Source organism: Gossypium arboreum, chromosome 3 (assembly GCF_025698485.1).
Source record: "Gossypium arboreum isolate Shixiya-1 chromosome 3, ASM2569848v2, whole genome shotgun sequence".
Taxonomy (NCBI): domain Eukaryota; kingdom Viridiplantae; phylum Streptophyta; class Magnoliopsida; order Malvales; family Malvaceae; genus Gossypium; species Gossypium arboreum.
In genome coordinates, this window is record NC_069072.1 from 15,091,977 (window position 1) to 15,164,065 (window position 72,089).

Here is a 72,089-nt window from a genome sequence, read left to right on the forward strand (position 1 = left end):
AAAAAGCTAAAGAATTTTTGAAGTTCCTAAAGCACAGTGAGTATAGTATTGTGAAACAACTACACAAGCAACCGGCTCGCATATCGGTATTGGCTTTGCTTTTAAACTCGGAGGTACAATGTAACGCGCTGGTAAAAGTGTTGAACGAAACCTATGTCGCTGATGACATTTCGGTAAACAAGTTAGATCGTCTTGTCAACAACATAAGTGCCGACAATTACAACATAAGTGCTGACAATTTCATCTCTTTTAATGATGATGAAATACCACCAAGAGGTAGGGGATCCACCAAGGCTCTGGTCATTACTACTCGCTGCAAGGGGTATACGTTACCAGGGGTATTAATTGACAACAGGTTGGCACTAAATGTCTTGCCCTTGTCCACATTGAACAAATTACCTATAGAAAGCTCTCATATGAAGATATTCCAACACATAGTGAGAGTATTTGACGGTACTAAAAGGAAGGTAATGGGAAGGATTGAGGTACCTTTGTTGCTTGGTCCAAACACATGCGAGATAGACTTCCTAATGATGGACATTAAGCCCTCTTATAATTGCCTATTGGGGAGGCCTTGGATTCATTCAGTGGGGGCAGTGCCATCGTCACTGCATTAAAAGCTAAAGTTGGTGATGGAGGGCCGGCTGATAACAATAAACGCGGAGGAGGATATTATTGCCTCCGTTGCCAATGATACGCCATACATAGAGAATGATAGTGAAACAACAGAATGTTCCTTTCGGTCGTTGGAATTTGTGAACGTAACCTTCATCAGTGAGAGAAGTAAGGTCCCAATGCCCAAAATATCTGAAGCGACGAGGATGAGCTTGCAACTGACAGTTGGAAAAGGGGCATTGCCTAGAAGGGGACTCGGGAAATTCCTCCATTGACGAGTCGAAGTGCCAATCTTAGCTGACAAATGGGATCACTTTAGCTTAGGGTATAGGCCAGACACAAATCAAATGAAAAAAGAGTTGGAAAGGAAGCAAGAGAGACGAAGAGAAAGATTAAATAGGGCATAGGTCAGATGAGAGCTGATGACCTTCACTCATATATCCAGAACGTTCGTGTCAAGAAGAGTTATTCATCCTGAACGGAAGTTGACAAGTAACTAATCCAATGAAGATTTGTTAGGAAACCTGACCATCGATGTCAATTTAACACCCCTATAACCTGTATCCGTCACCGGAGTGGGTTATGAAGAGTTACCAATCCAAAACATTACATTTGTACATTCACATTTACATAAGTTCATTGGCAATTATATGCATAGTTAAACAAAATCAAAGATCAAAATTCAGACTTATACCGACATTCAAAAGTTACCATATTCACATAGCTTATATACAACAACATCTCAAAATATCATTCACTTAAGTCTATTCTATACATGCCATACGAATTCCAAAACATAATAGTGCCAAAACGATAGATAGTGTGACGAGTTGCTGACGATCCCCGAGTAAGTGGCTAGAGTCAATGATCTAAAAACAGAGAAACATAACAAATGGAGTAAGCTTCCATAAGCTTAGTAAGTTTTAAGCAATGCAAACAATTAAATTCAATTATAAATCGATCAATCAAATTCTCAAGTGACATTTCTTAGGCATATTGCCATTTGGCCGAATATATATATAAACATTTAACATATATTTAGCATATTAACTTCACTTGAATCTGAATTCATATAACATAAGTAAATTAAATATTTTCACATAACTTCACATTTTGGCCGAATGTATCATGATCATAGATATAGTCATAACACTTATTCACATATGCATCACATTATACACTTATGATTCAATTCAAATCAAACTCATATATAAGTACATGATACGTACCTGGCCAACTTAATATATTGAATGTATTCAATTGTCATTCTAACACGAAGTATCATAGTCTTAGACTTTTATCAAATCACCGGCATTAAGCCTGCTAGGTGTTAAACCCGAATTCATCACCTGCACGAAGCCTGTTAGACTTTAAGTCTGAACTCATTCACCGGTATTTCGCCTGCTAGGCTCGAAACCCAATATCATCTTGCCGGCATTATAGCCTGCTAGGCCCGAAGCCCGATATCATCTCACCGGTATTATAGCCTCCTAGGCTCGAAGCCCGATATCATCTCACCGGCATTATAGCCTGCTAGGCTCAAAGCCCGAATGTCACATTACAAAAAAAATCAATTCACATGTTCTTTCATACTTTCACAACTTATGCTTCAACTTCAATTATGGCCGAAACACATATACATTTGTACAAAGGCTTTCATCATTCGAATAAAGTACACGTTTGATATAAGGTATTATACTCGAATTCCATACCTTAATTACATTCGGCAATCACACATCATTAATAATAATATCACATCCAAACATGGTTACCCTTAGGTTCTAATAATCACAAATGGTGAAACCTCTTTCATCACCCATGCAACATGGTACATTGATCATAAATCTCATTTAACATGTTATAATTCCATATCCAATTCAACTTAGCTATACTAGCTATCTTTGGTTTATAGTAATAATTCATTCTCACTCGGCATATTAGCTAAATAAAAACAACATCCTTTTAGCTATTTTCATTTAATCAATAAGTAAATGAAATCAAATTAAACACTTAAGAACTTACCTTAAATGTCGTCAGACAACTACGAATCGACTATTCCATTTGTTTCGCTTTTCCCTTTTCGGAGTTAAGTTCCTTTTGCTCTTGAGCTAGGTAAAATAAATCGGTTTGTTTAATTACTTAACTAATTTATTTAGATTCAAACATTAACAATTTTTCTTAATAAGAAACATATGAAAATTCATTAACAACCATTCATTCACATCTTTATTCTTGATTACAATCGGCCATTATAACATATACAAATGCATATTAACCACTTTGACCGATTGTCTATTAACCACTAATTCATATACATAAATTTTACAACTCAACTCATCCTTCTCCACATTATTTACCTTAATTCACATTCGAAAATCATAGAACACATACTAACGATTTAACGTTACAATTCAAATTTTCACACACTAATAAACACATTCGGCAAAACTTCATTTCAATTCACTTTAAAACACCAACAACTAAATTATTTCTTGGCACCTTTATCACATTTTCACAATCGGTATAACTATGTTACCAATATAATACATCAAAATTTACTTATCCAAGACTACATTCAGCATATATATATATTCACATAAACACAATAGCCGATTGTTATTTATCATCTAATTCGACTTTCAATAACCCCAAATTATAAACAATATTCAATTCCCTAATTAAGATATCAATTGAAAACTTCATAAACAAAGATTAACAAGCTTAGGGCTCATCTAATAACCATTTATAATTTAAAACTTTAAACGTTTGAAATCTAACATTTTACCCACATGGCCGAATACATGCTTTGCCCCAACTAAGGAAATTTATACACTCACAACCCATCAATTCATTTTCCACTTAATTACATCAATTCAAAGCTCAATTTAATAAGAACATGCTTAATTTAAATAAAAACAAATTTCCTTTCCCAAAAGCATATATATATACGGCAACATCAACTTCATACCTCTCAACAATGAATTCAACTTAATCATTCATTAACATTACACTCATTCGGCTATCATATAAGCAAAATTAACATCTAAACAACACCTTCCAAAAGCTATCAAATTATCACAATTTAACGAATTGCTGAATGCACATATGTTCAATAATTCATGAATTTAAACCATGGGTTAACTATACAATGCACTTATCAATTTAATTTCATAAACAATTACAAAAAATTACATTAACATACCTTTGATTTATGAAATAACCATGGCCGAATGCCTTGGCTTCTTCTTCTATTTTTCTTTCACTAGTTACGGCAATGGGGAAAAGAAAGATGAACATACATTGTTTTTATCACTCTTTTCTTATTTTAATTATTTTTTATTTCATAATATAAAGCCATTAACTATTATAATGCTAAAATAAAATGCATATATTATCTATCAACCATCATTATGGCCGGCCACTATATTAAAAGTGGTCCATTTGACATGCAAGTCCCCCATGTCAATAATTCATGCATTATTTGGCCACTTTAAAAATCACCTATCACATTTTCAAGTCTTATCACATGAGTCCTTTATTATAAATTAACACCTAATTGATAAATTCAAGGCACGAAATATTCACACATACAAATTCCACATACAATTAGCACCGAATATAACATCTAATTATTTTCGTGACTCGATTTTGTGGTTCTGAAACCACTTTCCGATTAGGGTCAAATTAGGGTTGTCACAATCATATCTGAAGAGAAAGTGATGAAGGGAGATTTAGCAAGCATTCGCCCTTATGAGCCTAGAAGTGTTCTGAACAACTGGACTGTGGAAGAAATTCCTGTAGTTTTTAGAGTTGATACAGAGTAATGTTCAAAACACACTTGCTGTTTTAAAACCTAGAAACAATAAGAATCTTTTGTGAAATAGGCTTATGTTCTAAACGTCTTTATTTCAATAAAAATACATTTTTACAGCTCATTTTGAGCAAATATTTCTTTTATCCTGAAGAAATATTCTTTTATTCTTGCATTTCATTTCATAATCATGCCGTACAAATGAGCTATTCTTAGATCCATTTGTTTTTTTATATTTTTGATATTCTTTTGTGCCTACAATAGGTCTCCAGATATTAATGACATGAGTGACACTGTTATGGACTCAGAATTCCCTTTTGAGCGAGACAGGTGTCGGGAGGGATCTCAGGATTTTGAAAATGATGGAGACTGTAACTTATCTCCAGATTTATTAAGGATGGTAGAACAGGAAGAGAAACAGATCCTACCTCACAAAGAGATAATAAGGAATGTGACCTTGGAAGAAGGGAAAGAGGTGCACATTGGAACTTGCATAACCGAGGAAACAATATGAGGCCTTATTGAATTATTGCAAGAGTTCAAAGACGTCTTCGTGTGGTCGTATCAGGATATGCCTGGGTTGAGCGCCGATATTGTGGTACACCAAGTCCCCATAAAAGAAGAGTGTAAGCCAGTCCAACAGAAGCTTCGAAGGATGAGACCCGATGTTACAGTAAAAATAAGAGAGTAGGTCAAGAAGCAATTCGATGTTAGGTTCTTACAAGTGGTTAATTACTCAGAATAGGTAGCCAACATTGTCCCCGTCCCTAAGAAAGATGGAAAAGTGCGGATGTGTGTAGATTACAAAGACTTAAATAGGGTCAGCCCAAAGGACAACTTCCCACTGCCTCACATCGACACTTTGGTGGATAACACGGCAGGTTACTCACTGTTCTCTTTCATAGATGGTTTCTCTGGATACAATAAGATAAAGATGCATCCTGAAGAAATGAAAAAGGCCACATTCATAACCGTGTGGGGAACATTTTGCTATAAGGTGATGCCATTTGGGTTAAAAAATGCGGGAGCAACGTATCAAAAAGCCATGGTAACCTTGTTTCACTACATGATGCACAAAGAAATTGAGGTTTACGTCGACGATATGATCGCAAAATCTAGAACAGAAAAGAAGCATGTACAGGTTTTGAGGAAATTGTTCTTGAAGCTGTGAAAGTTTCAGTTAAAGCTCAATCCAACAAAATGTACTTTCGGAGCTAGGTTAGAAAAATTGTTGGGTTTTATAGTCAGTGAAAAGGGAATCGAGGTTGACCCCGACAAAGTCAAGGCTATACAAAAATTACCTCCGCCGCGTACTCAGAAGGAAGTTCGAGGTTTCCTGGGAAGATTAAATTACATCGCCCGGTTTATTTCACAATTAACTGAGAAATGTGACCCCATATTTCGTCTTCTCAAGAAATACAACCCAGGTGTGTGGGATGATGAGTGTCAGAAAACCTTTTACAAGGTTAAACAATATTTGTCCAATCCCCCAGTGCAAACGCCACCTAATCCTAGTGGGCCATTGATACTGTATTTGACAGTATTTGACAATTCAATGGGATGTGTGCTTGGCCAACATGATGAGACAGGAAAGAAAGAAAAGGTGATATATTACCTCAGTAAGAAATTCACTAAGTGTGAAATGAGATACTCACCAAACAAGTTAGTGGATGGTGTGATGATGCTCCAATTGATCTCCAACCTTCACGAGCTTCCAAGCACTATAAAACAGAGAGAATAAAACCTAGTAAGCATTTTATGCTTAGTAAGTTCGTATAACAAGAATTAAACTTACCAATCTCATTTATTAAATTTAATCATACAATAACATGTTTTCCATTAACTTGGCAAATTACCTAATCACATGCACTAAATCTAACAAGTTAGTTACATAAGTCTCATGTATATCAAATAAGTATAGATGAGCTCATCATGAAACACTTCATCAAATAATTCAAAAACATTCAAGGCATATTTCTATTTATCTTATCATTTTTATCATGTCAAGAGTTTTATCCTTTGAATTATTGAAATATCGATGAATACTTAATTAGTACACTCAAGGTATACATATCTATAAATTATTGATTCTTATTCAGAGAGTATACTCTCGAGCCACATGTTAGGATGCTCAAACGAGCCATGTAATCATGCATCAGGACACATATCCGAGCTAATCAATAAATCATAAGGGTTTTAATCAGGGAACTCATAGAGCTTTTTAGGTATCTCCAAAGAGATAATATCATGGAGCACCAAATAAGGTAACAGGGAGTTCAAGCAAGCTTAACAGGACGCTCATATAGAGCTGCTTTTGTGTCTGCATTAAATGGGGGATCACAACTGATCGAAACATGTATCAGGACGCTCACAAAGAGCTGCGGTAGTGCGCAACACATGCTAAATCACTACCGATCAGACTGCTCGTAGGAACTATATAACAAGATTCTTGAGAGGCTATATCGGGATTACTCGTTCAAGCTAAATCCCTTCTGAAACATATGCAAAATCATATTCATATACGGGAAATCACATGTATCCATTGATTTACATTATCCAATCGGAATTTAACATTTTAATGACATTTTCTATCATGTGATCATTCATATATTTATAACATTCATATAACCATAAAACATTTACTTTATTCAAATTAAATATAACATTCAATTGAAACATATTAATATATATAAATAAGTTAGAGAACTTACCTCGATAATAATTCGTACTAGAAAATCTACTAATCTGAAACTTTCTCTTTTCCTCGATCTAGCTTTGAATTTGTGGTATCTGGATCTATATAAATGAATTTAATCATCAATTTCTCAAATTTCATATTCTATTGAACTTAATTTACATCCTAGACAAAAATACCATTTTGCCCCTAAACTTTTCATAAATTCCAATTTCGTCCCTAGGCTCGGAATATGAAATTCATGCAATTTACTCCTTATTCCAAGCCTAACTGAAATTTCAATATAAAATTTATAGCACATGTATTCTATAAAATTTAGAATTTTTCTTTAATTTTTTTAAAACTTTACAATTTAGTCCCTAAATAATGTTTTCATCAAAATTCACTTTGTAAAAGTTGTTTATCTATCAACAAACTTTCATATTCTTCCATAAATTTCAAATTTTCAGCATATTCATCCATGGCATAACTTCTATACTTTGATAAATTTTCAAATTAATTCCCCAAATAGATAGATTAGACTATCCCGATCTCAAAAATATAAAAAATACTAAAAACGGGGCTTGAATACTTACCCAATTATGCCAAGAAAGTTTGTTTTCTCTTTCTTAAGGTTTCCATGGAATATTTGAGAAAGAAGATGATATAAAATTATTTTATTTCTTATTAATTATTTATCATCCATTAATTTTTCTCTTTCCAATTTCCTTTTTTTATTCTTCTATGGATGAATCATCAAAAATATCTACTTACTTTTCTTTAATGGTCTAATTACCATATAAGGATCTCAAGTTTTGAATTCCATAACTATTTGATCCTTCTATCTGCTAGAATCCAACTTTTGCATTTTATGCAATTTGGTCCTATCCGTAATTAAGCACAAAATCGATAAAATTTTCTTATCAGAATTTTCTTATGACATTTCTATCAAAATACTAACCATGAAAAAATATAAAATATAAAAATATTTTTTTTCGGCTCAAATTTGTGGTCCTAAAATCACTGTTCCGATTTCGCTGAAAATGGGTTATTATAAGAGTGTTGAGTATGAGTCTCCACCCATTGGGTTATTTGAGGCACTATAACGGAGCATGTGCTTTGGCCTGCTCAACTCGGTGGATTGTATTTGATATTTGTGGGAGTTTGGAGATCTGTTTATTTGATGTATGATCACCCGGTTAAGCCGTGAGAAATGTATGCCAATATATTTATGTGTGATTATTGTTATATCATTCGATGTTAATAAGCCATGAATAACTAATTCTTGATATTGATAAAGTATATGAAAATTAAATTGACATGTTTCTTTATTATGGTTAATAATTAGTGATTGATTGGATGTGATTTAAGCATGATTTGAATGTTGATTTACTAGTTGTTTTTAGTAACATTCACTGAGCTTTTTAAAGCTCACACCCTCACAATTCGTGCAGATAATTGTTGGGCTTGAGGAGCTGAGCAAGAGAGTACCAAGAAATTTAGGCTTGGTAGAGACTTTATTACACATTTTAGAGATTGTAATCGGGCATTGTGGAACTCCCGGGAAATAGTTTAATTTTGGTTGTAATTGGACTTTGGACATTGGACATTTTATTTTGGATGATTTTATAATAATTTTGAGGTATGTTTGAGTTTAATTATTGAATGACTTACGGTGTATTGTTGCTTGATTACATGATGATTGATAACACGATGTATGAGGCATGAAATTTATACTAACGATTGTTTAAATGAAGCTTCCATAAAGTGTGTTACTAGCGACTAAGGTATGCCACTTGTTTGATTTATTTGGCGTTTTTTATGCATGAAATTGATTGCCTAATTCTATACAATTGAGGCTTAATTGATGTCAATAAATTCAATTGAAGGTGTATGTATATGTATTAATTAATAGTAGTTAAATCAGGTTTAATTAACCATTAAAATATGCAAAATCGAGTTTTAAAATGAATTTTTTGCAAAAACAGGTGTAGTGGTTTTCACACGAGCCTGTGAGGAGTTGCACATAGGTGTGTGTGTAAGTGACACACGCGTGTGACGACTGGAGTTATCACACACGGGTGGTGCGATCAGCCTAAAAGGTTTTCACAACACAAACACGTTCATTTAATGACACACGGTCTGGGGGACACGGCCGTGTGGGTTTTGGGATTTGAATTTTGTCTTTTTAAATTGGTATTATAATTTGTTTATGTTCAAATTTAGTCCTAAAAATTGATTAGTCTAATTAAAGCCTTAGATAAGGAAACTTAGTAAAATTTTAGAATTAGTTTCTTAATGAGTAAAATTCAATAGGAACGCAGTTAATTTTTAATTTGGAATAGGTCCTGATAGTTTATATTTGTTACAATTTAGTCCTTAATAATAAAACTTGAATAAAACTTGAATTAGACATAGTAAATGAACTCAAATTAAGCTGAAATTTTTAGGCTTACATAATTTGACTAAAAGAAGGTCAGTAAAAACTTAAATCTAAAATTGGGTTTGTAATGGCCTAAATTCAAAATTATCGGACCAGTGGTTTCGTAACTACAAATCCGATTTAAAGAGAAATTTATTTCAATATTTTTGCATGAAAATTGATATGATACCGAGAAGATTAGCATGGCCCCTGTGCAAGGATGACACGCACAAATCGAGAAATGGTCCAAATTTTTAGTTGTAATGGCCTAAATTCAAAATTATCGGAACAGTGGTTTCGTAACCACAAATCCGATTTAAAGAGAAATTTATTTCAATATTTTTGCATGAAAATTGATATGATAGGAAAATCGTATGAAAATATTGATAGAAAAATTTTACCGATTTAGTGATTAGATAGAAAGAGAAATTATTGAAGAAATTGGGTAAAAACAAGGTATCGAGACCTCTATCTCATAAAACCGAGTCAAAAATAATTTTATAAATATTTATGAAATCTTATTAATGTGGTATTAAAATTTTGTTAGGAAATTTTAATGTTTGGGTAGTCAATTAAATGAAAAGGACTAAATTGTAATAGGTGTAAAAGTTGCTAGAATTATTAAATAGCTTAAAAGTATAATGAGAAAGGATTTAAAAGGCAATTAGACCCAAAATTTATTTGGGCTAGATGGCAAGGGTATGACATCAGCAGAAAAATTGATAAATTAAGGGTAAAATTGGAATATTGCAAAATTAACTAAATAGGAAATATCTAGATTTCTCTTCATTTCTCTTCAATTCCACCAGATAAAAATGCCATAGGAGGGTTCTCTAAGCTGGTATTTCATAATTTTTGCACCAAGTGAGTTAATCCTTGCCTTTTTCTTGTAATTTTTGTGTTTCTAAGACTTTTACAACTAGGTCCTACTATTAAATTATAAATGTAATACCCCTACCCGTATTCATTGCCGGAATAGGGTACGAGGCATTATCGGAGTTTACGAATTAATTTTTTTATATTCAATATAGCCCCTTTATAAATATCTAACCTTCCCTGCAATATTAAATCGAGACCAATCCGCATCAACCAAATCAATTCAACATATTTTCAAGATAAATTCATGCATATTTATAAGATAATGTCATCACATATTTAAAACCAGGTTTGTTAACCATACTAATGGCTAACTTTACATTCATTTCACGTTAACATTTACTTTGTTAGCTTATACATGCCATTAATTTCTAAAATAAAGTTTCTTTATATACCGAAATCCTGAGGTTGACAGTGTGATGTGTCTCCGACCAAATCCGACCTCCGAGCTCTTAACACTACAAAACAGGGAAAAAGGAAATGGGGTAAGCACTTCGTGCTTAGTAAGCTCATGTAACAAGAATTATGCTTACCTAATATTTTCAATACAATACAATAAACATCCATATATCCATTCAATGCATTATTACCCTAATATGCACAAACTCAACATTCAAGTTAGTACAATAATTTCCATGTACCAATAATATATACCATGATTGATGAGCTCATCAATATCATAATTTCCATTTCCTTGTTATTTTTTTATACTTATCCCGTTGAATTTATCGGAATTTCGATGGATTTTCAGAGGTACACTTTTAGTGTACAATTCCGGGTCCGTCAATTCATATTCATGTGCGCACATTTCCATTTCAGAGAGCACACTCCCGCGAACCTCAACCTTGCAGCGGGAAGTCTAGTCCAGGCTAAATCCCCTGCAACGACAATTACTCTAATGAGCTTGGATCTGAATTACCAGTCCAGGCTAAATTCAGACCCTAATTCGGATTACCTGTCCGGGCTAGATCCTTTTTACCGTCAATTCCTTTTCAGAGATCCATCGAAATTTTCCTTTCATTCAACTGGGATTTCTTCCCATTTTTATCAAATATATCAATGTTTTATCAATTTTCATACAATGAACATTCAAATCATATTCATATAAAAAACGTGCATTTCAAGCATTTAAGAATATAATTCAAGTTACATGAACTTACCTTGATACTTGTTTGTAAACAATAAAAATCTACTAATCCCGAACTTTTTCCTTTCCTTAATCTAGCTTCGTATTTGAATCTTCCGGATCTAAATAAATAAATTTAATTATCAATTTAATACATTTCATGTTCATATGCAACATTCTCTATAATTCAACTATTATTTATAGTTCATTCAAAGTTGTCTATTTGAGTCATAGTCACTAAATTATTTATAACTTGATCTAGGAACTCAAAATTAAGATCCGTTAATTTTTCCTGAAACTAGACTCATATATATTTTTACCATAAAATTTTAAGAATTTTTGGTTTAGCAAATAAGTACAGTTTATTCTTTAAAGTCACCCCTGTTCTGCTGTCGACAGTTCTGACCCTTCTTCACTAAATATTATTTATCTCTTCATAGAAAATTCAAATAATGTTTTCGTTTCTTTCTCTTAAAAATAGACTCATTAAGGATTCTAGAAATATAAATTTAAGCCCAAAATTGTTTTTCTTCAATTTTTTATGATTTTTCAAAGTAAGAACAGGGGAACTCGAATTCATTCTGACCTTGTCTCACAAAATTCATTATATCTCAAAATTTACAAATCCATTACTTACACTATTTCTTCTATGAGAAACTAGACTCAATAGCTTTAATGCCATATTTTTTTTCATCTTCTAATTCGATTTCTACAATTTATGGTGATTTTTCAAATTTAGTCTACTGCTGCTGTCCAAACTGTTTTTGTGCAAGCTGTTTATTACCATTTTTCCCCTAAGCTTTTAATAAATGATAATTTCGTCCCTACTCAATTAGCCTCTCAATTGAGCTGATTTTTATCAATTAACATTTTATTATATCACCTTAAACTAGTTCACAACCTTTAGGAATCAGAATTTCAGCAATAGACTTTAATTCCAAGCATTTTCACAATTAGGTCCTAAAAATCAATTTCTATTGAAATTACCTAATAAAATCATCTCATAAACAAATTAAAGCTTTAATTTCATTCTATTTCATCATAAACTTACAGCACTAAACCATGGTGACTTTCAATTTCATCCATGAAATCAAAAACTAATGAATTTAATAGTAGGACCTAGTTGTAAAAGTCTTAGAAACACAAAAATTACAAGAAAAAGGCAAGGATTAACTCACTTGGTGCAAAAATTATGAAATACCAGCTTAGAGAACCCTCCTATGGCGTTTTTAGCTGCTGGAATTGAAGATAAATGAAGAGAAATCTAGATATTTCCTATTTAGTCCTAGTTTTATTTAGTTAATTTTGCAATATTCTAATTTTACCCTTAATTTATCAATTTTTCTGCTGATTTCATACCCTTGCGGTCCAGCCCAAATAAATTTTGGGTCTAATTTCCTTTTAAATCCTTTCTCATTAGACTTTTAAGCTATTTAATCATTCTAGCAACTTTTACACCTATTACAATTTAGTCCTTTTGATTTAATTGACTACCTAAACATTAAAATTTCCTAACGAAATTTTAATACTACATTAATAACATTTCATAAATATTTATAAAACTATTTTTGACTCGGTTTTATGAGATAGAGGTTTCGATACCTTGTTTTTACCCAATTTCTTCAATAATTTCTTTTTCTATCTAATCACTAAATCGGTAAAATTTTTCTATCAATATTTTCATACGATTTTCCTATCATATCAATTTTCATGCAAAAATATTGAAATAAATTTCTCTTTAAATCGGATTTGTGGTTACGAAACCACTGTTCCGATAATTTTGAATTTAGGCCATTACAGGGTTAGTTTTACCATGGGTAATAAAATGATAAAGATGCCCTTAGGTGTTATAAATAATTTGCTTCTGCATTACCTAGGAAAAGTTTAAAATTGGATTATAGTTTGCTTCTGCATTAATAAATAACTAATAATTAGATAAGATTGAGATGTTATAAGGGCGGGGTGTGTCTTGGGTGTTTGTTAGCCGGAGAGTCACTTAGGTGGCTAATGTAATGCTTTGAATTCGAGTCGGTCTGTCTCGATCGGGTTTAGGGGTGTCACTCTGACCATAATTTGCAAAAAGACTTCAAACAAGCTCTCAATCCGAAGCAAGAATTTTACTTGTGTGTCTTATTTTGAGTTATATGCGAGAACAAGAGATTCAACGATGTAGATTAGTGAATGAGAAGAAATGGAGCAACATTATCGATGAAATATCAATAATGGATTGAAAGTTAACCCCAACTTTTAATGACTTGTTGGAAATTGTAGATTAAACATTCATGATTATTCATGAGCACTTATTAAAAAGTGATGATTTAGTCAAAAGATGATTCCATGAGACATTTTTTCTAAGAAGTATGTCCAATGGAAATCAAACGTAAAGGATTGTGACTCTTTAAATTAGTGTCTATTGAGTGAATATAAATAGAGGGTCTATGGTGCTGACAAATCAAAATTACAATCAATCCTATTTTTTAGAAATTAAAGTAAGATTTAAGGAATTACTCGATTTTTCTAATAAAAGGTAATTCAAAAGCTTCGTTCTATTCTTGGAGGACCTTTGTCTTAACCCTTTAGCAACTTTGTGTGGGGACAAATAGTTCTCATTGGAAAGTGTCAGCCGTGTCTCAAAGTTTACTGTTTATTAATATCGTCTCCGGATCTATCTTTTCCATTCTATATATCCAATAATCAAAGAGAACTAATTTGAAGATGGCAACAGAGGCTACCATCGCATTCAAAGTGATGAACCAAGAGTTTGGGAAACTTAATCGATTTGATGGTTCAAACTTCAATCGTTGGAAGGACAAGATGTTGTTCCTTCTTACTATCTTAAATGTGGCGTACATTCTGGATCCAAACCTACAACTCGTGGAGGATCCTGCCCTTAATGCAAACCCTGATGAAATTATGAAAGTGGCTGAACTCAAGAAGAAGCGTGAAGAAGACAATTTCACATGTTGAGGACTTATTCTCAACACCTTGTCTGATCGATTGTATGATTACTACATGTCAATGCAACCCCCGGTGAAAATATGGAAAGCTCTTGAAGAGAAATACAACACTAAGTGATAAGGTACTGATAAATTTTTAATGATGAAATATTTCAAATTCAAAATGCTCGATATTATATTACAAGTCTTTGTCAGTAGGCTTCGTGACTTGAAAGTTGTTATTTCAAAATTATTACAAGTTGGGGCTATCATCTCGAAGTTGCCCTCGTCTTGGAACAATTATTTAAAGAAACTTTTGCATATGGAAAAGGACTTCACTGTGAGAAAATAGTTAGGCATTTGTGTATTGAAGAGGAAACTCAGACATGTAATGCGGTGTATCTTCCCCAAAGTTCTAAAGTGAACCATGTGAGTGAGTCCAAGAACTCTCAAAATGGTAAGCGAAAGGCCACATGTGAGACCAAGGACGTACAAGACAAAAAAAAAAAAAATCTTGCAATTGTTATTCTTGCAATAAGAAATGACACTATATTAAGAATTGCAGACTTATCAAAAAAAAAAAAAGCAAGATGCCACAACTTCCAAATCAAATATGGTAGAGGACATGGACTTAGTGACCATGGTTATGGAAGAGATCTCTTGCTAAATATAAAGTTGTGGCCACAATGTAGGTTCCCCATTTTTGTATATTGTGATAGCGAATCTACCATGTCTCGAGCATACAATAAGGTGTACAATGGAAAGTATAGACATATAAGTTTGAGACATGAGTATGTAAGACAATTGATTAGGGACGGTGTGATAACTATTACCTATGTTAAGTCAGTAGACAATTTAGCGAATCCATTGACAAAATGTTTGTCAAGAGATTTGGTTGAGAGTACCACCACTAAGATGGGATTAAAACCATTCTAATCACATTATTGATAACAGAAACCCTACCTTGTTCTAGCCTAAAGTTAGTTTCGAGGTTCAAAAGGTAATAAAAAATTATCGAATGACAATATGCACTAAAGATTAGGATTTAGTGTTTATATTTTAGGAGGATGAGTTTTGCTCTTAATTGATAGACATTAATTGTCATGAAACCCACCTATATGGACATGAAGTGGTGTCGTTTCAACAAGATTTTCTTTATGGTTTTCTCTCGTACATGTTCATGTAACGAGATAAGGACATTATCATAGCGATGCTAAAGCAAATTAATCTCTTACTCTAATACTTTATGGTTATGTGTGAAATTTTTTTGATATTGACTTTAAGAGTGATGGTTCAAGTGACTAGCCACCATTTATTTTGTTGATACTTTAAAGAGTTTGCATTAAATGAAGGTTTAATCTATAGACAACCTTTTTTTTTATGCATAATCGTTGTGTAATTATTTTTTGGAATTAGCAATCTAGTGGGGGATTGTTGGAAATTGTAGATTGCAAATTCATGATTATTCATGAGCATTTATTAGAAAGTGATGATTATTCAAAAGATACATTTGATTCCATGAGACATGTTTTTCTAGGAAGTATGTCCAATGGAAATCAAACATAAAGGATTGTGACACTTTAAAATAGTGCCTATTGAGTGTACATAAATAGAGGACATATGGTGCTCACAAATCAAAATTACAATCAATCCTATTTTTCAAAAATTAAAGTAAGAGTTAGGAAATTCTTTGATTTTGCTAATAAAATGAAATTCAAAAGTTTCGTTGTATCCAAAGAGGATCTTTGTCTTAACCCTTTAGCAACTTTGTATGGAACAAATAATTCTCTTTGGAAAGCGTCACCTGCGCCTCGTAATCTATTGTTTATTTCAATATCGTCTCTGAATCTGTCTTCTCCATTCTATATATCCAACATGACTTACATGTTATTTTGCATGACTCTGTCACGGTTAAAGCAACACAAGAAAATAGACCAACTATAAAAGAGGCAAAAGAATGGGCTAGCAAAAATGTAGGCATGGATATCTCTTTTTGCTAACCCTAATCACTCTTACTTTCTATCTTTGTTTTTGCCTCTCTTCGTTATTGTTCTATGTAAAAAAACACACACACACACACACTAAATTTAGTATTAGTTAAATAACATTTATTCAATTGAAAATTGATTTAAAATTTTAATAAATTCTTAATTAATATAATAAATATTTGTGCTTTTAATTTATCACATAATATCATCCTTCTTAAAAAAACTATAATTCATTTGAATTATTTACATTTTAGGTAAATTTTTCTTTCATATAACATAATCTAATTTATTATTAATTTGTTAATGTAACTCTATTTACATGAGTTGAAGATGAATCATTAAAGGCCGAGTCTTAAAAATGATATGTTGACTTTGATTATTATTGTTTATTTTAAAATCAAATCAAATAATAAAAATATTTAAATTTAAATATATAAATAGGATAAATCAATTAAATTCAAGTTTATATATATTTGAAACGGATGGTAACTCGACTAATAAACAAGTCTATGTCGAAAACTGTATAATTTAGATTCTTTTAATATAAAAAATAGTAAAAATATTGAAAAGTAAAAGAATTTGTATCATTCCCATATTTGTAAATGAGTATTTGTGAGACTGAAATCAAATTACTGCAATTCTTAAACATATTATTATTACATTTGCATAATGCATCTGATCAAACATCCGATCCTCTTTTAAAACTAGGATTAATATAGGACAGGTATGGCTAAAATGAACCTTTATTTTATTTGAAATTTTCTTTTGTTTATGTCTTTATTATTCTTTTCCTTAATCACGAAGAGAAAATTTAAAAAAAATGGAAAAAGGTGATTGGAGGGAGCAGCAAGAAATAGTTGTATTGAAGCTCTATAACTTTTGAATAACAATTTATAACTTCAACCTATTTTGAATTATTAATTCATAATAATAATAATTTATTGAAAAAGAGAATCAATATAAAAGAAAAGACTTGCTCTCTTAACTAAGTCTCAGAGGAAACCTCAAAGAAACATCCACTTCATTTATGACGCGATGTCGGTTGCGTCATTCTTCCACCTAGGAACATTCTGGAAAAAACATTCCAAAATTTCCAGAATCCTTCAAACTAATTATTATTATTTTTTATTATGCTATAAATTACCTACAGAGGCTGAAGTGATTCACTTGGCATCCAAAAACCAGAAAAAAAAAAATAAAATCGTAGTTTCAACAATGGCAGAAGCAGCAAACAACGTTGTCGAGACGATCAACGGTGATTGTCACGATTTTAAGTCTCTTCTCTCTTCTTCGGACAGGGATTTCCTCGTACGCAACAACGGTGATCAGGTAATTGGCTCCCTTACCGATATATATCTTTCTGCTCTTTTAAAAATTGTTCTTATCGGCAATGGAGCAGATTTCAGCCACCAGCCTTATCTTCACTGAGCAGGAGTGGAGCAGGCTAAACACCAGATCTTATCTTCACTGACAAGAGTGGAGCAGATCGAATTTTGATGAACTTTATCTCCACGTACCGGCGATGGAGCAGATTCCAATCATCAGCCTTATCTTCACTGAGCAGGAGTGGAGCAGGCTAAATACTAGATCTTATCTTCACTGAGCAGGAGTGAAGCAGATCGAATTTTGATGAATCTTATCTTCGCTGAGCAGGAGTGGAGCAGATTCGAATTTTGGTCTCCCTATAACGGCAATGGAGCAGATTCAGATCATCAGCCTTATCTTCACTGAGCAGAAGTGAAGCAGGCTAAATATATCAGATCTTATTTCCACTGAACAAAAGTGGAGCAGGTCAGATACAACGGATCTTACCTTCGCCAAGCAAGAGCGGAGCAGATCAAATTTCGGCAAATCTCATTTATATGAAACAGCAAAGGAGCATTTTTGAAGCAATGAAGTGCGGTGGGCTGTGGCAAAGAACACAAGGCTCACCAACCCAAGCAAATTTGGTCCTCCTAAAATCTTTGCTCTATTCTCGTTACCGACAATGAGCAAAGAGGGCATTATAGGACCAAATTTAAAACAAACCCAAAGCCCAACAGATTACCCAAAACCTAACCCACATCTCTCAGCACAATATACAAAACAAAACACAAGCCCACATAATGCCTAGCCCAAATACCAATAAAACAAAAAAGGAAATGAGAAACCCAAAGATCGGGAAGCCAGCCATATGAAGCTGAATCCGGGCTCCGCACGTCGCGCAACTCCGAGTCGTGCGCCACACCACCTCCCCGCGATCTCCGCTTGGCACCAGCAAGCACGCAACAAGTAGTTAGAAATTAGGCTATATAAACTCGTTTAAACAGTGTATTTTTTTACGTTTTTTTGGTATTTAAAAAAGAGAATATACGAACAAATACCACAAGACACAGAGGAAAATCGCAGAGAAATTGATTGTTAGGTGATTTTCTTTCAGATCTCACACCTTTTAGGTTTCGATTTGTTTTTCTTTCTCAAACATAGTACTAGAAAGGGGAAAAATGAATACACTTACCGCGTGTTTTAAAACGGGGTCGAAACCCCTATTGCGCGATGTCGGCCACTAGATCTGGTGGTGGTCCGGCGATGATGGGCGCGTTCACTGGTCCTAGCAGAGGGAAGAAGGGTGAAAGCCCCTTTGTTTTTTTCAGTTTCGGCAAATGGGCTGGTAAATGGGGTGTTTTAATTTTGCTTTAGAAAATGGCAAACAACCCTTTGGTTTTTCTGGTTTTAATTGCAAAGGGAATAACGCCACTTTACTTTTTTGGTTTTATTGTGCTTTTGATCCTTCTATGATTTCTATCTTTTCAATGTTTTATATTTCTTTTTTCAAACTTGTCCCAAATTTCTGTTTTGGCCCTATTTTAGTCATTTCTTAGCCATTTGGCTTACTTTATTATTAAATTAGTTATTTTATTGACATTGTTAATTATCATGTTGTTAAATTAATCAACTTTGTACAATTTTTATCACATTAAGTTTTTATTTACTACTATGACTTTATTATTTTATCACTTTTTTAATATTGTTACGTTTTACTATACTATTAATATATTATTATAACTTATTTAATAGATATTCTCAGCATTCTTTTATCCAATATTTTATTTCTTTAAAACCTATTACTAAGCTTACTAATGTATATATATATTTTTACTTTTCGTGTTTTTATATAATTAAGGTTATATCTACTATTATTATTACTATTTACCTATTTCATTTTATGTTTTCTTTATTAGTTTCATTTATTTTTTCCTTTTATTATTCTATCATCTATTAGTCTTTCTTTTAAAACTCGTTTTAAACAAGTCATTTGCATTATTAGTTTGATTTTTATATTGTTAATTTGTTTTATCCTCCATATGTATATATATTATTGTTTTCACCTTATTATTTTTTTTATAGATCCTTTCTTTATCTATCTATATATATATATATATATATTTTATTATTGACTCCATATTATTCTACTTGTATATTGTGTATTATTATTTGTTTATTTTTTTAAATTATTTTTCTTAATTGTACGTATACACTATTATTATTATTATTATTTTTAAAGATCCGTTTTAAAATTTATACTTTGTTTATTTCAACTATTTTCTTGTTATTAATATGTATATTATTAGGAATCATTTTTCCTATTATCTTCCGTTTTATATATTTATATAATTGTTTTATTTCTTTTGTTTATACCGTTATTAACATGTTACCATTACCATTTTTTTATTTGTCATTAAACCTTTTTGCTACTATGTTTTATTGTTAGTATGCATCGTTTAGGTTATTATGGTAATGTTATTTGCATGTGACATACCATTATCTTCGTTTTTTAATTCAAAGGCAATGTTCAGTATTTAAAGAATTCGAAGGATCGTGCCCTAACGTACTGGGTTTCGCTTTCTTTGTTTGTTTTGAATATCAGAATATCCTTTTACCGTTCACTCTAAAAAATTTTAAACAAGGCAATGTTCGGTATTTAAAGAATTCAAAGGATCGTGCCCTAACGTACTGGGTTTCGCTTTCTTTGTTTATTTTGAATATTCGAATATCCTCTTAAAGCTAAAACGAACGTTTTAAAGGTAAAATCACATTTGAGGGTCAAAAATGTTGTTTCCTAACGTACTGGATGTAACGTTTTACCTCAAGGTGAGATGGTCTTTAACACACATTTGACTTACCTAAATGTTTTAAAAGCCAATAAAAGGAGGATCGTATTTTGAACTCTGTCCAAATCTTTAATTTTCGACATTTAGGACTTAATTAATCGATTAAGTACCAATTTTGGGCGTGTCGAGGGTGCTAATCCTTCCTCGTACGTAACCGACTTCCGAACCGGTTTTCTATTTTCGCAGACCAAAATCGTCGTTTTGGAAAATTTATTTATTTATTAAAAAAGACCGTGTTTTAAGGTGATCCAATCACACCTTATTAAAAAACGATTGGTGGCGACTCCCAACTTTTCGTTTTCAAAAGTCGATTTCCCGTTTTAAAAAAAATGGTTTCGACAGCATGGCGACTCCACTGGGGAGTTTACTAGTCGAGCTGTAAATTGATTGTTTTCTATCTTATTGTCAAAAATTGGAAATTTGGTTTTTAAATCTACGATCCTCTCATTGTATTTTCTGTGTTTTTGTCAGTTTTTATCATGTGGGTTTTACTTTATTTGTCGAGTCTTTTGATATATTCTTGCATCATTTTGTATGACCGTTGTGGTCGCGCCTTTTAAGTGGGAGTGAGAAACTATGCTTTCGTGAGGTTTTCACCTCCGCATGGGCTAGGGGATCGCTTCCGGAATACATCCGTATTTATGTCTTCGTGAGGTTTTCACCTCCGCACGGGCATAAAGAAATGTATTCCCCTGAACCGAACTTGATCTATATGAACCTATAATGGGCGAGGGTCGAGGAATCTGCTGGTTCAGGTACCTTTACACTAGAACTAAATCACATATAGTGAGCTGTAGGAACCCGCCTTAGGTAGAATTACACCTAGCCCTAGTGGTTTTCCGAATAGGCTTTGGCTAATTTATTGATTGCTTTGATTTATATTCTTATGCATGATTCTGACTTGTGCTTTTACTTTTTTCTTTAATAGTGTTTGCATATCATTTTCATCATAAAAGGAGGTGTCGATATACGGTTCGGTTACTAATAGAAAGTTTTGCCATGAAGAACGAATTCCTTGATAAAGTGAAAGACAACGCGTTTGTCCAAAGATGGTCGAAGAATGCACAGTTAGAGAAAGGTGACAGTTTGACAAAGGAGTGCACGTTAGAGTTATGGGACTTTACTCGCATTAGTGTGGTTCAGAACGATCTTCAGGAGTTGAAAGAATTATGGAGTCACTGGGATGATGAGATGAAGCAGCTACTCTACTGTAATTATGGTGATATTCCTTATCTCCTCGATGTTAAGGTAGATAGGTATTTGTTCCGCGCCATGGCTCAATTTTGGAATTCCGCCTACAGTTGTTTTACTTTCGGAAGAGTGGATCTAGCACCTACTATCGAGGAATATACAGCCTTGCTTCGTTGTCTGAGGTTTCAAGTTGATAAGATTTATTCTAGAGCTGTCAATACCCCAACCTTTGTAAAGAGGTTGATGAACATCACTGGGATGAGTGAACAGTGGGTTGAGGCTCGGGTCCAGCAGAAAGGCAGTGAAAAGTGCATCCCGTGGGAAAATTTGAGAGATCTGATCCAAACTCACCCTGACATGAAGAAAGGAGTTGATGTCTTCGCCCTGAGCATTTATGGTTTGGTTATTTTCCCTAAAGCGTTAAGGCATGTAGATGAAGAAGCCGCCGATCTATTTGACCGATTAGGTAAAGGTGTTACTCCAGTTCCTGCAATCTTGGCGGAGACTTTCAGATCTTTAAGTATATGTCAGAGGTCAGGGGAAGGCAGATTTATTGGGTGTGCACAACTCTTGTTAGTATAGTTTCATAGCCACTTTTGGAGGGTAGAAAAGGCCTCTTACCGACCTTTTTTCGGAGATTACTCACCTTTGAAAGAGATAGTGACCATATCGAGAAAAGATGACATAACAGAGGAAAAATGGATGGCGATACTTCAAAATCTCCAAGAGGAGGATATCGAATGGAAGGCCCCTTGGATGGTTTCTGATGAGATTCTCTACCGATGTGGGAGTTATGATTGGGTCCCTTTGTTAGGGATTTGGGGAGCCGTTGGATACGCCCCTCTACTGGCAATATAGATCAAGACAATTTATACCGATAACGCAGGGGCTAGCTCAGAGTGGGTTCTTATATGGGGAGAAAGACTCCAAGAAAAAGAGCCGTGAGATTCATAATGCCTGGACCCAAACTTGCCGGATAAAGGGAGTTGCTGTGAATCCAATGGTAACTCTTGAATATAACGAATGGAGGAGTAGAAGGGTTAACGATAATATCCCGAGGCCAAATTTAGAAGCTCGACCGATAGAGGAATATCTGCGAGTGGTCCCCTCCGAATTAGAAATCATAAAGCAAGACTTCGAAAAGAAAATCTCGGAGTTAGAAAGGAAAATAGAGCAGTTGGAGGAGGAAAAAGTGTACTTAAAGTTGGATGCTGATGTTCAAAAATCCGAGGCTGAGAATTTGAGAAAAAGAAAGAGAGAAGTTGAGGAGGACCTAGACAGTCTAAAGACTGATTACAAGCAGCTGCATAAGTCAATGAGAAATGCTGGTTTGGGTAAAACTTCTGAACAGTGGAGGCAAGAAATCCAAGAGGAAAAGGCTAGGGCCGATTAGTGGGAAAGAAAGTTCCACGATGCTCAGGCTCGAGAAGTCACTTGTAAAAAGAGTTTGGACGATAGCCAGAATGAAAAACAGATGTTAAGAGCTCAGGTGGAGGAGTTAGAAACGGTACTACAGCAATATCGGTGTCGTAACTCAGTAATTGAATTAAGAGCTAGTCTAAGTAAGATCGAGAATTTGAAGGGGAAAGTAGAAGAACTTGAAGCTACACTTCAGAATTGTGAGAATCAAATTGAATTATTGGAAGCAAATAATGAGCAACTAGGGGAGCAACTTCACCGATCTCAGGATCGGTCCAGATAGGGATTACTTAATGGGTGAAGCTATAGCTCGATATCGAGAGGTGGTGATCATTTACAGACTTTGGCGGTCCAAGCAGATGTGCTAGGAGTTAAATATGAGTTAGAATCGGATCGAGGCGAGAGTTAGCCTGCCTTCTTAGGAAAGTAAAAGCTTTGGGTGTTAGGGCAAGACCGTATATTTAATTCATTTTATGTAAAAGATTTGTTTTTCAGCGAAGTTTTCTAAATGAAATTGAATTCGAATCGACGTCTCCTTTTTGCATTCATGCCATGCATTTGCATTACATTGCATCGCATAACATCATGTAAACAAAAGAACCTTATTAATTAGTGGCCATTTATCTAGTTACCCTGGAACACCGGTACTACACACGAAGGAAGACAAAGGATATGGATCAGAGGTTTGAGCAAATGAAAAAGGAAATGCAAGAGCAACTGCAGGCTCAGATGCAAGAGCAGCTGGCTAAGATCTAGCAGGAAATGAGAGACCAAATGCTGGAGTCCCAGAGAAACATGCTAGAATCACAAAATAGCATGATAAGCAAGCTGACACAGTTGTTTAAAGAAGGGTCTGACAAAGGAAAAGGCCCTATGGTTGACACGAGAAATGACAATGAGGATTCCGCTTGTCCTACAAGTTTTGCGCCAACAAACATGCAAATACAACCACCAAGGGTGTCTGTTAATGTCCAACCTCTTTATCAAACTGGTACCTCGGCACCAGTAAACTTCCCAGCGGGATCGAGCACCAACCCTAAGGATAATCTAGCAAACCCCCAGGTTCCTGACTTCGACGACGCAGCAGAGTTGGAAAAAGAAAAAACAGAACTGCCCAAACAAATGGAGGACCAATATAAATGGTTGGTGGAGAAGTTCAAGGCGTTGGGAAGTGTTGATGATTACTGCGAAATAGATGCCAGAGAGCTGAGTCTAGTCCCAGATTTGGTATTACCTCCCAATTTCAAAATGCCAGAATTTGAAAGATACAACGGAACTAGTTGCCCTGAGGCTCACATCACGATGTTTTGTCGGAGAATGACGAGTCATGTCAATAATGATCAGTTGTTGATTCACTGTTTTCAGGACAGTTTGGCTGGGGCTGCGGCCAAATGGTACAATCAGTTGAGTCGTACCCAAGTTAAGTCATAGAAGGACCTAGCTCAGCCTTCATGAAGCGAGACTGACCATATAATGAGATATAGCACCGGACCGGATCACACCTCGAATATGGAGAAGAAGCCAAAGCTTCCGGCGAAGATGCTCGAGAGATGGAGAGAGGTCGCTACACAGGTCTAACCACTATTGCTAGAAAAAGAAACAACCATGCTCTTCATCAATACATTGAAGGCGCCTTTCATTACTCATATGTTAGGTAACGCAACTAAGAGCTTTGCGGACATAGTAATGTCTGGCGAAATGATAGAAAATGCCATAAGATCAGGTAAGATAGAAGTCGGGGAAAACACGAGAAGGTCAGCCCCGAAGAAAAGAAAGAATGAAGTAGGTAATGTGAGCTCAGGCTACGCAAAACTGGCCACTGTTAGTCAGTCAAGGGCGATAGTCACAGGCCAGCAGGCCTCACCAAGGCGAGAGCCTAACATGAGACAGAATACAGAGAAGTTTCAATTTACTCCCATACCAGTGACATATAGGGAGTTGTACAAAAATCTGTTTGATGCACATGTAGTGGCTCCTTTCCACTTAGAGTCGTTGCAGCCCCCATACCCTAAGTGGTACGATACGAATGCTCAGTGCGAATACCACGCAGGGATTACGGAGCACTCGATAGAAAACTGTACCTCATTCAAAAGGTGCGTGGAAAGGCTTATCAAAGCAGGTGTTCTAAAATTTGATGATACACCTGGTACAGGAAATCCGTTACCCAGTCATACTGATAAAGGGGTAAACGCGATAGTTGAGAATGTGGGGAGGAAAGTCAAGCTGAATATCGCAGAGGTGAGAACCCCATTGAAGCTAGTTTGGAATGAGATGCAGAAGAGAGGTTTAGTCCCGCAAGGGTTGGGAGATAAAATCCAAGATACACGGAACTACTGTGAGTTCCATCATGAGAAAGATCACGAGATCCAGAATTGTATTGAGTTCAGAGCCCTAATACAGGGTTTAATGGATAATAAGGAATTAGAGTTCTTTGAGTCTGTTGAAGAGGAGGATGTATGCTCTCTAGGAGGAGAGTCGAGTGAAGAAGGTGGCAGAGCTAGTCGTCCAGTGATAATTATTTCGAAGCCCAGAGTTAGTGAAGTAGAAGCAAGAGTTACACCAAGAGTTATAATTCAGAAGCCAACAGCTTCCCCTTATAAAGATAGCCATAGGGTGCCTTGGAATTATAACTGTAGTATAACAGTTTCAGAGAAGGAGGGTTCGATTAACACGTCAAACATGGAAGTCGAACCAGCAAAAGGGAAACTCGTCATGTTTAAGAAAGAAGCGGAGGATCGAATCACGAGTTAATGAGCCAGTAATGGAAACTGAAGCCAATGAGTTTTTGAAGTTCCTAAGACACAGCGAGTATAGTGTCGTAGAACAACTACACCAACGACCGGATCGTATATCGGTATTGGCTCTGCTGTTAAATTCGGAGGTCCACCGTAAAGCACTGATGAAAGTGTTGAACGAGACCTATGTTGTGGATGACATTTCGGTTAACAAATTAGACCTTCTCGTCGGCAACATAAGCGCTGACAATTTCATCTCCTTCAGCAATGATGAGATACCACCAGGGGGTAGGGGGTCTACTAAGGCTCTACATGTCACTACACGTTGCAAGGGGTATACGCTACCCGGAGTATTAGTTGATAATGGATCCGCATTGAACGTGTTACCGTGGGCTACATTAAACCGTTTACCTATAGACAGTTCCCATATGAAGACGTGTCAGAACATAGTAAGAGCATTTGATGGCACAGAAAAGAAAGTAATGGGAAGGATAGAAGTACCTCTTCAGATTGGCCCAAACACGTACGAGGTAGATTTCCTCGTGATGGATATTAAGCCTTCCTATAACTGTCTATTAGGAAGACCTTGGATTCATTCAATTTGGCAAGCCATCCTCGCCGCACCGAAGCTAAAGATGGTTCTTGAGGGTCGGCTAATAACAATAAATGCGAAGGAGGACATTATTGCGTCAGTTACCAGTGATGCACCCTACATAGAGAATGACAACGAAGTAGTTGAATGTTCATTTCGATCATTAGAGTTTGTAAACGCGATGTTTATAGCTGAAGGAAACAGGATTCTGATACCTAGGATATCAGGAGCTACAAAAATGAGCCTGCAGTTGACAGTTGGGAAAGGGGCGTTACCTGGCAGAGGACTCAGGAAGCACCTCCGTGGACAAGTTAGAGTACCAGTCTTGGTTGGCAGGTGGGATCGCTTCGGTTTGGGATTCAGGCCAGATGCAAGCCAAGTGAAGAAAGAGTTCGAAAGGAAACAGGAACAGCGGAGAGCGAGATTAAGTGGGACAGAAGTTAGGTGGGAACCGATGAGCTTCCCCCATATTTCCCAAACATTTGTATCTGGAGGGTTTATTCATTCTGCACAGGAGAGGATAAAAGAAGGAATGGTCGGAGATGTGATGGGAATTTGGAGCGTCAACGCCACATTTGAAGAGGAAGCAATAGAAAGGAATTTATCAGGCATTTGTCCGTATGAGCCTGGGAGTGTTTTGAATAATTGGACTGTAGAAGAAATTCCTGTAATCTTTAGAGATAACACAGAGTAATATTCAAAACCCACTTGTTGTCTTCTAGCCTAGGGACAATAAGAATCTTTTGTGAAATAGGCTCATTATTTTCAATAAAAATGCATTTTCATATATCGGTTCGAGCAATTATTCTTTCTTCTTTTTCATGTCATACACAATCACACCATACAAAGGAATTATTCATTTCATTTTCTTTTGGTATTCTCTTATATTCATAATAGGCCCCCGGATGTTAACGTCATGAGTAATGCTGATAGGAGCCCGGAATCTCCTTTTGAGCAAGATATGCGCTTTGAGGGATTTCAAGATTTTGAAGAGGACGAAGATCGTAGTTTATCTCCCGATTTGTTAAGGATGGTGGAGCGAGAAGATGAACAGATCCTGCCACACAAAGAAACTACTGAGATTGTGGCCCTGGAAGAGGGGAAGGAAGTTAAAATTGGCGCTTGTGTTAACGAGAAAACAAGACAGAACCTCATTGAGCTGTTGCAAGAATTCAAGGACGTCTTTGCATGGTCATACCAGGATATGCCTGGTTTAAGTACCGATATCGCAGTGCACCATGTCCCTACAAAGAAGGAGTACAAGCAAGTTCAGCAGAAACTCCGAAGGATGAGACCCGATGTAGCAATGAAAATAAAGGAAGAAGTCAAGAAACAGTTTAATGCCGGATTCCTACAGGTGGTCAATTATTCAGAATAGGTGGCCAACGTCGTCCCTGTCCCTAAGAAAGATGGAAAAGTACGGATGTGTATAGATTATAGAGATTTAAACAAGGCCAGCCCAAAGGATAACTTTCCATTGCCTCACATAGACACTCTAGTAGATAATACGGCAGGCTATTCATTATTCTCCTTCATGGATGGGTTCTCAGGGTACAATCAGATCAAGATGCATCCTGAGGACGTAGAAAAAACCACATTCATAACTTTATCGGGAACATTTTGCTACAAGGTGATGCCCTTCGGGCTGAAAAATGCAGGAGCCACATACCAAAGAGCCATGGTAGCCTTATTCCATGACATGATGCACAAGGAAATTGAGGTCTACGTTAACGACATGATTGCAAAATCCCGAACGGAAGAGGAGCATGTACGAATGTTGAGGAAATTGTTCCTGAGGTTGAGAAAATTCCAATTAAATCTTAATCCGTCAAAATGCACCTTCAGAGCTAGGTCTGGAAAGTTACTCGGCTTCGTAGTCAGTGAGAAGGGAATAGAAGTCGACCCTGATAAAGTCAAGGCTATACAAGAGCTGCCTCCACCACAAACTCAAAAAGAAGTCTGAGGTTTTCTAGGGAGACTAAACTATATCGCACGGTTTATTTTGCAACTAACAGAGAAGTGTGACCCCATATTCCGTCTTCTTAAAAAGCACAATCCTGGGGTATGGGATGATGAATGCCAAAAAACCTTTGAAAAGGTTAAACAATATTTGTCTAATCCCCCAGTGCTAACATCACCAAGCCCTGGTAGACCGTAGATACTATACTTAACAGTATTTGATAATTCGGTGGGGTGTGTGCTCGGTCAACACGATGAGACTGGGAGAAAAGAAAGAGCGATATATTACCTCAGTAAAAAATTTACTGAGTGTGAAATGAGGTATCCGCCAATTGAGAAGCTATGTTGTGCTTTGGTTTGGACAACACGAAGGTTGAGGCAATACATGTTGTACCATACAACTTGGCTAATCTCAAAGCTAGACCCTCTCAAATACATGATGGAGTCAACCGCTTTAAATGGAAGGATGGCCAGGTGGCAGATTCTGCTCTCCGAATTTGACATAGTCTATGTAAACCAAAAAGCTGTGAAGGGGAGTGCAATAGCAGACTTCCTAGCCAGTAGAGCTTTGGAGGATTATGAGCCTTTGAATTTCAATTTCCCCAATGAAGATCTAATGTATGTAGCAATCGCTGAGGGGGACATGCCTGAAAATCATTCCTGGAAATTAAATTTTGACGGAGCATCAAATGCCATTGGAAATGGAGTTGGGGCAGTACTAATATCCCCAAATGGAGGTCATTATCCGTTCACTTGCAAGCTGAATTTTGACTGCACAAATAACATGGCAGAATACGAGGCATGTATCATGGGAATTCGGGCAGCTATAGACCGTGAAATCAAAGTATTAGAAGTGTACGGAGACTGTGCATTGGTAATTTATCAGCTTAAAGGCGAGTGGGAAACGAGAGATCCCAAATTGATCAGTTACCGAAAGTTAATCCTGGAGTTAATTGAAAAGTTTGATGATATTACCTTTTATTACCTCCCGCGAGACGAGAATCAGATGGCTGACGCCTTGGCTACACTAGCTTCCATGGTCAAAGTAAATGAACAGGAGGATATGAAGCCAATTCAGATGAGTATTTGTGAGGCCCCAGCTCACTGCTGTAATGTTGATGAAGAGGAAGAGAGAGATGATCATCCTTGGTATCATGATATCTTACAATATGTAAAGAGCTGTGCGTATCCAGATAAAGCAACCGAAAATGATAAAAGGATATTGAGGAGGTTAGCAAGTGACTATGTCCTAGACGGTGAGGTCCTATATAAGAAGAGAAAGGATCAGGTGTTGTTAAGATGTGTTGACGCTGTTGAGGCAAAGAAAATTCTAGAGGAAGTCCATGATGGTGTTTGTGGGACACATGCCAATGGTTTCACAATGGCTCGACAAATCATGAGATTCGGATATTACTGGTCTACAATGGAAGGAGATTGTATCAATTACGCTAAGAAATGCCATAAGTGTCAAATTTATGGAGACAAGATCCATGTGCCTCCTTCACCCCTCCATGTTATGACTTCCCCATGGCCATTCTCAATGTGGGGCATGGACGTCATTGGGCCAATTTCGCCAAAGGCTTTCAACGGACATCGATTTATTTTTGTGGTCATTGATTACTTTACCAAATGGGTAGAGGCCGCTTCGTACGCCAATATCACAAAGTCAGCGGTCAGCAAGTTCTTGAAGAAGGAGATCATATGTCGTTATGGTATGCCAGAAAGAATCGTATCCGACAACGCGTTGAATCTGAACAACAGCGCAATAGCAGAAGTCTGTAGTTGGTTCAACATTAAACATCACAACTCATCACCATACCGCCCAAAAATGAATGGGGCGGTTGAGGCAGCTAATAAGAATATCAAGAAGATTGTGGGGAAGATGGCGGAGACTTACAAAGATTGGCATGAAAAGCTCTCATTTGCCCTTTATGCTTATCGGACATCTGTCAGAACTTCTACCGGGGCAACACCTTTCTCATTGGTTTATGGGATAGAGGCAGTCTTACCTATTGAGGTCGAAATCCCTTCTCTCCGAGTTTTATCAGAGTTAAAGTTAGACAAATCAGAATGGATCTAATCTCATTACGATCAACTAAACTTGATTGAAGAGAAGAGGCTAAAGGCTATTCGTCATGGCCAAATGTACCAAAGGAGAATGATGCGAGCCTACAACAAAAAAGTTCGCCCTAGGGTGTTCCATGAGGGAGACTTAGTGTTAAAAAGGATTTTCCCTATGCAAAAAGATTTCAGGGGGAAATGGATGCCAAATTGGAAAGGACCCTATGTGGTAAAAAAAGCTTTCTCTAGAGGGGCATTGATACTAGCAGAGATGGATGGCAAGAGCTTGCCTAACCCGATAAATTCGGATTCTGTCAAAAGATATTTTGCTTGAAGCACTCGAGGTGAAAACCCGTAAAGGGCGCCAAAAAAAAAAAAAAGGAGAGGCCAAGGTGAAAACCCGTAAAAGGGCGCCTTGAGACCAAAGGGGTTTTAAGTTGAAAACCCGCAAAGGGCAATTCAAATTTCGATCCAAATTGGGGCAAGCGGTAGTCTCACTACACTTGAATCGACAAAGAGGGGATAAGCTACATCTTGGGGCATCAACAAAATGCTATAGATCCTCTGAGCGCATGCCAAGTTTAAAAAGGTCCTCGAGGAGTTCGTACAGAGAAGCTCAAACTGCGAAATCTGGGGGACCTATTCTGTTCCTTTTCATCTGTTTTTGTATCTCAAACAATGATTGCTTTCTTTGTTGATACATCTTTCGCAAATTTTGACTCGAATAAATTTCAGTTCTACCTATTATTATAATCTTTTTCGAGTATTTTTATTGAAATAATAATTAATAAACTAATAATACTCTCAAAAGAAGGTTTTGCATATTATTCTGAAAGGTTTCTAAACAATACGAGAACCTGAAACAGGACAATTATTTAGAACTCACCAAGCTTAAAAGGGTTAGAAATGTGTGGGAAATAAGGGATTAACTGCATCTTCAAGTCCTCTTCTACCGAGTTGAACAATAAGGCATATGACAGGGATGTTACCTTAGTAAACAACGAGCGATGACAACCCAAAAATTAAAAATGGATCATTCTCATGACATTTTGCATTTTGTGCATTTAACATCCATAATACATGTAGTTAGGAACATTTGGTTTACATTAATCGTGGCATAAGCATGTCACTTTGCTACAGATGGGTTCCCCAGTGGACAATGTAGCAGGATTACAGATATCATCAGCCTTATCTTTACTGAGCAGGAGTGGAGCAGGCTAAACACCAGATCTTATCTTCACTGACAGGAGTGGAGCAGATCGAATTTTGATGAATCTTATCTCCACGTACCGGCGATGGAGCAGATTCCAATCATCAGCCTTATCTTCACTGAGCAGGAGTGGAACAAGCTATAGACTAGATCTTACCTTCACTGACAGGAGTGAAGCAGATCAAATTTTGACAAGACTTATCTCCATGTATCGGCAATGGAGCAGATTTCAGCCACCAGCCTTATCTTCACTGAGCAGGAGTGGAGCAGGGTAAACACCAGATCTTATCTTCACTGACAAGAGTGGAGCAGATCGAATTTTGATGAACTTTATCTCCACGTACCGGCGATGGAGCAGATTCCAATTATCAGCCTTATCTTCACTGAGCAGGAGTGGAGCAGGCTAAATACTAGATCTTATCTTCACCGAAAGGAGGAAGCGGATCGAATTTTGATGAATCTTATCTTCACGAAAGGGAGCGGAGCGATTCAATTTTGGTCTCCTTATATCGACAATGGAGCGATTCAGATCATCGACCTTATCTTCACCGAAAGCGTATGAAGCGGCTAAATATATCGATCTTATTTCCATCGAACAAAAGTGGAGCAGTCGACATCTGACGGATCTTACCTTCGCCAAGCAAGAGTGGAGCAGATCAAATTTCGCAAATCTCATTTATATGAAACAAAGAAAGGAGCATTTTTGAAGCAATGAAGTGCGGTGGGTGTGGCAAAGAATACAAGGCTCACCAACCCAAGCAAATTTGGTCCTCTAAAATCTTTGCTCTATTCTCGTTACGACAATGAGCAAGAGGGCAAATGTAGGACCAAATTTAAAACAAACCCAAAGCCCAACAGATTACCCAAAACCTAACCCACATCTCTCATTAATATACAAAACAAAACACAAGCCCACATAATACCTAGCCCAAATACCAATAAAACAAAAAGGAAATGAGAAACCCAAGATCGGGGAAGCCGGTAGCAAGAAGCTGAATCCGGCTCAGACGTCACAAGAACTCCAAGTCGTGCGCCACACCACCTCCCATGATCTCCGCTTGGCACCAAGAAGCACGCAACAAGTAGTTAGAAATTAGGCTATATAAACTCGTTTAAACGATTGTATTTTTTACGTTTTTGGGATTTAAAAAGAGAATATACTGAACAAATACCACAAGACACAGAGGAAAATCGCAGAGAAATTGATTGTTAGGTGATTTTCTTTCAGATCTCACACCTTTTAAGTTTCGATTTGTTTTTCTTTCTCAAACATAGTACTAGAAAGGGGAAAAATGAATACACTTACCGCGTGTTTTAAAGCGGGTCGAAACCCATATTATGCGATGTCGGCCACTAGATCCGGTGGTGGTCCGCGATGATGATGGCGTTCACTGGTCCTAGCAGAGGAAGAAGGGTGAAAGCCCCTTTGTTTTTTTCAGTTTCGGCAAATGGGCTGGTAAATGGGGTGTTTTAATTTTGCTTTAGAAAATGGCAAACAACCCTTTGGTTTTTCTGGTTTTAATTGCAAAGGGAATAACGCCACTTTACTTTTTTGGTTTTATTGTGCTTTTGATCCTTCTATGATTTCTATCTTTTCAATGTTTTATATTTCTTTTTTCAAACTTGTCCCAAATTTCTGTTTTGGCCCGATTTTAGTCATTTCTTAGCCATTTGGCTTACTTTATTATTAAATTAGTTATTTTATTGACATTGTTAATTATCATGTTGTTAAATTAATCAACTTTGTACAATTTTTATCACATTAAGTTTTTATTTACTACTATGACTTTATTATTTTATCACTTTTTTTAATATTGTTACGTTTTACTATACTATTAATATATTATTATAACTTATTTAATAGATATTCTCAGCATTCTTTTATCCAATATTTTTATTTCTTTAAAACCTATTACTAAGCTTACTAATGTATATATATATTTTTACTTTTCGTGTTTTTATATAATTACGGTTATATCTACTATTATTATTACTATTTACCTATTTCATTTTATGTTTTCTTTATTAGTTTCATTTATTTTTTCCTTTTATTATTCTATCATCTATTAGTCTTTCTTTTAAAACTCGTTTTAAACAAGTCATTTTGCATTATTAGTTTGATTTTTATATTGTTAATTTGTTTTATCCTCCATATGTATATATATTATTGTTTTCACCTTATTATTATTTTTTATAGATCCTTTCTTTATCTATCTATATATATATATTTTATTATTGACTCCATATTATTCTACTTGTATATTGTGTATTATTATTTGTTTATTTTTTAAATTATTTTTCTTAATTGTACGTATACACTATTATTATTATTATTTTTTTAAAGATCCCGTTTTAAAATTTATACTTTGTTTATTTCAACTATTTTCTTATTATTAATATGTATATTATTAGGAATCATTTTTCCTATTATCTTCCGTTTTATATATTTATATAATTGTTTTATTTCTTTTGTTTATACCGTTATTAACATGTTACCATTACCATTTTTTATTTGTCATTAAACCTTTTTGCTACTATGTTTTATTGTTAGTATGCATCGTTTAGGTTATTATGGTATTGTTATTTGCATGTGACATACCATTATCTTCGTTTTTTAATTCAAAGGCAATGTTCAGTATTTAAAGAATTCGAAGGATCGTGCCCTAACGTACTGGGTTTCGCTTTCTTTGTTTGTTTTGAATATCGAATATCCTTTTACCAGCTCACTCTAAAAATTTTAAACAAGGCAATGTTCGGTATTTAAAGAATTCAAAGGATCGTGCCCTAACGTCTTTGGGTTTCGCTTTCTTTGTTTATTTTGAATATTCGAATATCCTCTTAAAGCTAAAACGAACGTTTTAAAGGTAAAATCACATTTGAGGTCAAAATGTTGTTTCCTAACGTACTGGATGTAATGTTTTACCTCAAGGTGAGATGGTCTTTAACACACATTTGACTTACCTAAATGTTTTAAAAGCCAATAAAAGGAGGATCGTATTTTGAACTCTGTCCAAATCTTTAATTTTCGACATTTAGGACTTAATTAATCGATTAAGTACCAATTTTGGGCGTGTCGAGGGTACTAATCCTTCCTCGTACGTAACCGACTTCCGAACCGGTTTTCTATTTTCGCAGACCAAAATCGTCGTTTTGGAAAATTTATTTATTTATTAAAAACGACCGTGTTTTGAGGTGATCCAATCACACTTTATTAAAAAACGATTGGTGGCGACTCCCAACTTTTCGTTTTCAAAAATCGATTTCCCGTTTTAAAAAAAATGGTTTCGACATATAATTTCAACCTATTTTGAATTATTAATTCATAATAATAATAATTTATTGAAAAAGAGAATCAATATAAAAGAAAAGACTTGCTCTCTTAACTAAGTCTCAGAGGAAACCTCAAAGAAACATCCACTTCATTTATGACGCGATGTCGGTTGCGTCATTCTTCCACCTAGGAACATTCTCGAAAAAACATTCCAAAATTTCCAGAATCCTTCAAACTAATTATTATTATTTTTTATTATGCTATAAATTACCTACAGAGGCTGAAGTGATTCACTTGGCATCCAAAAACCAGAAAAAAAAAAAAAATCGCAGTTTCAACAATGGCAGATGCAGCAAACAACGTTGTCGAGACCATCAACGGTGATTGTCACGATTTTAAGTCTCTTCTCTCTTCTTCAGACAGGGATTTCCTCGTACGCAACAACGGTGATCAGGTAATTGGCTCCCTTACCGATATATATCTTTCTGCTCTTTTAAAAATTGTTCTTTTGTTGTTTTTGTGATTTTATCAATCTTTTACTTTTAGGTTCAAACTTAAAAGGGTTTATATGTATTTTTGTTTAATATATATGAACTTGCTGTTTATTGGTTATTCCCTTTAATCGATGGAAATTACGGTCTGTCACTGTTTAGGTTTTTTTTTTCTTTATTAAAGCCTGAAATTTTGATTTTACAGGTTAAAATCGATAGCTTGAAGGGGAAGAAACTTGGATTGTATATCTCAGCATCTTGGTGCGGTCCATGCCGTAGATTCACCCCAAATTTAATCGAGGTGTACACCGAGCTCTCAACGAAAGGCGATTTCGAGGTCATTTTTGTCTCGGCAGATGAAGATGAAGAGTCATTCAATGGTTACTTCTCCAAGATGCCATGGCTTGCAATCCCTTTCTCTGATTCAGAGGCACGCAAGCGCTTAGATGAGCCGTTCAGTGTGATGGGAATACCTCACCTCGTGCTCTTGGATGAAAATGGTAAAGTCTTGACCGAAGAGGGGGTTGAGATTATTCGTGAGTATGGAGAGGAAGGGTACCCTTTCACCCCCGAGAAGATCCAAGAATTAAAAGATTTAGAAGAAAAGGCCAAGAAGGAACAGTCCATCAAAACAATCTTGGTTTCCCGATCTCGTGACTTTGTAGTTACTTCTGATGGAAGTAAGGTAAATTTCATGATTGGATTTGCCATTTGTGGATTTTCTAGCCTTTTCTAATGAGTTTGAACACATCATCCTTACCATCCTAATCTGTGTGCTGTTCTTGATTTGTATTGTAGGTGCCGGTGTCCGAACTTGAGGGGAAGACTGTAGGTATATATTTCTCAGCGTCTTCATTCAAGCCATCTGCTGATTTTACTCAAAAACTTGCTGAAGTTTATAGTAAGTTGAAAGAAAATGGGGAGAAATTCGAGGTTGTTATGATATCGCTTGATGATGATGAGGAATCCTTCAGGCAAAGCTTTGGGGCACCATGGTTGGCATTGCCTTTGAAAGACAAGAGCTGTGAGAAATTGGCTAGGTACTTCGAGCTCTCGACCCTTCCCACTGTTGTCATTATCGGGCCAGATGGAAAAACTCTCCACCCTAATGCTGCTGATGCGATTGATGAACACGGGATTGTGGCCTACCCCTTCACCCCCGAAAAATTTGCGGAGCTTAAAGAAATAGAGAAAGCAAGTGAGGCAGCACAAACTCTGGAATCAGTTCTGGTTTCAGGGGGTTTAGATTTTGTCCTAGGGAAGGATGGGGCTAAGGTATGATTGTTTGTTTTCCTTTGATGCTGGCAATTCTTACTATATCATGTTTACTTGTCTTAACTAAAATGCTGATATGAGTGAAAATCAATCCACTATTTCAGGTCAAGGTGGCCGACTTGGTGGGGAAGACCATTCTCTTGTACTTCTCAGCCCATTGGTGCCCACCATGCCGTGCTTTCACTCCGAGCCTTGTTGAAGTATATAAGAAGATCAAGGAAAAGGATGATGCATTTGAAGTGATATTTATTTCGAGTGACAGGGACCGAGCCTCCTTTGATGAGTATTATTCAGGAATGCCTTGGTTGGCTCTTCCGTTCAATGATGCTCGGAAATCATCATTAAGTCGCAAATTCAAGGTCCAAGGCATCCCTATGCTTATAGCACTCGGACCAACTGGAAAAACTATTACAAAAGAGGCAAGGAGTCTGGTCATGGCTCATGGGGCGGATGCTTATCCTTTCACTGAGGAGAGGTTGAAGGAGATTGAGGCACAGATTGAGGAGATGGCAAAAGGGTGGCCGGAGAAACTGAAAGATGAACGGCATGAGGAGCATGAGCTGGTGCTCACTCGTCGCAGTAATTATGTCTGTGATGCATGCAAGGAAAACGGACAAGTCTGGTCATTTTACTGTGAAGAATGTGACTTTGATTTACATCCCAAATGTGCCCTGGAGAAAGAAACCAAAGCTGATGCAAAAGAAGGTTGGGTCTGTGATGGGGAGGTCTGCACTAGAGCTTCATGAATTATGTCCATGTATACACCAACACACTAGTTGGCTGTCCTGTTGATGCAGCGTGGATCATATGTGTGCTATGTAATAAGATCTTGAGATGCAGTGTTGAAAGACTTTGTTATCTATATTGGCCCAATCCTGTTTCCTGGTTTAATTGAACCCACATTTTTATCGTATTATTCACGTAACTATCAAATGCTGGGAGTAATAATATGGTTCTACTACGAATATGGTGGGAGATTGGTTTCTTTGATATTTGAAACATAAAACATATATGCACTTCATGCTTAGGTTTATATTATATGTTACAAGTTACAAGAGAAGGAAATCCTCTTTAGTATCACAAGTAACTCTTTATAATTAATATATTTTGCTATTTAAATTTAATTTTAATATTAAATTCTTTCCCTTAATTTAACATTTGAATTTGATTTTAATGTTTATGAATTCTTTTCAGTTAAGTATTAAGTTTAACTTTAATATTCAATTTAATACTTAAATTTTTTCTATTTCAATTAAGTACTTGTATTTCTATTATTAGAGCATACGTAATGCCATTTGATTTAAGTATCAAATTGAATATTCAAGCGAAATTTAAATATTAAATTAGATAAATAAAAAAATTAGATACTAAATGATATATCAACCCATTATAAAAAGTATATATAATTTTTGAATACCTATTTATGTCTGACCTCATAATTGTATTTACAATAGATTATAAAATTATGGATGCTTTTGAATTTCTAATTATTTTGATAAAAGTAAATTAAATATATATGTAATGGGCCAAAATTGTCCGGCCCAAATCACCAAAAATTAAAAAACCAAATACAAACTAAAAACCCAAACCACTAAAATTAAAACCAAACCTAGGCCCAAAACAACCCAAACTCTAAAAGTCCAAATCAAACAAACAAAAATACCCTAAGTTATCTAAGGGTTTCAGCTGCCGAACGCCCTATGCCTCCCTCGCGCGCCGCACGCTACTCCTTCGTGACGTGCGCCGCTCCACCATGCCACGTCAGTAGCGTGTCTACCTACGCACCTGCAAAAGGCCGGATATTCAGTTGTAATTCAGCTATATAAGGCCGCGAATAACAATGTTTTTTACATGAATACAAAGCAATACGAGAATACTTTTTCGAATACAAAAAACGGGTTCAAAACTCACCAAATAGTTTAAAAACAGCAGGCAAGAAGCAAGATCTAAAGGCCAAGGGTATTCTTTTAGTCTTATTTTATTTTATTTTCTTCATTTTTTTTCCTTTCGAATCTATTATATATATAGTTGTTTCTTTTTTTAACAAAAACTTACCTTTTTTCGGCGACGGCGGCGCGTGCGGTGGTCCGTCGTCGGAGTCTTGGCCGGAGGAGGAGAGGTTGAAGAGAAGCTGATGAGAGGGTTTGAGGTTTTTTTTTTTAAAAAAAAAAATAAAGGCTCAAATGATTTTTTGGACAAAACATTGACTTATATAGTAATACCAAAAGGATGTCGTTTTGGCTTAGGGTAATAAGCATCAAAACGGCGCCATTTGGCTTGACCCGCGCGACCCGATCCGATACCCTGGAGGATCCGCATGTTTTGTTGAAAGGGGTTATTTGCACAGTCAGTCCCTCCCATTTGAGTTGCTATTTGATTAGGCCCATATTCATTCCCTTTTATTTTTTAATTTTGCCCAAGAATTTTGTGTCAGTTTTGTTTTAATCCGCGATTAAACACTGCGTTTTGGTAATTGGGAATATTTTCTTTTTAAATCCTCCCTTGTTTGCGCGCATTATATTTTAGTCCTTAATTACATTTTAATGATTTATTTATTTAGGAAATATCTTTTTGATTTTGTTTTTGTTTCCTTTGAGTCCTTTTTCTTTTAAATTTCGATTTTTGTAAATTTTTTATTTTAAGTTATTTATTATCCTTGTTTTATATTATTCATTATTGTAAATTATTTTATATTATTCATTTTTCTTAAAAAATTTGATTTAATATATCTTATTTAATTTATTTTATATACATTACTTATTTGACGTAGCTTTATTTATTTATTTTAAAGATGTTTTTTTATTATAAACTTTTATACGCTGTTTATTTTAAACTTTTGTGTACATCATTTTTTTACTATTTATTTTGAACCTCTTTTATACTTTCTATTTGTTATTTGTTTTAATTTGTTTTTCATATTATTCATTAAATATTTTTATATATATTATTTATTTGAAATTCATATATATTTTATCTATTTTAAATATGTATATATATATATTATTTGGTTTAAAATGTTTTATATGTTATTTTTTATATTTTTGTTATTATCTATTTTAAGTTTTTATATAACGACTCATTTTAATTTTTTATACATTATTTATTTTAATTTTTCATATATTATGTATTTGAAATTCTTTTTACACCTTATATATTTTGAATTGTTTATAAATTATTTTTAAAGAGTTTTGTCGAAACCATTTTTTTCAAAAACGGGAATCAACTTTTTAAAACGAAATATGGAGTCGCCATCAATCCTTTTTGTTTAGGTGTGATCGAATCACCTAATAAAAAATTTTATTAAAATATCAATTTTGGCCTACAAAATTTGAGAAGACGGGTTTGGGAGTCGGTTACGTACGAGGAAGGGTTAGCACCCCCGTTACGCCCAAAATTGGTACCAAATTGATTAAATAATGTCCTTATGTCTAAAATTTTAAAAAAAATATTTTGAAATACAATTTCTTTTAAAACATTTGAATGACTCAAATTGGACGTTAAAATTCTTTTGTTTTGAAAGAATACAGTATCACATCCAGCACGTTAGGACACGATCCTTTATACCCTCGAAACCACGATCAATTCTTGATGCTCATACATTTGAAAATTACAAAAGGATATTCGATTATTTGGTCCAACGAAAAAATCGAAACCCAACACGTTAGGGCACGATTTCTCGGATTTCCAAACATAGAACATTGCCTTGTTTTAAAATTTAGAAAACATGGATGAAATTTTAAAAGGATATTTGATTATTTTGGAAAAATGGAAAAATTGAAACCCAGAACGTTAGGGCACGATTTCCCGAATTTTCAAACGTCAAACATTGCCTTCGTTTTGGGAAATTTTCAGGTAAACAATTATAAAGCTGGTTCAAAACGCATTGGTTGATTCACTTGAAATAAAAACGAGAAGACCAATATCAATCAAAACATTGAAATTTGAATCACGATGCAATAATAGAAAAAAATCAAAGTTACAAACATGGAACAATATACATAGATGAAATATTATACAAGTGAACAAAAAAGAACAAATTAACATACACATAATAGCAATGAGCTCACATCCAAGAAACAAATTAGAATAAAATATAACAAGTTTCGAACATAGATGAACAGAAATTAAAATAATAGTACAAAAGACTAATAAACAATATGAAACAATAATACGTGAAATAATATGAAAACTAAAACAACACATAACATACAAAACAATATGAAAATCAGAGTCAATGTAATATAAAACAATTTATAAACTATCAAACATATGAAAATTTATGAATGAACTACACATGCTAGAGTTTGAAATGATTTACATGTAAAAACTACTAATATATGAATGATTATTCAAATAGCTATTATGGAAAAAAAATCTTGAGTAAATAATGTACACAATATTTTAAAAATAAAACATCTATTTAAAGTTGATGGTATACATATAATGGAAAAAATTAAAAATATGTAAAAATAATAATAATATATGAAAGGATTTTAAATAATGAAGATATATAATAAAATATTTTTAAGGAATGAACTATATACATAATAGATTTGACTATATACATAATAGATTTGAAAAGAAATATATATACCTAAATAGATTTTGTTAATATATATATATATATAGACATAAAACAACATGGAATTGATAGTGTACATAGAATAAAGCTAATTTTAACATAAGCTATATATATATATATATATATATAAAGGTAATTTAAAAAATATTATCCAAAATTTTAAAACAATATAATATAAAAGAGAATTTTAAAATAATAATTTTAGAATTTAAACAAATAAATAAAAAAAAGTAAAATTATTAAAGTAATTCCAAATATATATTTAAATAAAATTTTAAAGACGAATAATAAATGAATTTTTTTAAAAAATAATGAATTACACATATTGAAATGAAAAGAAAACTTAATTGAAATAAAATTAAACTAACAGAGATAATTAATAAATAAAATAAATCATTGAAACTGACATAAGGACCAAAATGCAATGCACGCGAATGCACAAGGGCTAAAAATGCAAATGTTTCCAACCCCAAAAAACAGCACTCAGGCGCGGACTAAATTGGAATGGTACGCAAACTCCAGGGTAAATTTAAAAAACAAATAAAATGCAAATAGGGGCTAATTTAAAGCTGGCGTGAAGGGGAAGGACTGAACGCACAAATTACTCATTTAAGGGGTAAATGCGCGAATCCATATGATCAACACGCGGGCTATCTCTCTCCCCCCCCCTCAAATGTTGCTTTAAAATTAAATAAAACCTTTATTTTGTTTCTTTTTTTTTAAAACATTAAAAAAGCCTTTTAGAAAACCTAAAGTTTTTAAACCCTTTCTGCTAGGGTTTCAGACTAAAAATGTGCAACCACCAGACCACCACTATACGGTTGCCAACAGCGAGCAGATGATGGCTGATTCTGCCAACGGAGGAGAACTCCGACGAAGCCCATGGAGGTTTGGTAAGTGCTCTCACGTTCTTCTTCTTTTGATTATTCTTTGCACATCAAAATAACTAACAAGGTCAACAAACAAGATCAATCGAAAATCACCTCTTAAGTTTCCTTTTACACTTGTTTCTTTGCAATTGATTTTTGTGTGTATTTTGTATTCTCCATAACCAAAAAAACATTACATATTTGTGGCTTTATATAGCCATTTACAACTATTTTTGTGCACACTTGCAGGTATGGCGGGCATGGCTTAGACATGGTCCGTAGGTGCGTGGTAGTGGAGAAAATGGGTAGTGGCTGTTGAATGTGGGCACATAGTGGCTGAAGGGAGGCAGCAAATCTAGGGTTTCCCTCTTTACTGAAAAAATTTTATGGGCTAGGGTTTTTTTTTTTTAAATTTGGGCTTTGTTTTATTGTAATAGGTTAATGGCTATGTTTGGGTTCTAATGGGCTAAAATTGGGTATTTGTTTTTTTGGTTTATTTGGTTTGTTAGGCCCAGGAGAAAATTGGGACCTACAGCTGCCCCTCTTTACTCATTGTCGTGTAACGGGAATGGAGCAAAGACTTTAAAAAAGCCAATTTTACCCGGTCTTACTGAGTCTTGACTTCTTGATGCTCTCTTTCTTCAGGTAGCCTCGCTTTAACCCATTGAGTCTTTAGGAGTATAGGAACTTTTCGTTTCAATCTGCTCCGCTACTGCTTAGGGAGATATGATTTGTAATTTTCAGCCCGTTTCCCTACTGCTTAAGGGGATAAGGCTAGTCTTCGATCCGCTGCACTACTGCTTAGGGAGATAAGATCTGTAATTTCCAGCCTGTTTCCCTATTGCTTAGGAAGATAAGGCTCACCGTCTTCAATCCGCTCCACTATTGCTTAGGGAGATAAGATTTGTAATTTTCAGCCTGTTTCCCTACTGCTTAGGGGATTAAGGCTCACCGTCCTCTATCTGCTCCACTACTGCTTAAGGAGATAAGATCTGTAATTTTTAGCCTGTTGCCCTACTATTTAGGAGATAAAATCTGTAATCTTCAGCCTGTTTCTCTACTGCTTAGGGGGTTAAGGCTCGTGAATTTTTCGATGTTGCTACATTGTCCTCTAAGGACATGACCTATAGAATCGGTTTCATGTATCTATGCTTATGCTAAATAATTAGGATACTATGATCGAAATGAATCAAATGCTCTTAACTAGATGTGATGCTTATGTCAAATAATTAGGATGCTATGATCGAAATGAATCCAATGCTCCTAACTAGATGTGTCATAAATGATATTGAATGCAAAAATGTAAATGATCCTTTTTAAAAGGCTTAATGTAGCATTGCTCGTTGTTCATCAGGGCCTTATCACTGACGTATTACACTGCCATCTTGTTTGGCTAGTATTCTTGACAAAAAACCCGAAGAAATAATCCCATTCTGCTCAGCAAGCTTGCCCCACTGTAGTTTCAAAGTCCCTTCCACTGTACCTTCTGGGATATAAAGTTTGTACTTCCCACTGCAACTTTAGGGGAATAACATTTGGTTTCTTCTATCCATCCTGATGCAACTCAAAGGTATAGAATTCGTACCATCTTCTTCAATCAAATGATTTGCTACACCCCTCTCTAGTTAACATAACCAGATGCGTATGCAAAATATCCATTTTTTTTGAGCTGATCCCATCTAATGCTTGGCCGAACATTGCTCGTCATTCGTCGAGGTTGTATCATCGATGCAGTATCTTGTATCTGATACTTTTGATAAAAAAAAAATCTAAAGAGATAGTCACAATTTAGACTCCTCTTTCCAACCCTTAAGTTTGGTAAGTTCTAAACAATAGTTCTGTTTCAGGTTCTTGTATTATTTAGAAGCTTCTACAGTAATATGCAGAACCTCTTTTGTAAAGGTATTATTAGTCCATTAATTATTATTTCAATGCAAAATGCTTGAAAAAATCTCATAACAATGGATAAGAGAGAAAATAATTGGGAGCATAGTTAGCAACAAATATGTATGTTAATCAAAAGATAGCAAATGTAATAAGAAGGAAATTTATTGAGGCGTATCTTGAAAAGAATAAGGTAGTCAAAGATAGCAAATTTAAAATGGGCAAAAATGGAAAACTAGATGCCTCAGATATCGCAGCTTGAGCTTCTTTGTACCAACTTCTTAAGGACCATTTTGAGCTCAATTTGTGTTTAAGGAATTCGGAGTACTTTGTCGATGCCCCAAGACGTGGCATACTTCTTCATTGTTAATTCAGACATAGCAAGACTATTGTATGCCCCACTTTGATCCAAATTTAAGCCACCCTTTTTAGGTTTTCAACTCAAATCCCATTTGGTCTTAAGGCACCATTTGCGGGTTTTCGCCTTGGCCTCTCCTGTTTCCTTTTATTTTCTTTTCTGTGTTTTTTTAAACTATTAACTGTGACTGAATCTGAGTTCACCGAATTGGGCATGTCCTTGCCATCCATCTCAGACAATATCAATGCTCCTTCAGAACAGGCCTTTTGTACTACATAAGGTCCTTCCTAGTTCGACATCCACTTTCTTCTAAAGTCCTTTTGTATAGAAAGGATCTTCTTCAATATCAGGTCCCTAATTCTCTAAGATGAACCCCTTTGTCGCAAGCCTGCATTATCTGACCGTGATAGATATCTTTCAAATTCGACTGATCATATCGGGATTGTATCCATTCTACCTCATCCAACCTTTAGTTCTGGCAAGACTCAGAGAAAAGAGATAATGGAAAAAACTTTTTCATTCCACAAACTAATGAGAAAGGCGTTGCTCCGATGGAGGTCTTATCCGACGTTTGATAAGTATAGAGGGTAAACGGTAACTTTTTTATATCAATCTTTACAAGTCTCAGTCACCTTTCACAATTTTTTTTTTTTTTTTGTTTATTTCTTTTTGGCTGCCTTTGTTGCACTGTGATATGGTGTCTGATCTTTGAACAGACTACAATCTTTTGACATTGTGCAGTTGTATTAGACAAGATTTTTTTCGATATAACCTATCGACACTCTTTTTTATACTATCGACCTTGTAACATTGGCATATAAAGTGACCTTCACCCTCTTCGTGAAGACATCGACGACTACCAAGATGAGTCGGTGTATATTAGACGAGAACGGCCTGACAACATCCATGCCCCATATATAGAAAATCTGTGAAGAAATAGAGGTGTCACATAAGTCTTGTCTTCCTTCATTTGGCATTTACGGCATAACTGATACAATCCCCTTCCTTGGTGGATTAGCAGTAATCGAACCTCATGATTAACTTGAAAATCATTAGCATGTGTCCTTCTAACACCAGTATGGACCTTTTTAGCATCCACAAGTCTTAGTAGCACAGGTATATCCTGTCATGATTATATGAAAACATCTTTGAATTCTTAGAGTAACTCAATGACGATTCGCTTTGTCTTCGTAGTGACTCAAGCTCCGATCTTTATTTCTTGCTCTCAATGTCTACTGACCCTTTGTAAAGTAGGATCTGTTTTTCATCTTATTCTATCATCCTTAACCAATTAAGAGATAAGTTACAATCTCTGCCATCTTCAAAGTCCTGAGATCCGCTTAAACACATATCTTACCCCAAAAGGGATTTAGTTACAACGTTGCTTATGTCGTTGATATCTGGGGACCTATTGTAGATACAAAGGCATATTTCCAAAGAATAAATGATTCTAAGGATGATTATTTGTATAATACGGTCATAAATAAAGAATAAAATAATATTTAAAAGACAGTCCAAAGAACAAAAGAATGTATACTATGAAATGGAAAGAATGAAAGAATATTTGCTCAAAAAGATACATTTTATTGAAATAAAAATTCTAGACACAATCCCATGTCACAAAAGGATTCTTATTGCCTTCAGGCCTCAAGCAACAAGGGTGTTTTGAATATTACTCTAGATTAGCTCTAAAAATACAAGGATTTCTTCCACAGTCTCATTGTTCAAAACACTCCCAAGTATGCAAGGATTTGGAAATTTTTATTCCCCGATTCTCTCTTTAGATATGTCATTCAGATTTGTTGATGTTGCTTCCCCTTCTGACTTGTTCAAGGCATCGCAACCCTTTTGCCCCTACTTTCAAATATCACATTTACTCTATTGTCAGAGCGATTAGGTTCTGACGAATCGTCGAACTTCACAATTCTCATTTCAATGAACCTTTCGAACAACTTTTTAAAAGATAAGCAATTCTCTATCGAGTGTTCCGCTATTCCCGCATGGTATTCACATTGAGTATTAGCGTCATACCATTTAGGATATGGGGGCTGCAACGGTTTTAAGTAGACAGGGGATACAATGAGCGCATCAAATAGACTTTTGTACAGCTTTCGATTCGTTATTGGAATAGGAGTAAACTGAAGCTTCTCCATGCTTTACTTTGTATTGGGCTCTTACCTTAGTGAAGCTTGCTGGCTCGTAACCACCATTCTCGGTTGTTTTACCGTGATTGGTTTTGCATAACCTACGCTCACATTGCTAACCTCATTTTCTCTCTTCTTTGGGGCTGACCTCTTGGTGCTTTCCCTAGCCTCTATCTTTCCGTACCTTATCGCATTCTCTATCATTTCACTGGGCATCACTATGTTCGCGAAACTCTTAGTTGCACTGCCCAGCATGTGATTAATGAAGGATGCTTTCAAAGTATTAATGAAGAGCATTGTTGTTTCTTTTTCCAACAGTGATGGTTGGACTTGTGTAGCAACTTCCCTCCACCTCTGGGCATATTGCCTGAAACTTTCATTCGACTTTTTCTCCATATTCTGTAACGTGATCTTGTTAGGCGCTATGTCTGTCACAAGCCATACTGCTTCATAAAGGCCAGTGCTAAGTCCTTCCATGATTTGATTTAGGTGCGATTCAGCTAATTATACCATTTGGCCGCTGCCCTAGTCAAGCTGTCCTGGAAACAGTGAACTAAAAACTGATCATTATTGACATGACCAGTCATCCTTCGACAAAACATTATGATGTGGGCCTCAAGGCAGTTGGTTCGTTGTATTTCTCAAACTCCGACATTTTAAACTTCGGAGGGAGCATTAGATCCGGAACCAAACTTAACTCTTTAGCATCCATACCACACTGATAATCAGCGCTTTCCAACGTCTTGAACTTCTCTTCCAGCTATTTGTATCGATCTTCCAGCTACTTTGGGAGTTCTCATTTTGCCGTTTCTACCTCTGCCATGTCATACAAATCAGGGACACCGAGATTTGCCGGATTGTCTCTGGCACCTGAGCCTGTCGGAAAGTGCATTAATGCCGAAATGCTGGCTTGATACTGAGGACTGATATTGACAAACATCCTTAGTGGATATGCGTTGGGCTGCACTGGGGTGTTTGTTAGGGCAAAACTCAGTAAGTAGACAAGGTCCTCATTGTCATCCCCGGGGTTGACCATAGGGCTCTTCCATTTTCCCGGCCCTCTAAGCAGTAACTGGGTTAACTGATTCATCATGTTCTTCTGTGATTCTAGCATCTGATCTTTCATATCCTACTGAATCTTAGCCAATTGCTCTTGCATCTGTGCTTGCAGTCGATCTTGCATTTCTTTCTGCATTTGTTCCAGTTTTTCCAGCTTTTGATCTATAACTCTAGTTCTTCTCCGTGTGTAGTAGTGATGTTCCAGGGTAACTATAACACGATTTCTAATTAATTAAGGCTCTTTTGTGAAGTTTAATGCACATGATGCAATGCAATGCAAATGCATGGAATGAATGCAAAAGAAAGTAATGCGTTGATTCAGAATTCAATTATATTAGAACAACTTTTCTAGAAAACGAATTCCTTTACGTAAAAAGGATTACATATGCGACTTTGCCCTCATATTCCAGGCAATCCCTTTTCTGTAAAAGTTGAACCACGTAAACCTCCAATAGATGCCTCCACTAGCTCATTTTTGCTTAATCCGAGCCGCGACTTATTACTCATTTATCCTCGCAATGCTTGTTAGCTTCTTTAAGAAAGTCGAGATATGACGGCTCTCGAATAATCTTTATCGACTTGAATCCTCAGGTAAAGTCTTGTTTTTCCTCTGCGAACTATCATCCTTCTTCCGTTGTGTTTACCTGGATCATATTCAGACAACCGTATTATAATCCACTTTATCAAGAAATTCGTTTTCTTATGACAAACTGTTCTATTTAGCAATCAAATATGAATCAACACCTCCTCTCTATGGTGATGTAGTGCAATGCAATTATAAACAAAACAAAAACAAAACGCGTTAGTACAGAAAAAATAAATAACAAATAAAGTACCTATTCGGGTGACCACTAAAACTGGGCAAGGTTCTACCTAAGGTGGACTCTCAAGGTTCACTATATGTGGCTCGATTCTAGAGAAAGGGTACTTGAACTTGTAGATTTTTCAATCCTCACCCATTATAGGCTCATATAGATCGAGTTAAGTTCAGGGGAATACATTTCCCTATGGCCATGCAGAGATGAAAGTCTCACGAAGACATAGGTACGGATGTATCCCGGAAGTAATCCACTAGCCCTTGCGGAGGTGAAAACCTCACGAGGGCGTAGTTTCTCACTTCCACTTAAAAGGTGTGACCACAACGGTCATGCAATGCAATCCAAGAGTATTCTACGATACTCAAACAACAATAATCATGGTGATCACAAACAAATGCGGCAAAAGAATCATGATTTTTCAAATCAAATTTTCAATTTTGGACAAAAGGACAGAAAATAATCAATTTTATGGCTTGACTTTCTTATTGGTCCCCAGTGGAGTCGCCAAGCTGTCGAAACTATTTTTTTGAAAAATAGGAATCGACTTTTTAAAACGAAATATAGAGTCACCACCAATCCTTTTTGTTTAGGTGTGATCGGATCACCTAATAAAATCATTTTATTAAAATATCAATTTTGGCCTATGAAATTTGAGAAGACGGGTTTGGGAGTCGGTTACGTACGAGGAAGGGTTAGCACCCTCGTTACGCCCAAAATTGGTACCAAATTGATTAAATAATGTCCTTATGTATAAAATTTTAAAAAAATATTTTGAAATACAATTTCTTTTAAAACATTTGAATGACTCAAATTGGGCGTTCAAATTCTCTTGTTTCGAGGGAATACAGTATCACATCCAGCACGTTAGGACACGATCCTTTATGCCGTCGAAACCACGACTAATTCTTGTTGCTCATACATTTGGAAATTACAAAAGGATATTCAATTATTTGGTCCAACGAAAAAATCGAAACCCAACACGTTAGGGCACGATTTCTCGGATTTCCAAACATAGAACATTGCCTTGTTTTAAAATTTAAAAAACACGGATAAAATTTTAAGGGGATATTTTATTATTTTGGACAAACAGAAAAATTGAAACCCAGCACATTAGGGCACGATTTCCCGAATGTCCAAACGTTAAACATTGCCTTTGTTTTGGGAAATTTTCTCGTAAACAATTATAAAGCCGGTTCAAAACGCATTAGTTGACTCACTTGAAATAAAAACGATACGACCAATATCAATCAAAACATTGAAATTTGAATCACGATGCAGTAATATAGAAAAATCAAAGTTACAAACATGGAACAATATACATAGATGAAATATTATACAAGTGAACAAAAAAGAACAAATTAACATACACACAATAGCAATGAGCTCACATCCAAGAAACAAATTAGAATAAAATATAACAAGTTTCGAACATAGATGAACAAAATTAAAATAATAGTACAAAAGACTAATAAACAATATGAAACAATAATACGTGAAATAATATGAAAACTAAAACAACACATAACATACAAAACAATATGAAAATCAGAGTCAATGTAATATAAAACAATTTATAAACTATCAAACATATGAAAATTTACGAATGAACTACACATGCTAGAGTTTGAAATGATTTACATGTAAAAACTACTAATATATGAATGATTATTCAAATAGCTATTATGAAAAAAAAGTCTTGAGTAAATAATGTACACAATATTTTAAAAACAAAACATCTATTTAAAGTTGATGGCATACATATAATGGAAAAAATTAAAAATATGTAAAAAATAATAATATATGAAAGGATTTTAAATAATGAAGATATACAATAAAATATTTTTAAGGAATGAACTATATACATAATAGATTTGAAAAGAAATATATATACAAAAGTAGATTTTGTTAACAAAATAAAAATACATATATATATATATAGACATAAAACAACATGGAATTGATAATGTACATAGAATAAAGCTAATTTTAACATAAGCTATATATATATATAATATAAAGGTAATTTAAAATAAATATTATCCAAAATTTTAAAACAATATAATATAAAAGAGAATTTTAAAAAATAATTTTATAATTTAAACAAATAAATATAAAAGAAAAAAAGTAAAATTATTAAAGTAATTCCAAATATATATTTAAATAAATTTTAAAGACGAATAATAAATGAATTTTTTTAAAAAAATGAATTACACATATTGAAATGAAAAGAAAACTTAATTGAAATAAAATTAAACTAACAGAGATAATTAATAAATAAAATAAATCATTGAAACTGACATAAGACCCAAAATGCAATGCACGCGAATGTACAAGGGCTAAAAATGCAAATGTTTCCAACCCCAAAAAACAGCACTCAGGGGCGGACTAAATTGGAATGGTGCGCAAACTCCAGGGTAAATTTAAAAAATAAATAAAATGCAAATAGGGGATAATTTAAAGCTGGCACGAAGGTGAAGGACTGAAGCGCAAATTACTCATTTAAGGGGTAAATGCGCGGATCCATAGGGTCAACACGCGGGCTATCTCTCCCCCCCCCCCAAATTTTGCTTTAAAATTAAATAAAATCTTTATTTTGTTTCTTTTTTTTTTAAAACATTAAAAAAGCCTTTTAGAAAATCCAAAGTTTTTAAACCCTAGGGTTTCAGACTAAAAATGTGCAGCCACCAGACCACCACCATACGGTTACTGACAGCGCGCAGATGATGGCTGATTCCGCCAACGGAGGAGAACTCCGACTAAGCCCACAGAGGTTTGGTAAGTGCTCTCACTTTCTTCTTCTTTTGATTATTCTTTGCACACCAAAATAACTAACAAGGTCAACAAACAAATCAATCGAAAATCACCTCTTAAGTTTCCTTTTACACTTGTTTCTTTGCAATTGATTTTTGTGTGTATTTTGTATTCTCCGTAACCAAAAAACATTACATATTTGTGGCTTTATATAGCCATTTACAACTGTTTTTGTGCACACTTGCAGGTATGGCGAACATGGCTTGGACATGGTGCGTGGGTGCGTGGTGCGTGGTGGTGGAGAACGTGGGTAGTGGCGGTTGAATGTTGGCACATGGTGGCTGAAGGGAGGCAGCAAATCTAGGATTTCCCTCTTTGCTGAAAAAATTTTGTGGGCTAGGATTTTTTTTTTAAATTTGGGCTTTGTTTTATTGTAATAGGTTAATGGCTATGTTTGGGTTCTAATGGGCTGAAATTGGATATTTGTTTTTTTGGTTTATTTTGTTTGTTGGGTCCGGGCAAAAATTAGACCCTACAAATTTTATATATTATTTTATCTTGAATGGATACTAATTTTTTAAATTCTTTTATATACTTTAGATTGCTTTTATAACATCCGTTTTAAATCTTTTTATGTATTATTTGCTTAGAATTGTTTTATATTTCATTTTAGATTTTCTTACTACTTATTTCATCTTTGTATTAATGTGGATATTAGGATAGCGTGTTATGTGATTATTGCTATTATGTGTATTGTAATTCTTACTTTGTATTTATTTTTATTTGTGATTCATTATTATAACATTTTGTTTATGAATTATTACTTTGCGTTGTACATTATTATTCCAGCACATTTTCGCCTAAAAGGTCGTGTTTTAATATTGTTTAAGTTTTAAAATCATTTTATTCAAAAGTTTTCAAAATAAGGCAATACTCGGTATTTGGCATCTTCGAGAAGATTGTGTCCTAACTTACTGGGTTCCAATTGTCCTCGTTGAATCTAAGTAACCGAGTACCCTTTTTCAATCGAAACATATAAATTTCAAATAAAGCTTATTCTCAGGAATTCGAAGTGTTGTGTCCTAATTCACTAGATATGACATTTTGTATCTCGAAATAAGTATTTCTAAAGAATAAAGGCAATATTTTATATTTGGAATTTTGAGAAATCGTGCCCTAACTTACTGAGTTCCGATTTTTCATTTGACCCAAATAATTGAATATCCTTTTTAAACTTCACTGCATGAGTTTTAAAAATCAAAAGGTAAGCTCAGTTTCGAAAATATGAAATGTTGTATCCTAACTCATTGGGTATGACATTTTTTTTCTTCGAAATAAGAGGGTCTTAGCATCCAATTTAACTTATTCAAGTGTTTTTTTTAAATAAAAGGATCGTATTATAAAACCTTTTCAAGTTTTCGACATTAAAATATTAATTAATCAATTAAGTACCAATTTTGGGCGTTACGAGAGTGCTAACCCTTCCTCGTACGTGACCGACTCTCGAACCCATTTTCTTGAATTTTATAGACTAAAAGCATTGTTTTAATAAATCAAAACATTTTATTAAAATGATCAATCTCAATGTGATTCGATCACATCTCGAAAAAAGATCAATGACAACTCCATTTTTATTTTTAAGTCAACTCCCGTTTTTCAAATTAAAAAATAATTTCGACAATATAAATGACAAGATTGAACAAAATATGAAATTTAAAACCCACATATCCAATAAAAAACTTCATTGATAAGGGACTATACAACCATATCAATAGCACACAATAAAACCAAATGCGTATGGTTCCCATAAAATAGCATTAAATAAATATCCCTGCTTGAAAGGACTATACATGAAAGCATTGAATATAATAATGTTATGACTATACCTCATTTTAAATTCTAATGGCACCTATTTAGCGCTGTCTTTGTAATGACTAAATTTTTATGGTTATCGAGAAATTAAATTTTCGAGTCTTCATTTCTAAAAAAATGGATTCGTAAATATTTATTAAAAATATTTACGAAGTCAATTGAGTAGTTAATTAGACTTTAATTAAGTAAATTTAGCTTAATTAAGAGTAATTAGTGAAAAGGCTTAAATTGAATTAAATGTGAAAGTTTAATTATAAAATAAAGAAAAGTGAAGGGACTAAATAGGCAAATAAGCCAAAAGGGGTGACAAATGTATGGTTAAAATAAGTTAAATGTGTACAAATATAAATGGTACACATGTATTGTACATGTGTATTTACTTATTATATAAGTAAAATAATAATAATTAAAGTATACTATATTAATATTATTTTATATTAATTAATTAAATAAATAAAAGTTATGACAAGTGTAAGGTGATAAATGAATACACGTGTATTAATAAATATACATATGTATAAATAATAAATATTTTAATATTTTAATAATAAAATAAAGAAATGAAATAAAGAAATAAATGAAATAAAAGAAATGAAAAGAAAAAACAAAGCAAACGAAACAGAGAAGAACAGGGAGAAAGAAAGGAAAGAAAGAAAAAATAGAGAAAAAAGAAAATCAAGGTTTTGAAGCTTTAAACTTTAATAGGTATGTCAATTTAGTCATTTTTACTTAATTTTGATGTTTTAAAGCTTTATAACAAAGTTTTGATGAAATTAAGTTGATATTTTGAAATTTATTAGATTCTAAATATTGTTCATGTTGAGTAAAATGATGAATTAAGGGCTAAATTGATAGAAATTCAAGTTAGAAATGAAATAAGGATTGAATTGTGAAGGGATTCATAAGTTTTATGCTTTAAGGACTAAATTGAAAGAATTTCGAAATTAAGGTATTATGATAAAAATAGATAATTATGTCTAAGTTTGGTTAAAAATTGAGTAGAAATAAAGTATGAATTAAGATAGAAAAGTAAGTGAATTTAGTTAGGATTAAATTGAAATTAAAAGTAGAAAATCAACATTTTGCACTAAGACTGTTTTAGACAGCAGCAGTAGTCTAAGTTTGAAAAATCACTAAAAAATTTAGAAATTGAATTAGAGTATGAATAAAATATGGAATTAAATATTATTGAGTCTAGTTTCTTATAAAAGAAACGGTATAAGCAATTGAATTGTAAATTATGAGATATAATGAATTTTGTGAGACAAGGTCAGAATGAATTCGGGTTCCCCTGTTCTGACTTTCGAAAATCACCAAAAATTGGAGAAAAATAATTAGAGGATTAAATTTATATGTTTAGAATTCCTAATGAGTCTATTTTTAGGAGAAATCAACGGGAATATTATCCGAGTTCTGTACTGTGAGATAATTAAATTTTAGTGAAGAAGGGTCGAAACTGTCAGATAGCAGAATAGGGGTGAATTTAAAGAATAAAATGTACTTAATGGCTAAATCAAAAATTTTGAAAATTTTATGGTAAGAAGATTTGTGGGTCTAGTTTCAGGAAAAATTAACGGATCTTAATTTATAATTCTGTAACTCAAGATATAAATTAGTAATGTATTAATGATTATAAATTGTATTAATTTCGTAGTCAATGTGGTACCGAAAATCTCGGCTAAGAAAGGACAAGACAAAGTCAACGGGTGTAACGCCCCAATTTTCGGGAATTCTGTGAATGTTGGCATAGGTTTAATTATGTTAGTGGGCCTCTAGAAGGCCCAAGCTTAAGATAGAACCCGCCAATTTTAGTTAATTTTTGTTCCATAAGAAAAAGAGGGTGAAATTATGAAATAGGACCTATGTGAAAATGTTTGAAAATGCTATAGGCTAAATTGAAGTGGCCAAATAAATAGGAGTACAAAATAGGAGGATTTGCATGACAAACCTCCCATTTTACATGTAGTGGCTGGTCATCATGTTGTTGTAGACAAAATGTGCACTTGATATCCATAATTTATGGTACAAATTGATACAAATTGATAATGGGTTAGGTAAATATTTCATGATAATGGGTTAGGTAAATGTTCCATGATAATGGGTTAGGTAAATGTTCCATGATGGGAATTTCATGTCTTTTGTATTAAAGAATTAAATGAATGAAATATGAAATTTTATTAAAAAAAAGGGGGTGAAAAGAACAAAGCTTTGTCCATCTTTGTTCATCATAGCCTAAAGTTAGAGAAGAGAAAGGAGAGGAGAAAGCTCTTGAATGTTCGGTCACTTGGGGAAGAAAAATTGAAGGTAAGTTCATGGTAGTTTGCTTTTATTTTGAGGTTCATGAGTTCTTCTTGATTCTACCTTAACTCTTGAAGCATATTTTGGTTTTTAGTTGTGTTGTGAGCATTTAGTCATGAATTAAAATGAAGGAAATGGTTGTTGTTTCATGTTCTTTTAATGAAAAATGGAAGATAGGTGAAGTTGAGCCAAACAAATGAGCATGCATGTGCCTTAGATGCTAAGGGGAAAAATCGGCTAACATGTTGTGCTTTAAAATGATGAAATGGAGATTATACTTAAGTAAACTCATAGATATGTGATGATTGATTGGTGATATACATGTTTAAATAACATGCATGCAAGTTATGTGTGAAAGAGTGAATTTGGTAATAAATCTGCTTGGGACAGCAGCAGTAACGTGACTTTGGAAAATCACTATAAATTGTGGGAGATGAGTTAGAAGCTGAATAAATTATGTAATTAAAGCTTAATGAGTCTATTTTCAAATGAAATAAACGAGAACATATTTTGAATTCTGTAAAATGAGAAATTTGATTCGTAATGAAGAGTGGTCAGATTAGTCAAACAGTGAAACATGGGAAACTTTAAGAAAAATCTGGTATTGATTGGCTAAACCAAAAATTCTGAAAATTTTATGGATAAAAGATATATGAGTCTATTTTCAGGTAAAATTAACGGCACTTGATTTGGAGTTTCGTAGCTCCAGTTATAAATGATTTAGTGACTGTTGTTCAAGAAGACAGCTTGCAGTGAGATTATGATTATATGGTAAACATTGACAAAAATTTGTTAATGAGTTTCTTATTGATTTCTTATAAGCTTACTATGATTTGTAAGTGTGGTTGGCCGAATATTGTAAGGGGTTAATACGTAGTTCGTATTTGAATAGTTAGATTAATATGTTAGTAATCCAATTGTAAGCAGTTCGTGTGTGGATCTCGTCAGCATATCGTCGCAAACAGGTGTGTAACTGACACCCTCTTTCTTAGTCTGGATCGGCAAAAATCGAAAAGTCGAAATGCCGAAAACTGGTATTTTGTAGATTTGCGAGTGTGTGAATGCTCGTGAGGTAAATCGATTAATGTTTTTGGTAAGCTGCAAAATTTGGACTGCAAAGTGCATGATTTCTGTGCCCTCGATATTTTTGGGCTTAATGGGCCAAAATTGGAATGATGGGCCAACGGGCCCAATTCGGTAAGAACCCTCGGTACGTGATTCTGTTAGTACGTGAAAAGTAGGAATATGCATGAAAAACCCTAAAATAGATAAATTACTGAAATACCTTTAAAAGTGGAAAATTTACAGTTTTACCCCTATTAGATAAATTACCGAAATACCCCTAGGGTTAAATTGACCTTAATGCATGTTTGACTATTGTTATTTACTGCATGCCATGTTGTTATTATCTGATGCATGGGATTGTGATATTGACGGATGAAGTACTGAAAGTGGCTTGTCCACGTCTTGGAGGCTTTGCCTCAATTTATCGATAATCGAGCAGCAAGGCAAGCAAGAATGTGGAGTGTTGGGTGGGTGGGTTGAGCTATTCCCACATGGAGTGTAGGGCTGGTACGGGTGGAGTGTAGTGGTTGGTGGGTTGAGTAGTCTCCCCAAATGGGCTTGCATATGTTATTGATGTTGCATGTATTTTGAAATGGGCGTATGGGCCATACTGTTATCTGAATAAGGGCTAAGGCCCGGTTTATTGTAATCAAAAGGGCTTTGGTCCAAGACCACTGTTACTGAATGGGCTTAGGCCCAATAGGCTTGAGCTGACTTGGGCTTTGAATGGGTTTTCCTTACACACTGAGTTTCCCCAAACTCACCCTTTTTATTTTCATCCACGCAGGTAATCCCCAACCATAATGAGCTTGGAGCTGTGAGGGAATTCGGAGTGGCCACCCGTTCTGAAAGTTTGATTTTCTTCTGGTGAACTGAACATCCTTTTATTTACGTTTGAAGTTTTGGGTTTTTAAATGTAATAAGGCCGCTTAATTATTTTTGATGGTTTTAATATGTATTACTAAGATAAGTATTACTTATTTTAATTGTTGAAATTGGATAGCTTTAGGGCGCGTTTTCAAAAAAAAAAAACAACATTTGATTTCAAAATAACACGACAACAAGCAAAGCTTCCGCAATGAAAGTATTTTCCAAAATTAATCACTTTTCCTAAAAATGACTTAATCAAATCGGTTTCCTAGAAATATACATGACGTTAAGGTGTGGAAATGGCGATGTGCATGTCTAGGATTGGATCCGAAGGGAGCTTGGTACTTAAGTAGTCCGATAGACTCACCTCCTCTTTTCGGCTTCCTACCGGTGCATGACTTACATTCACTTTAACCTATAATGAAATTATCTTTTAAAACACTAAGTAGGTTTTTCTGGATCAACAATATAAAATGTTTTGAACGCTTCGATGTGGCATGTCGGATCCGGCCATAACGTCTGGGTTGGGTTTGGGGTGCTACAACGGGAGTTAGCTCGAAAATTACGGTTTGTATTTCTATAACCCAAACTTAATATTTAATTATTGAATTTATTATTTATTATGTATGGTAGGTGCATTGATTAAATTATTTGAAATGAAATGAATATTGATTGAAATTGAAGGGTGAATTTAATTAATAATTGTTGTATTTTAATTTAATGTTATGGTAAATAATTAAAGTATGAATTATTGGTATTGTGTTTTATTGAAATGATTTGATTTGAAAATGTGGTGAAATAATTATGAACATGTGTTTATTGTGGAATTTAATTATATGAAAATGAAAAGTAAATTGAATTGTATTAAATTATGAATTAATGTGAATAATCGAGATATATATATATATATATATATATATATTGAATTGAATGAAAATGTATGAGATTGTGAAAATGTGTGAATATATATAATTATTGGAATGATATATTAAGGAAAGAATTATTGAATTGAGAAAATGAATTATAATTGATACTTGAAATGAGATAGAAATTATACTGAAAAGTGAGTTAAATACCCTATTAACTAGTCGGGTTAGTCGGATATAGTTGGCATGTCATAGGATATAGAAGAGTACGGGTTTTGCCGGCTTACTAATCAGGCACTTATGTGCCGACTACTATTATTATTATCATTCTTTATCGATTCGGCATTTTGTGTGTCGAATCTTATATCTTATCAAGTTATCGATTCAGCACTTTGTGTGTTGAATCTTCATTCTATCTTCATTACTATTCCGATTTATTCGATGAGGTACTCGTACCGTGTTACTCATTCTCGTTATTGTTTTGGCTTCGGCCGATGAGACAATATGTGCCGTACTGGTGTGTTGGTTGGATCCGTGTATCCGTCTGAGTCCGAGTCATGTTAATAGGGGTAAATAAAGGTATAAAATAACTGATTATTTCTGAATAATTGACTAGTACCGAATAATTGACTGTTACTGGATAACCAATCAATTGATCAATATTGAATAACTGGTTATTATTGAATAATTGATTGTTACCGAATAACTAACTGCTACTGAATAAATAATTGTTCTGATTGTTAATGAACATTACTGATTGATTAATTGCTATTGAAATTAATAAATGATTTGAAATTTAAAGTAGACCAAAACATTGGTTGGAAAGTGAATGTTTGAATACTCATTGAGTTTGAATAGTTCGATATATATAAATTAATAAATTTTATAATTGCGTAAGTGTTCAGATTATAGAATTACCACTGAGTGTATACTCAGCATACGGTTTGTTTCCGTGCGCAGGTTAAGTTAAGGCTAGACTGTTGCATCAGCATCCCAGGCCGATCCTGAATTCAATGAGGTAAAGTATGTTGAGTATTGATAATGGCATGTACCTAGGATGTTTAATGAGAGTCATTTAGGTTGTAAAAGTATTGATGAAATAAGTAAATTATGGTTGGCAACTGTATATAGTATGAATTTTGAAATTTATAAAAAAATTCGTATTGATTCTAAATTAGTTCCAAATTGAATTTACCGTTCATATTGGACCATGAGGCCCACTAAAGGGACGACATCTTAAAACTAGGATGAGTGTGAATATTTATTTTAATTAATGACCGAATTGGACTGATCTTGATGGTAATGTCTCGTAACCTGTTCCGCTGACGGTATAGGGTTAGAGGACGTTGCGGTCTTTTTAGGCATAATTTAATCTTTAATATTGATATATTTTACCAATTTAGTTTTTATTTTCGCTAAATTAATTTATTAATTTCTTAAAAAAGTTAAATTATTTTTAAAGAGAAATATTGATTAAAATATTAATTTTTAACATTTCATTTTATATGTACTCTATATTAACATGTCACTATTTATCTTATAATTTAAAATTTATAAAAATATTCAATAAATTATAAAAATTTAAAAAAAGTACACGAGAAATGTTATGTAGGTGTTATGTTTAAAATTTTAATATTTTAGTCAATATTAGTCGTGCCTTGTATGACCGATTATGACGATGAATGGTAAGACCAATAATTGAGATCATTTTAAATTTTAAGAGTTATTTTTAATTACTAAATTAATATAATTTATAAAATTTGAGGTTAAATTTATTATTATACTAATTTTTTTGGTTACCACATCACCTTCTTGTTAGACTCTTAAAAGTAATGGACAAAAAATAATAATCTCATTTAATTAAATGATCAATTTAAATATATATATATATATATATATATATTTCAGATGATTAAAAGTTATATCCATAATTGAGTAACTTATGATATAATTTTCGTTTAAATAAAAGGCAGAGGTTTATCCACATTTGGTTGATTTACCTCTCTAGTTTTCGCTTTCTGCCTAGTGTCACGGGTCAGAGTTCAAAGCCCGTGACCATCGCACCAAATGCATTCGATGGAGGTCTATTGCTTAGATGGGGATCATTTGGCCCACAAGAACTGACCCGATTCAAGGCACTGTTAGAGAAGCCTGTCAGATTGAAGCCTGGTTGGCCCGATAGCGAAGATATGGCAACTTAGGCTGCTTTGGTAACTAATCTTAGAAGATAGAGAGAATCATATCTTGTAAAGATTATATAGGATTTGATATGGCAATATCTTGTAAATACCTTAAATTATGGGACATGGTTAATCTCGTCCGTCGATGTAAATATATCTTGTCCGTCAGTTTTGGGGGAGCTCAACTCTAAATAGAGAGCCTCCCCCTCATTTGTACTCACTCCATACATTGTTTCATTATTCTTTGTGAATAAGAGAATAGAGAGCATTTACTTAAAATCTTTGCGAGCGTCCCTTTCTGTTGTTCTTTGGTTGCTTCTTTTGATATAAATCACTTCCGCTTATCAATTTGGTGCCTTGGAGGAGTTCTTAAAGAATCCTCACACGAGTAAATGCTGACTTAGGCGAGTTTGGACGAGCAAATTGCCTAAAGCCACACGGATTGTGAGACGAAAGGTCTAGCCCCGTGACACTAGTCGATATATTCACAACAATTTCTTATGACCCTTCATTGCCAAATAAATGATTATTAATTAACTCATAATAATATCAACTTGAAATCCGTGGATGTTGTCTACCAGACAAAATATATGCGTGCATCAGTAAAGAAAAGTGTTATTGTAATTATCTTCACGTGGGGGCTAAACAATATTATCTTGGGATTGTCAATCTTACTCTGAAGGGTTCTAAAGTGAAAAAAAATGGAGGAAGCGATGGGCTTAGCATTGATTGAGGATGTAAACAAAATTTGGAGACGTATTTATGAAGCCAACTTCTTATCCTGAAAGAATCAATTGTGGGAGCTGAATCACGTAGTTACTTTCTTCTTAAAAAATAGCTTTGAAAAGTTTTTGGGCCCTCCAAGGAGTTAATTTCAATATTTCAACTTGCCATACAAGGCCTTTTTTCTAAAATAAATAATAAAAATAAAAAATAGTCTAATAGGACAAAAAATGCTATTGTCTAAATAGAACAAGTTTTTGTATTAGACTTGTTCATGGATCAAGTTGTATCTGTCTGAAAAGTGAAAGGGTTTGAATAAAAATATAGGCTCAAAAAATAGGTTTAGGGAAAAAAATATTCGTTTTCTAAACGAGCCAAGTCTTAGGTAAACTTTTTTTGCTCACCTGAATTTGCAAACAAAAATTATTGTTGTTTTGTCACTGTTTTTTATTATTTTGCTATCATTTCGCTATTATATTGTTACTATTTTGTTGTTATTAATTAGATATTGCATAACTTTTGTGTTATTATTAATTTTGCTACTAATGCAGAGGTATTTGCTTACTAAGTTGCACTTATCTTAATGTTATTTAAGTATATATATTTTCTTCATTTGTTGGGAAATATTTATTTTAATGTTTTTACTATATTTGATGTATTATATTTTTAAAATTTATTTTTATATAAGTCAATAATAATATAAAAATATTTAATAAGGGTGAGTTGGGCTCGGGTTTTAACATTTTTATCTAGATCGAAATTAGACAAAATTTTATACCTATTTTTTAGGTCGAGCCTGATCCTAAGAAATAGACTTAAATTTTTTACTTGAATCAACCTATGAACAACTTTATCGTGCATGGAGAGGGAAAAATTGGTCTCTTTCAACCGATTTTAACTTGAAAAGTGACCTGTGGTGTGTCTAATTTGTTGAAAATGGAAAAAAAAAGAAAAGATTAAGTAGTAATGACATACTACACCCTTCTGAATCTGAGATTTGATAGGCTGATTTGAAATAAAGTTTTAAAATGTCAGACCCATCTCCGTCGACGAAGAATTAAATTATCACTATATTTATTCCTTTTTCTACTTCTTCAAGGCATAATATTAAGAATGCTCAAAACATAGTAAAAAATAAAAAATAAAAAATATATATTAAAATCTATAAAACCCTATACCCCACATCTCAAAGGTAAAAAGAAAAGTTATATTAGTTTGATAGATAAAATTAGTTTGAAGTGTTTTCCATAAAACAAAAATCCTAAAGATTTAGATAAATAAAATTTATTTATTTAATTTATTGTACTAATATGATTATTTTTAAACTAATAATTTAATATCTTTTGTAAATAAGTCGTAAAAGTTGAAGAACTTGTTTGCAGTTTTGGTGTATTACAACAGACAAATTTGAGAAACCGATGAAATTAAAGTTATATTCGAATCGAGGCATAAGATTAGTGAGCGATTTAAACAGAATATGGATCTTGAAGAGATGAAATCGTAGATCAATAATAAACTTTCAGCATGTTGTGGGAGGACGGTATCTACAATCTTCTATACATTTCTGACGTCATTAAATCCGATCACATTTAGCTATCTTCAAATTTTCGATGATGAAGATGTAGAGACAATAATAGCAGTTCATGGAAAATTCAGAAATCATGCAATTGAATTATATACAGAGTTAAATGATAAGGAGGAAGTGAACCCAGTTGCCAAGAATCCTAGCTCATACAGTCAACCTGGGATCATAGAGGTGCCAACAATATCTTAAGGGAGAAAATCTCCCGTTTGTTGTTTGGATTTCGATCTAAATATCCCGCTGGAGGATCAATATGAGACTAAATGTAACCCCTCAAGCCCGGCCTAGATGTTATGGCCAAATCTGGGAGTGTTACTATGAAGGGTTTTAAACACATTCTTTAGGTTAAAACTTTACGTACTAATTGTTACCAAAAATGGTACACATCTTTAAAAAGCTCGTTTTTATATTCTTTATTAAAACCATTATTGTTGTTTTTTAATGTGAATCGTAAATTTGCAACAGAAGTTGGATAAATCATTATAGATAAAACGAAGTTTTTTTTAAAAAAAAAACCTTTGTTTGCGTAAAATCGTGATATTGTCAAACATCGCAGTATAAAATTTTTAAAACTCATCCAAAACCAAAACCTAAAGCAAACAGTCTAGAGAGTCCCAAGATTTACAAACTCTCAAGAAAAACTAGAATCTAAAATAAAACCGTTAATTTAAAGACAGTTTTTGTACTAGTGGTCACTACTGAGCCTTGTCGCACCGACCCTCCTATACTTGAGGATTACTTGAACAAAACATACAAACAGATATGAGTTTTCAAAAAAAAAAAAAAACTCAGTGTGTAACTTATCAGAGACATTCATGCATATGGGAACAAAGTTTTCGTATATAGATCAGATACAGATACAAACACAAGTCCTTAACAGAAACAGATCAAGTCAGAATCAGATAATCAGAACATATATGCAAAATCCTACTCCTATCCTCTACACACCATTTCCGACAATCCCATCACACCATGTGGGGTATTAAACACCACCCATCCCTACATACCACATAGTGTTTGTACGACACTTATCAGAATAGTATGTAGCCATGCTGCCAAATAATAGGTGAAACGTCGCCTTACAGTATATTTCCTCCACATATACAAAACCCACCCCAGATACAGATACAGAATACAGATAACAGACATAACAGAATCAACATGTTTAGCATGCTCGTATACATATATCATATATGCTTATATAGACAATCAGACGTACATATCAGTTTTACTAACTCAAATCAGTCTATCAGAATAATATATCTCGTGTATTAAGGGTTTGATTATCCTTATCGACCCTATGGAAGACCCACAGTCGATTGGAACGACTCAAGCGACCCTAGGGAAAATTTCAGAATTTTGGGCCTACACGCCTAAATTGACCTAGCCCGTGTGGCCCACACGGCCACACCTTTGCCCGTCAAATGGTCGTGTGCCACACACGGCCAACCACACGACTGGGCACATGCTCGTGTGGTGTTGGTAGGCCACTTTTTTGACTTTCGTCGAACCTTGTTTTCTTGTGTTTTTGTTACACACCTGGTTCAGTTTTGATGCTACTACAACCCCGGGACCTCCGAAACCTAGAAAGCAGTATTCCAATGATCGATTAGCAATCAATTTATGAATTCATCAATACTATACCGAACAACGCACATAAATTTACCACCACTAAAACGATCACACACACAAATTAAACTGTTGGAACGAAAACCACTGCTTCACCTTCTTCTCCTACACAATAGATTCACAAAAATCAAATTCCCTACTACACACCTCATCACCTTTTCCAAAAGAAAAATCCACCACAGATTCACAGAAATTGAAAATGAAAATAGGAAACAGAAACTACACACACCACTTATCGAACCAAACGAAGGAACTGCGAATTTAAGGTACAATGATACAGACACCGAATTTTGACAAAATCAAAAAGGGAAAAGGAAAGAAAGAAGAGGAAGAAAAACATCAAAAGAGAAAAAAATATGAAACGCAGAGAGTTTTAAGATAAAAAAAACAAAAATAAAATTTGAACCCCATAATATCTCAACTTCCCCTAAATCTCACAAACTAACCGACCCACTAACTCACAACTACCTTAGTATTCCACTTCCACCGAACCTACACAAAATCGAAGCAAAAATTATCGCCCACACCCATGCAGGGATTCAAACATAAGACCTCCAACAAGCTAACTCCTTACCACTTGAACCAACAGGCTCATTCTAATATCAGTTTACAAACAATATTATATAAGTCCATCCAACAGGGATAAGGCTAGGATAAAAAATAATAGAATTTTGTAAAGAGTGTGACTTGAACCCAATACCTCATACACATACCCTGAACACTTAACCACTGAAATAGATACATATTTGTGACAGAATACACAAAAACAAAGTTAAGAAATTTAGGACGTTACACTACATGACTGTCGCGTGTGAATATGCTAAGCGAATTGTGCAAGTGTACATGTCGGATCAAGTAATAAAGTGACAAGTGAGATCGTCTCCACAAGGATCGATTAGGTATAAATTGGTCAAGTTATTATAAAAGAGTGTGATTAATGCTATGACAAAAAAAATATTAAGAATGTAATGATAATTAAGGAATACTGATGTGTGTACTATGTGAATTCTAACAAATAAATGAAAAATGTTATTGCAAGACAAGAGTAAGAATGCAATGACAATTATGAGAATGATTACGTAAATAATATATAAACAAGTAACAATTAAGGATGTGAAAATAGAGATGCTACATCAAAGGTTAAAAGATCTACGATCTTGAATTGTAGGTTGGGATTACTAAGAATCTACCATTTTTAACCAATAATGCCTTGGCAAATTCAATCTTATTCTACTGCTCATAAGGGATCTAAAATGACCTGCTTCTTTTGAGAGTAAGACCTCAAGTTACCTTGCCTAAAGTAATATATGTCTATAGGTCTTTAGCACAGTACCTAGCATTTTTTATTTTCTTTCTGTATGGAACGCTGCTCTAAGTCTAGAGATTGTTACAAGTATTCAGTCAAGTACTTGCTCATATCATTCAATTTCAATCTAACTAACCTAAACTTATCAATATTAGATTAATTTCATAAACATGCTGCACATCCATCTATGTCTAGAGATTATATGCATGCGATTCATAAATACCATTAAATGAAACAGTAAATTAATACTAATTTATGTTTTAGGCATTAAAGGAAATAAAGGTTTCATGAAGCAATCCCAACCATATGAGATTAACTCATGAGTTGGACAATTACATCCAAATTCAAAATAGCATTCAACATCATTTTCATCAATTAAGATCACAAAGAAACAAATAAAGAAGAAAATGAAGAACTTAGGGAAATAACTTTGGCCTATCTAGCCCACAACTCTGGCGACGCAATATCTAGTGATTGCCTAGAGGGATTGCCTTTTCCTTCTCCCTTTCTGACTCTGTCTTGTTCTCAATCGTTATCCTCTACTTTTGTTAAAGGATTTTTTCCAATTCTCTCTCTAATTGTCTCTTTCCCCTTTCCTCTTTCTTGTTGGGTTTTATACATCTTCTTTTAGATTAGGACCATCATCCCATGATCCCATGATCTTTTTCCTTTTTTTTAGGTTGATTTTTTTGGTACACATACAGCAGAGCTGATAACGATTAAGTGTTGACTGGGTCGCTTCCTGGTATTGCTACAACATTCGTGTTAGCAAGCTGTCCAACCTTTTGCCACGAAAAACCTTCGCTCATTTACTTTTTTTTCTCATTCTGCACATGCCACTTAACAAGCAAATCTTTCCCACAAACAATTAGAAGTAACATGTAATAATATTTAAGCACAGTCTAAGCCTTTTTAATGCAATTTCATAAAAACACTAATGGAAAATCCTAAAATTCAACTAAACTTACCTAAGTATAGGGAGTTAATCAAGCTTAAAATGTATAAAATATAACTCTTTTCAAGAGTTATTAATGACCATCTATATCTGGGGGCGTTCAAAATTCAACATTAGACCTTAACGAAAATATTGTTGAGCTTGATGCAGAAGAAGTGTCAGTTATGTTGCATACAATGATGGAAATAATTTAAATTTAGTGATCCGTACAAAGATGATATTTCGCAGGAACTAGAAAATATTAAAGAAGATGATGGTGATTTTGATTCTAATGAAGGCATCCAGCCGAATACTATTAAAACTAGAAGTTAGTCAAGTGGACTCAATTCTGTTCTTCCACTGTACAAAACTCCGTTTCATATGCTTAACATCAACTTGAATGCAATGCATGCCATAGAATTTTTCGAATATATAAATATATTATCGGTCCATGTGATGCATTCTAAAGCACAACCTAGGATTTATGTGTGGGTTTGCAACTTGCAATAAAGGAGGCCGTTATATGAACCTTCAAGGAGAAAACTTTAAAATCGGGGTGGATTACAAAGTTGCAATTTCTACCACGACCAAATATGTTGGTGAGTGTTAAAGTGGTAACAAAGATATAAATGGAGGGTCAAGGTAGCATTGATAAAAAAGAAACAAAATTGGGAAATTCAAAAATATGAAGGTCCTCATACTTGCACAACTAACGCAGGACGATCACAAAATGGATTCCAAGCTTATTTGCAAATGAATAATCCTGTTGGTCAAAGAAAATCTGACAATTTTAGTATCATTACTAATAGTTGATATGTAGTCCCGATTCAAATACTCCATCACATATTGAAAGGCATGGAAAGCGAAGCTAAAGGAAATGAAAGAGGCCACTATAGGAGCCTTCAAGGAGAAAACTTTAAACTCTGGGTGGATTACAAAGTCATAATTTCTACCACGACCAAATATGTTGGTGAATGTTAAAGCAGTAACGAAGATATAAATGGAGGGTCAAGGTAACACTGATGAAAAAAAATTTGGAAAATTTGAAAATATGAAGGTCCTCATACTTACATAACTAACGCGAGATCATCAAAAAATGGATTCCAAGCTTATTTGCAAATGAATAATCCCGTTGGTTAGAGAAAATCTAACAATTTCAGTCTTATTACTAATAGTTGATATGTAGTCCCGATTCAAATATTCCATCACATATTGAAATTCATAGAAAGCGAAGTTGAAGGCAATGAGTGAATTGTTCGATGATTGAGACAAATCTTAGGAATTGCAAATATAGATAGCTGAGCTGAGGTAGTTTGTTCTGAATACAATGGTTGAACTGCAAACTCTCAATGCAGACGATTCACCCAAGAATATAGTTCAAGTTAAATGGATATTCTTGATAAGTCTAAATTATATAGACTTTTATAATACCTTTTTAATTAGAATTCATGCAAATCTCGAGCATTTGAATAACTAATTATGTAATTTTGGTTCATATTGAGATATTGGGCATAATTTATGCAAAGTTTTTAATTTTACATAATTAGGAGTTAATTTTACGTAATTTCATTGAATTATACTACATGATCATTTCTTTGTTAAATTGTTGTAGTATGAACCATTAATTTACTCAATGTTGGGAGCAATTGAAGAAACATAAAAGTGAGTTGATTATCCAATACTTTGGACGAAAAAGGAGATGAATTGGGCTCAGAAAATTGTTTTGACACAGCTTAAAGATGGTTGCTGAAGAGAATTAAAATTCTTTTCAATTGGGTTGCCAAAACTGTCTAATAAGGGGGAGAGAGCCCAATTAGGTTAAGGCATGAAAAGTAACCCAAATTAGCTTTGGAATAACTGAATTGAATATCCTTACATGTATGAGAAAAATCACAAATTAGCCCTCAACTAATGCCTTGATTTTCGTCCAACCTCATACTATGAATCAAGGAAGAATCGACCACAAATCAAGTAACCATCAACCCCTCATTCCACAATTCATGATCGACCATGCTAGGGAGATTATCAAGGGATGTGCATGCTATTTTTAGCAAACTGCCAAGTTCTCCTTCAAATATAAATAGGCCCTTCCATTCACCTTTCATATCATCCACCAATCCTTGAATACATCTTTCATTTCTTATCTTTCTCTCTTTTCTTCCACCCCAAAAGCATTCCATCTCCTCATTTCCTTTTAGCTAGCTTTTCCTTGAGAAAAAAACTCTTTTGGCTAGCCACCTTGAGGACAATTTGCAAAGGACCAATCGCGAGAATTAGAGGAAGCCACCACGATTAGTCTTCGGGGAATCACCGAACTCATCAAAGAGTTTCTTCTTCCTTTACTTTTAATTTATTCTTAGTTATTCAAACATGTTCACAAATTGTTTAATTGTTTTTCCATTAATGATGATGACTTAAATTTGTTTTAGCTAGAATAATTGAAATGATTTGATAAAAATTCATTCGATTCATTTTTATGTTGTTCTGTGCCTCAGTCATTCATGCTTCCAATTAAAATCATTTATGTTATTCATGCATTAAAATATGGTTAAATGCATTAAAATTAGTTGTTTAATCTTAATCAGATGGTGCTAGTGAAGACACTAATTGGAAGATGCATTCTTAATTTATATCCTAATCAGAATAAAATAAATGTTCGTAATAAACTAAGAAAACACTATTACCTTACATAATTTTAGGTTTATGTGATTAAATTGTTTCAAACGAAATCTGTCCTTGTTATATCACATAAATTCTAAGGAATCCTTAGTTAAATATGGACATACAAAATTTATAATTTCGTACTATAGTTCGATTGGATGTCATACGACGATCCGAAAATTCAAGAATGCATCTCGGCCAAATTTTTGGTCTTAATATTTGGCACATGAAGGTGTCATTGATAGTTTTTGTGATGGTGAAGATGCACGAATCTGACCGAGTGATGTACCAGTTCAGGTTTAGGTAAACTATTTCGCCGTCACCCTAGGACCTTGAAAAATTGCAGAAGGTTAACTTGAGGGGGAGGACCAACGAAGATTGGGCTAAATTCCATGAGAAAGATATCAACATTTGGTAGTATAGGTATGATTTCATACCTATGCGCGACCTTGTTCTCACACCGGAATTGGCGACCTCTCTGAACTACATGAGATGGTTTGGACGTCATAGCAAGTCTTATCTACTGTCGGAGAAGGAAAATACTAGGCAATGTCGTTGTAGGAGGCCAAGACGACCCCACATGAATCCTAAGTCGGGAGTACATGCCACCTCAGCGGAGTCATCATTAGCTCCAACCCAACACAAAGAACCGATGTCTGCACCACCTTTTGTTCAGTATGGTTTATATTATTCTGATGTTTTCACTAACCTCATTATTATTACACAAACGCCATACTATGCACCACCATACCCTGCATCAACACATTCTGTACCTGTTATTTTTACACAAGCACCACACTATGAACCATTGTGCCCTGCATCAATACCTTCTGCAGGTATATTTTTTGTACCACCTTCGTCCCTAGCACCATATTACACGACAATGGCTACAACAAAACAGAGGTATCCACTATCGCCAACAATTCTAACAATTTATCTGTAACCGAGTTATGTAACATCATACACTTATCCGCCGATAGTGTTGCAAGCACCTCGGCGTCATTATTCTTCCTAAGTGGTTCATCTTCGCAAGCACCTATTACTCGAAGGGACGATATACAATGGCATCCTAGAACAACATGACATTCAAACACGGAGGAATGAGAAGAAAAATGAAGATGGAGGTAGAGGAGAAGATAAAGATAAAGATGGTGAATATAAGGAGCCGGAACCCCAACTACAAGGAAAACCTACTCGCAATTGACACCCACCAGGTTGTAGCAGCCATTTAGCCCGATAACGTCGATGATTTTTTGTTTTTTTAAGTTTTTTCATGTAAATCATCCTTTAGTTTGTTAACTTTTAATTGTATTTGTATTAAATTTTTTTTCATGCACAATGTATTTGATATAAATAATGTATACTTCTTTTTTGCAATTTACGAAAAAAATTGTTTACATTGTATTCTACTATATTTTACAATAATAATATATCAATATTCACAATTTACCAAAAAATGAGAAGCAATGAAAAAAATAAACAAATTGTCTATCAAAAGAATGAATAAATGTGTTAATGATGTTTTGTCCTCAATGTTTCCCCCATGTGTGGGCATGTTGACCTCGTATGCTCTGGGTTCTTACAATTACTGCATAACCTCGATTGGTTCGTCATCTCCCAAATATTCATATTGTCGCGTATCTTAGTATAATTCGGCCGACCTTTTAGCTTGCAACGCAACAAAGTATTCGGTACCAACTCGAATAGAGCACTCAATACAAGCGGCCACCTACTTTCATCTGGGATTGATGAGAATTCGGATTCCATATGTTAGAAAAACCCTAAACCTTTAAAAAACTTTAACCCCCCAAAAAAAACCAAAGGGTCTAGGAGAGAAACTGAAAGCGTGTCCTGCTAAATGTGTTTTCAACTAAATTGACAAGTAAGCGTGTCTGCGCTTTGTCACATCAGTAGAAAATGCGCCCATCAAGACGCATTGATTATGCGTCACTTGGATGACGTGAAGAAACTGCAAAAATTCTTCTTGGGTGACCAAAGAAAGCACAAACTGGGTAACTCACCCCTAATATTATTTGGTCTCTGCATCACAACGGGCCCTTGATTCTGCAGTTTCGAGGGCCTAATATGATCAGGGGCATTGCCATCTGGTGCAACTAAGCAGTGAGCTTATTTCGTATGAATGAATTTTCTTTAATTAAAAAAAAACAGTTTGTGATTTTGATTATGCGATATTTAAGCATGAGGCCTAGGAGACGCTTCTGAAGCACTCCATTATAGGGGCTTGCTGTGTAGCCAAATATCAAAATCCAACCAAAGCTGCTGGATAAAACCCAAAAAACTGTAAAATAGATCAGTCGCAAAGAAAAATTATCCAAAGGTATTATATATCCAACCAGCCAGTTTTTTAGTTACAATATAGCCATAAGTTCCCAACTAAATTAATGATCATCACAAAATGCAAATAAAGGCATAACAACAATCCAACTGTCTCAGATGAAAAATGAGGGGGAAAGGAGAATGAAAAATAATAATAATAAGACGAGATAATGCTCCCCCCTGCTTCCAGAACTTCCCACATTGCAAAAATCTTATTAATAGCTTCAGGCCTGAAAAACACGCGTGCAAATATAAGAAAAATGAGAAAGGGAACTTCCAATTGGGGTAAATGGACGCGGGCTGGCTAAGCTATTTGCGTTTGACTTTAAAAAACTTAAATTCGACTTGCATATTGTTGAGTCAAATTCTAGTAGCTCGTGAGCTGAATTAAAATATGTTTAAATTAACACTAAAAAATCTCAATTGACTCAAGCTCAAGCACGAATAATCAAGTTTGAAGTCGAGTATGAGAAACTCCTTTTTCACTAGGTAAGCAAG

General features: G+C 34.4%; 2 protein-coding genes, 2 long non-coding RNA genes and 1 other non-coding gene across 6 annotated transcripts in view; 4 read left to right on the forward strand and 1 right to left on the reverse strand.

The window, feature by feature from the left end:
* The first annotated feature begins 9,671 nt into the window (after nt 1–9,671).
* On the forward strand, nt 9,672–9,778 carry LOC128291078 (U6 spliceosomal RNA). Its single transcript, XR_008280854.1, has one exon. It is a non-coding gene; the product is annotated as a U6 spliceosomal RNA (small nuclear RNA).
* Nucleotides 9,779–16,445: 6,667 nt separating this feature from the next.
* On the forward strand, nt 16,446–37,676 carry LOC108476126 (probable nucleoredoxin 1). 2 transcript variants are annotated; one of them, XM_017778230.2, is made up of 4 exons: nt 16,446–17,777; nt 35,734–36,213; nt 36,327–36,803; nt 36,908–37,676. In XM_017778230.2, exons 1-4 carry the CDS (start codon nt 17,484–17,486, stop codon nt 37,547–37,549), a joined length of 1,893 nt encoding a protein of 630 aa, XP_017633719.1. In that variant the 5' UTR covers nt 16,446–17,483; the 3' UTR covers nt 37,550–37,676. The 2 variants fall into 2 exon arrangements, with proteins under 2 accessions (XP_017633719.1, XP_017633718.1); XM_017778229.2 differs by lacking the exon at nt 16,446–17,777 and adding an exon at nt 35,164–35,491.
* A 13,418-nt stretch (nt 37,677–51,094) lies between these two features.
* Nucleotides 51,095–51,883, forward strand: LOC108475823 (uncharacterized). The gene is made up of 2 exons (XR_001870019.2): nt 51,095–51,292; nt 51,516–51,883. It is a non-coding gene; the product is annotated as an uncharacterized LOC108475823 (long non-coding RNA).
* Nucleotides 51,884–55,286: 3,403 nt separating this feature from the next.
* LOC128290273 (uncharacterized) lies at nt 55,287–57,473 on the forward strand. Its single transcript, XR_008279959.1, has 2 exons — nt 55,287–55,444; nt 57,291–57,473. It is a non-coding gene; the product is annotated as an uncharacterized LOC128290273 (long non-coding RNA).
* A 14,109-nt stretch (nt 57,474–71,582) lies between these two features.
* The window catches only part of LOC108476305 (ADP-ribosylation factor 2-B), a 3,816-nt gene continuing 3,309 nt past the window's right edge, over nt 71,583–72,089 (reverse strand). The window contains exon 7 of the mRNA XM_017778480.2: nt 71,583–71,821. Within this exon, the coding sequence (XP_017633969.1) occupies nt 71,816–71,821 (6 nt within the window). The 3' untranslated portion in view covers nt 71,583–71,815. The remainder of the gene's footprint in view (nt 71,822–72,089) is intronic.

Excerpts from the sequence above, each read along its gene's own strand:
- LOC108476126 (XM_017778230.2), top strand. The coding sequence starts at position 17,484 with ATGTCGGTTGCGTCATTCTTCCACCTAGGAACATTCTGGAAAAAACAT. Across the intron at positions 17,778-35,733 it reads TACGCAACAACGGTGATCAG|GTTAAAATCGATAGCTTGAA; the intron begins GTAATTGGCTCC and ends TTGATTTTACAG. Across the intron at positions 36,804-36,907 it reads TAGGGAAGGATGGGGCTAAG|GTCAAGGTGGCCGACTTGGT; the intron begins GTATGATTGTTT and ends CCACTATTTCAG.